This window comes from Nerophis lumbriciformis, linkage group LG12 (genome assembly GCF_033978685.3).
Source record: "Nerophis lumbriciformis linkage group LG12, RoL_Nlum_v2.1, whole genome shotgun sequence".
NCBI classification, from domain to species: domain Eukaryota; kingdom Metazoa; phylum Chordata; class Actinopteri; order Syngnathiformes; family Syngnathidae; genus Nerophis; species Nerophis lumbriciformis.
In genome coordinates, this window is record NC_084559.2 from 36931007 (window position 1) to 37003095 (window position 72089).

Below are 72089 nucleotides of genomic sequence, written 5' to 3' on the forward strand. Positions count from 1 at the left end.
GTCAATGTTTGAAAGTAAAGCCCAACATTTACTTTTTAAACCGCAATAAGTTAAGTATGTTCTATTAATGGGTGGCCAGAAAATTTAAGTACTATAAACATGTGCATCAATGAACCAATATTGATTATTGCTGTTTTTCTGTGCACATTTGCATGTTATTTGAAAATGTTCACTTCTATCAATGATTATTGTGGTCTTGTGTTTAATTTTTCTGTTTTTTTTTGCCGTGCAGAATAATCAAGGAGTACTTGGACAACAACAGAGCACAAATAAATGACACAAACACGTTCATACCAATTTGGATGATCATTTAAAAACAAAGTATTTTTATAACCTAGTATATAAATTAATAAACAGTACTAAAACTGTAGTTTTTGTGATTCATTTCCTCTGCCTTCATGGCAAATAATTATATGATAATAATAATAATAATATGCTATTCCAATATTTACTGTTACTGGTTATAATGCAAGCAATGTGACACGATTAGAAAAGGACATCAATTGTGAATCGAATATTAATAAAGTAACTGCTAAATAAGAGATTGTGGTAGGGATAGACCAGGGGTCGGCAACCCAAAATGTTGAAAGAGCCATATTGGACCAAAAATACAAAAACAAATCTGTCTGGAGCCGCAAACAATTAAAAGCCATATTACATACAGATAGTGTGTCATGAGATATACATTGAATTAAGATGACTTAAAGGAAACTAAATGACCTCAAATATACTACAAACGAGGCATAATGATGCAATATGTACATATAGCTAGCCTAAATAGCATGTTAGCATCCATTAGCTTGCAGTCATGCAGTGACCAAATATGTCTGATTAGCACTCCACACAAGTCAATAACATCAACAAAACTCACCTTTGTGCATCCATGCACAACGTTAAAAGTTTGGTGTTCTCCCCGTGACTGCGTGGGTTCCCTCCGGGTACTCCGGCTTCCTCCCACCTCCAAAGACATGCACCTGGGGATAAGTTGATTGGCGACACTAAATTGGCCCTAGTGTGTGAATGTGAGTGTGAATGTTGTCTGTCTATCTGTGTTGGCCCTGCGATGAGGTGGCGACTTGTCCAGGGTGTACCCCGCCTTCCGCCCGATTGTAGCTGAGATAGGCTCCAGCGCCCCCCGCGACCCCAAAGGGAATAAGCGGTAGAAAATGGATGGATGGATGGAAGAAGTGGCATAAAACACGTCCTACAAAGACGGAGAAAGTTATACATGTAAACAAACTACGGTGAGTTCAAGGACCGCCAAAATTAGTAGGACAAAACGGCGCTCGCCAAATACTCGAATCAGTGAGGCATGTTTAATAAAAACAGTGTGCTTTATAACAATTAGGGAGGTTTGCGTCATGTTTGTCCTTCTACGGAAACCATATTAAAACAATTTTTCATACATTTTTGAAAAAGCTCCAGAGAGCCACTAGGGCGGCGCTAAAGAGCCGTATGCGGCTCTAGAGCCGCGGGTTGCCGACCCCTGGGTGAGGACTCTTTCTGGGACATCTTCTGGATTGTCTGCATGTTTTTAAAAAGGTACATGTCCCACTCCAACAAGTATTCACAAGCATAAAAATTAGAGATGTCCGATAATGGCTTTTTTGCCGATATCTGATATTCCAATATTGTCCAACTCTTAATTACCGATTCCGATATCAACCGATACTGATACATACAGTCGTGGAATTAACACATTATTATGCCTAATTTTGTTGTGATGCCCTGCTGGATGCATTAAACAAAGTAACAAGGTTTTCCAAAATAAATCAACTCAAGTTATGGAAAAAAGGGCCAACATGGCACTGCCATATTTATTATTGAAGTCACAAAGTGCATTATTTTTTTTTTAACATGCCTTAAAACAGCAGCTTGTAATTTGGGACATGCTCTCCCTGAGATAATCCTGATACCCACTACAACTATGGGAAGTACTATACCTTGACTTTCACAAAGTGCATTTTTTTATTTTTTTAAACATGCCTCAAAACAACAGCTACAAAAACAATGAAGGCACGCAGCTTCAGTCCAGAGTATACTAGAGTAATAAAGTACACAATAACAGTCCTCCTTTAGTGCAAGACTGCCTAGCATACTGTATAACAGGAAATGATAAACTGGGCTCAATCTGAACAGCTGATATGGGCATCTACATCAACTATATGATTTGCCTGAGAAGCTGGACAGGACAAAAAAAAAACTTTAAAAAAAAAAACTTTTTGAAACCGATACCGATAATTTCCGATATTATATTCTAAAGCATTTATCGGCCGATGATAATCGACAGTCCGGACATCTCTAATACAGATCTATCCTTAAATAATAATTAGGAATAACAGCTTTAGAACGCTTGTCAACACTTCCTCTGAAATAAGGTAAAGGACCAAGAGAACACAAAAAAACTATTCGACATTCTTCTCTTAAATTCGTCATTAGTAAACCTCGGGAAACTGAGCAGAAGATACGTGACGTAACTGTAAGGGCGGGGACAACTGACGTAACCAGGAATTGTCCCACAGGCTAGACTGTCCCAATTAATATCACTCCAGCAGCTGCTGAGGGACTCTCGCCAGGACCCACACTTTGTCGACTCCATGGGCTGGGTCCTTGGAAGGATTGAGACACAGCTTATGTCTTCCAGCTGACCTGGGAACACCTCGGAATCCCCCGGGAAGAGCTGGACAAAGTAGCTGAGGAGAAGGAAGTCTGCCTCGGCTGCTGCCCCCGCGACCCGACTTCGGATACGCGGAAGACGATGGATTGATAGATAGATGGATATATTTGTTTATGCTTTTTTAGGAAAATGTATTTCATGCTCTTTTTGTAAAAATCAAAATAAAACATGTTTTTTTATCGTGGGAAAAACACAAACTATGCAATATTTCTAAAAGTGAAATATTTAAGGTCATTTACACCTTTTAATATGTAAGTAAAACTTTTTTTTATGTATTGATATTTTTGGAGCAATGACAGTTTTTCCCCAAAAATCCCAACAAACCTCTAATGGCTGAAAAGTTTTTTTAGTCATATCTGATTTTAATTTTTTTTTTTACTTTCAACATTTAAGTATTATTTTGTACTCCTGTCGTCTCCTTGTCAAGTGAAAGTCACATGCATTCTGTTTGATAATAAACTGTCATGATCCGTCGCCCGGATCAAGTTTTGTCTAAGTTTAGTATTTCTTTAGTTGTTGATTTAGTTATGTTTCAGCACCCTGGTTTATTTCTTTGTTGCCATGGGTGCTGATTATGGCCACCTGCCCCTGATAAGTAGTGGGGACACTCACCTGCTCCGAGTCAATAATCAGAGAGCTATTCATTCCTGCCTCACATCATACTCTGCCCTGCAGTTATGTTCGCTACATCAAACATATATGGTGATTATTGCTTCTTGTTCCTGTGCTAAGCTTTTTTATATCTTCCCGTGCCATCGGCGCGTTCCTATCTTTATATTATTGCCTGATTACGGTAATAAACCATCTTTCTTACCTGTACGTTGCTTTCGAACGTCCATCTGCATAACTGCCAGGCAGAGTATGGCGTGAGGGCCGAATAAATAGCTCTCTGATTAGTGACCGGTAGCAGGTGAGCATCCAGACCACTAATCAGAGGCAGGTGACAATAATCAGCACCCATGGTAACAAAGAAACAAACCAAGGTGCCGGAACAGAACTACATCAACAACTAAAGAAATACTAAACTGAGACAAAACATGACAATAAACATTTGTTTATTATGCACCACTTTTTCTTTCATTTATAAGATAAAATAAAAGTCAGTTCAGTCTGGCATGTCATTTTTTTCCCTTTTATTGTTAACAGTTGCACTAAAATAATTGTTGGTGCCTTTTTGCCCTCTTGCTGGGTCAAAAAGAGGATAATTGTCACTTCTGTGTGACAAGGAGAATGAAATATAAATAGGGGAACATATTTTTTACACAAAACTTGTCTTACCATGAAATGGTTATCAATTGTTAGAAATTTGTGTTACGAAACATATGTTTCATTTCTGTTAATAATTTTAAGTTGTATGTCCCAAACAAATGCACTGGATTTGTTAAACCTACAGTATATCTTATCTAGTTTAAAATTTGTATTGACTTTCATTTTCAATGAGTGTTCACAAAGTTTTGACAGACAAGAAAAACTGGTTTTACATTATCTGCCTAGTCAACACCGCCTGTTCATAGCATGTCTACCGGCTCTAAACAGACGGCACTTTACTGCCTGGATCAATCCGAGGCCTTTATAATCCATATTTCTTTTGGGGAAAATGACCATCAAAGATTTTTTAATTGAATATAATTCTATCAATAGCCAGAATATCTTCACAAATGGAGATACCATAACCGGAAGGATTATTTTGGAGGTCTCGAAAGACACAACAATCCAATCTCTAATTTTTATTGGAAAAGGAAAGGCTACGGTTCGCTGGTCTGAACACTATGGACAATATTACAGCCGTTACTACTGGTCTGATGAGAAATATTATGAAATCAAACAACGTATTTTGAAATATGGTAATGTATCGAATTAGCTCTTTATTCATCATTGTTCCCAGCTTTGATTAAGACGCTTTGATTATACATCCAGGTAATGAAACAATTCCCAAAGGACGACATGCGTTCCCTTTTATCTTTAAGGTCCCTGACAGGTATGCATTTTGTCTTCTGGGTGTTGCTGACGGATCATGAACCTGCTTTTGTACGTTGCAGAAAAATGCCGTCTTCCTTCAAGTCAGGGACCGGTAAAGTTGTTCATAAGGTTAAGGCAGAGCTCAAACAGTCAATGAAACTGACAAAGGAAGCTAAAGCCCACTTTACATTTGTCTCTAAAGCTGACATGGATATACACGGACTCATGGTGAGAAGTCTGTTTAGATGGATTCATGAATATAATCCTCATTTAATTAACCAATTGATTTTTGTTTTCCTCTCAGGAACCTCAGCATGAGTGTACTGATAAAAGTCTCAGCGTCTTTGGCTCCGGAAATGTCGCAATGGATGTTTACACAAGCAGAATGGGATACCAGCAAGGTGGTGATATTTTTGAAAACTATTTAATGACGTCGATCGGACACCTGACATCATGGCGGTCACTTTTATTGTGAACTACAATGTGAACAACTCAATTGAAAAATAAGAAGGTATATTTTAGGGTGAACCGAGGAAAAAAAACCAAAACTGTAACAACCAGGTTGCATAAAAATGCACACCCTTAAAGGAAAAGGGCACATTTTTGGGGGAAATTTGCCCTTCATCCACAATCCTTATGAGAGACAAAAACATATGTATTTCCCTTTTCTGTGCGTTCTAATTAGTGAAAAACTGCTCGCAAGAGGCGGCTAACAAAGCAGTAAAAGGCGAATACCATCTAGTATGCCACAGGTGTCAACCTCAAGGCCCGGGGGCCAGATCTGACCCGCCACATCAATTTGTGTGGACCCCGAAAGCGTGGAAATAATATGTGTAAATAAAGTACCTTATCTCTTCTTAATAAATATATTACAAAAATAAATGTACTGTGTAAAATTACATATATTTACACTTTAATCATCTCTAATAATAAAACAAAAAATTATATCATCATACATTTCAAAACAATGTTATTGTTGAAATAAAGATAAATACTTAAATATCTGCTTGACTTATGATTTCAAAGCAAGTAATCCAACAAAATGTTCATGTAAAATCCACTTTCCATATAGAGTAATAATACACTATAAAACACAACAACAATAGATTTTACAGTGTAAAAAACTAATTTTTACGTAAAAAAACAAAAAACCCAGTGGTACCATTTTTCCATTCCATTTAATTTAATTCCATGTATTTTTTCATTTTATATGCTGTAAAAAAAAAAATTTAAAAAAAATTGTGGCGACTGAACTGCCAGTTTTAGACTTAGACTTAGACAAACTTTAATGATCCACAAGGGAAATTGTTCAACACAGTAGCTCAGTTACAATGACGGAAATTGTAAAGATGGAAAGGACAATGCAGGTATAAATAGACTAAATATAGCGATATAAAATATAACATATATACAAATATATGCAAATACATACATATGTGTATAGTATACTATATATACACAGATGTATTGTGTCTGTAACATATATACAATATATAACAATTACCATGTCCAATATTGGGCAGCACGGTGCAAGAGGGGTTAGTGCGTCTGCCTCACAATACGAAGTCCTGAGTAGTCCTGGGTTCAATCCCGGGCTTGGGATCTTTCTGTGTGGAGTTTGCATGTTCTCCCCGTGACTGCGTGGGTTCCCTCCGGGTACTCCGGCTTCCTCCCACCTCCAAAGACATGCACCTGGGGATAGGTTGATTGGCAACACTAAATTGGCCCTAGTGTGTGAATGTGAGTGTGAATGTTGTCTGTCTATCTGTGTGGGCCCTGTGATGAGGTGGCGACTTGTCCAGGGTGTACCCCGCCTTCCGCCCGATTGTAGCTGAGATAGGCTCCAGCGCCCCCCGTGACCCTGAAGGGAATAAGCGGTAGAAAATGGATGGATGGATGTCCAATATTACAGTATAAGTGACAGCAGCAGCATAAAATAGAGAGTAAATCCAGCAGAAAATATAAAATAGACATTAAAAACAAAGAGAAGTGGCTGACATAGAAGGTGTCAGGTAATAGACAGATATCATCTATTGCTGTATGGCGAGTGATTATACAGCTGGATGGAGTGCGGAATGAAGGAGTTCTTGAATCGCACAGTGCGGGAAGGAAGCTGAAGGAGCCTATTGGAGTATGAACTCCGCTGTCCCTCAATTGTCAGGTGGAGTGGGTGGGCAGGATTGTCCATGATGGCCAGCAGTTTGTCCAGTGTCCGCCTGTCCCTCACTGACACAAACGCCTCCAACTGCGTGCCAATAGTTTGGCCGGCTTTCCGGATCAGTTTATCAATCCGGTTTGAGTCCCTTTTGCTGGTACAGTACAATATAAAGATTTGGTTTTGTGCAGCGTACGTAAAAAAAAGACACTTATTCACATGTTTTATATATACACATTTATATTATTCACTGTTAAAAGCGGCCATAACTGCGATGTGGCCCTCAATGAAACAAGTTTGACACGCCTGTAGTATGCCTATAAAGATCTCTAAAAAACACCCAAAACCCTCCAACATCATTTTGTATACATGCTGGATGTAATGTTGCAACATTCATAATAATAAGTAATATGTACAGTATTTAGTCAGAGTAATTATGACAAAACACCAATAAATCAGATTTATAAAAATTAAAAAAAAAGAAGCTCTGATAAGCGAATTTAAAAAAAATGCAGCATTACCCAGACTGTGCTGTAGGTGTGTTAGCGTGAGCAAATGAAGCTGTCACAAGGTGTTGTTGGTGACGAACCCCAAGATGCAGAGAAGGCAGGCTTTGTCCAGGAAAACATGATTTAATGTTAAAAATAAAAGGTAAAAAACACAAACTAGGAACTAGGTATAGCCAAAACTGAAAACAGGAACCAGCAAACAGAAAAACTGGAAACAGCTAATGGCTAACAAGAAAACACGAAACAAAAGAGCTAGGAGAAAGCAAACTACAAATAGCTAACAGGAACAGCTTACCGCTACGACGACAGCGACAAGGACAAGTAGTCGCACGACAGGTAGTAGCTAGTGATGGGTCCGGCAACACCGATGCATCGGCGCATGCGTCGAGCTCATAGAGCAAAACCCTGTGTCGGTGCGCGTACCGCTTTTAGAAAGTCACCGATACGCGAACTGTGTCGCACTGACGCCTCCTCTGTGCCCTGTGAGCGGGTCTTTTCTACAGCCGGAGAAATAATAACTAAGAAGAGAAAGCGTCTAAAATTGAATACGTTGGAAAAACGGGTTTTTTTTGTAATAAAAATGTGTAAAAAAATAAATAAATAATTTCCAGGTCCACAAGCATCCTCATTCACAACACGTTCTCTTAGATTTCCATGTTACGATACATGCTCACATTATTTATTGACTGTATCTAAAAAAGATAAAAAATATATTTTTATTTAAATGAAGTTATGAAATAATCCTAAATGAAATACAATGACTTGGTTTATATTATTGTATATACTAGGTCATAAAATCAGTGTCAGTTGAGTCGGTCCATAGGTTGCCTGTAGGGATTTTTAATGTCCAGCAGATGTCAGTATTTAGTGACACAGCATCGACACAGTATCAATACAGTTTTGCAATGTGTCGAAACGCTTCATGACGCCTCATCAACCCATCACTATAGCTAACAGGAACAGCTTACCGCTACGACGACAGCGACAAGGACAAGTAGTCGCACGACAGGTAGTAGCTGTAACAATATCGACAATGACAGGTAGTGGTGACATCGACACGACACGACAGGAAGAAACGACAATACTCCAACACCGAGTGGAAGACAAAGCAGGTTTAAATAGCAGCTGGCTGATTGACACCAGGTGTGGCCAGGTGCCAATCAGCCACAGCTGAGGGGACACAGCACTCAGGGAGACAAACAGGAAACAGAACCAAAACAAGAACGCTGACAGGAAATACAACAAACAAAAAAACACTAAAACTAAAACACAACCAAACAGTCAGGGGCAAGCCTGACAGTAGCCCCCCTTCCCATAACGGATACCAGACGTTCTAGAAACCCTCCCCAAAAAAAACAGTCCAAAGTCACGGGAGGGTGGAGGGAGGAGGTGGGCCGCCAGGACAAGTGTCCCCGCAACCAGCGGGGAAGAGTCAGGTGGCGACGGCGAGTTGAACGCCGCCGCAATTGGCGAGGCGTTCGCCCATGAAACGACCACATTCTGTGGCTGATGAGAGGTTGGTGGCGCCCTCTGCTGGCCCACCAGGGAGGATGGTGGCGCCCTCTGCTGGCCCACCGTAGAGGATGGTGGCGCCCTCTGCTGGCCCACCGGAGAAGATGGTGGCGCCCTCTGCTGGCCCATCGGGGAGGATGGTGGCACCCTCTGCTGGCCCACCGGAGAGGATGGTGGCGCCCTCTGCTGGCCCACCGTAGAGGATGGTGGCGCCCTCTGCTGGCCCACCGGAGAGGATGGTGGCGCCCTCTGCTGGCTCACCGGAGAGGATGGTGATGATGGTGGCGTCTGCCGGCCCACCGGAGATGATGGTGGCGTCTGCCGGTGTGACAGAAGCGCTCCTAAACCTCCCCTGAGCTCACTATAAACAAATATGGCGTCGATGGTGTGAAACTTTTGCGTACTAGTTTTTTTTATAGATGTTCTGCAAAGATTACTCGGGGAAGCAAATTAAAAATTGCGCTTTAACACATCAAACCTTGTCAGCCACCTGAAAAGCCAACATCGCTATGACTGGGTTTTGAAAGCCTCCAAAGCCAGCTGCAAAATAAGATGTACATAAACTAATTATATCTCAATTTTAAAAAGCAATAGATATAAATAAGTTAATCAATTATTGGTATTAGCTGGAAAAAAAATATGTTGTGCATCCCTAGTTTTTAGCATCCACATTTTTCGTTACTTTACACCTCCTGGAGCATATACCAGCTACACCCGGGCGGAAGGCAGGGTACACCCTGGACAAGTTGCCTATAGTCAGGGTTAAACTGTAATGTAAATGATTGTGGCGGTGCGCCATGGCAATATATTAGCCGCCGCACCTTAAAAATGTGAGTTTTTGACGTGAAAACAAAATAATGTAATAAAGACTCTCAAAACTTTAGTACAATCTCCAATAACACCAGAAATAAATGCTCGATTTGTTGCCAGTCGTTTTTAATTAAGAAAAAAGTCACTTAGAGGATTGGACAAATCTGTAGAAAAAAATATATAATAAATAAAAGCACAATAAGCAAAATAGATCCATCACCCTCACCCCCGGGAGGTGAGGGGAGCAGTGAGCAGCAGCGGTGGCTGCGCCCGGGAATAATTTTTGGTAATTTAACCCCCAATTCCAACCCTTGATGCTGAGTGCCAAGCAGGGAGGTAACGGGTCCCATTTTTATAGTCTTTGGTATGACTCGGCCGGGGTTTGAACTCACGACCTACCGATCTCAGGGCGGACACCTTTCGATTTGTTTTAAATGTATGTTTACATTTCTTTCTTTTTTAAAGATAATATGTGCATCATAGCAAATAATGTGAAGACGTCATATTGGCCACGCCCTTAACCACGCCTCCCCCCCTCCGCCACAGGTATCTTGGCAATCTAGGGGAAACCCTAATAGTTGACAGTAAATGTGGAAAAATCTCTGAATGTATTTGTGTGTCTCCTTTATTTACATTATAAAAGCCTGGCATTTAACAATATGTGCACATGTTGTATCTGCAACTGGTGCAACGACACGAGTGATTTTTGTGTGTTGTGCCTCCTTGCAGGTGAAGATCTCCGGGTCAAAGTTGTAGTATATAACCAATCGTCTCGTGCGGTGAAGCCCAAAATGGTGTTGTACAAAAAGAAGAGCTTCTTTGCCCAGGGTGAAAGGAAACATTCCACCAAGGATATTCTTGAGGAAAAAGCGGAGTCGATTGACGCGTACAGCAAAGAGACGGTGAAAAAGGTGATAACCATTCCCAGAGAGCTGCCGTCGTCCATTTTGAATTGCGGCATCATCAAGCTGGAATACAGGCTGAAGGTAAACCACACAGACTGATTTGATCCACGACTAGAGGAACTAATACAGTTCTGTTTTTTACAGATCATCCTGGATATCAAATATGCAATCAACCCAAAAGTCAAACTTCCAATTGTCGTCTTACCTGCCTTGGATGTTCCTGACATAAAACAACCACCAGATCCCGCAGCTGCCTGTGGATTTGAAGCATTTGGGAACTCAAACCAACCAACCTGGAGTCAAACACCCCAGTGTAGAACCACAACAACTCAACTTCTGGACCTCCCTCCACCATATGAATCACACACAGCGTACCCTTTGGGTGATGCTGACAAATATGAAAGTTTTCTATAAGTCTCCTTCCACTGCCTTTAAAAAAAAAAATAAAGACAATGTAACTTGACTGGTGCCAATGAACGCCACACAGACTGAGGAACAGATTCTCTGAATGTTCTCTGTTGCATGCAATGGATTGCCATCCCCCCTCCCCATCCATGCGTGAGGAACACTTAAAGGGAAACTGCACTTTTGCTTATCGTTCACAATTATGAGAGACAAGAAGACAAAAGTTTTGTTATGGTTGCAGGAGGGAGTAGTGACGGCACAGTGCCACAAGGGGGTAATGTTGCTTTATGTTTTATTATATATATACACAATATATATAATAGTAGTGAATTATATTTATATAGCGCTTTTTTCTAGTGACTCAAAGCGCTTTACATAGTGAAACCCAATATCTAAGTTCCTTTTAAAGCAGTGTGGGTGGCACTGGGAGCAGGTGGGTAAAGTGTCTTGCCCAAGGACTTAACGGCAGTGAACCTGGAACCCTCAAGTTGCTGGCACGGCCACTCTACCAACCGAGCTATACCGCCCCGGTATATAATAATACACAATACTAAATATACATATACTAAACAAAAGAATGGAGTGAGACTAATCCAAAAGGGGTGTATGTGTGTGTGACTATGTGTGTAATTAATTGTTGTGTATTACCATATTGTGTTGGGCGAGAGGAGGGACAAAGCAGAAGAAGGTCCGTGAGACAAGCGGTAGGTCCATGGGGCTGAGAGAGAGACGTCAAGAGGTCCGTGCGCAATGCGGGGGTCGAGGATCGAGGGAGGCAGTCCAAAGTCCAAAGGGGAAGTCGAGGCGCACAGCTCGATTATGGAAGACACGGGAAGAACTGCGGGAAGACACAAGGGAGATCAGACAAGGGAACTCGGAAGGCAGGAGAGCAATCACGCACGCGGGAGGGAAGCCAGACACGGGATGCTTACTACGAACAGAAGACTAAGTTCCGGCCAGGATCCTTGAGTCCACTGGTCTTTATACAGCTCGCCCTCATCAGTCCCAGGTGTGCTGATTGCTGATCGCCCACATGGCGGCCAACGCGAGCAGGGACGTGTCTCGGCGGCTGCCAATGGAGGTGGTGGCAGACCCAGCTGCCGGAGAAAAGTGGGTTCGAGCCTGCACCGTGACAAGTTTTTTTTTTGCTCTCTAACATAAAAATCGTCTCATTCTGGGTAGCTAGCAATGCAGCTAATGGGAGAAATCAATTTTTACCTCTAAATAACTTTAAAAATGCATTCATAAACCGTCAACAATACGTCATTTATGTTCCATAACCTGTATAATAACCAAACTGTAGCAACATTGTTATTGTAAGAGTGAACACATAAGCACATTTTGGTTGGCATGACAACTTAGCAAAGAGGCAAAACAATTTCTGCTCAACTTGGGGAAAGTGTTGGGTCTTGCTGATGTCACCACCGAAAATCCTAAAATTAATCCAAACGAAAGCAGCACAATCGCTAATTTCAACGGCACAATCAACCTATCCCCAGGTGCATGTCTTTGGAGGTGGGAGGAAGCCGGAGTACCCGTAGGGAACCCACGCAGTCACGGGAAGAACATGCAAACTCCACACAGAAAGATCCCGAGGCCGGGATTGAACTCACGACTACTCAGGACCTTCGTATTGTGAGGCAGACGCACTAACCCCTCTTCCACCGTGCTGCCCCTTACTTACTTATTATCAAATAATGATTGTATTGTCGTCTTTGTTGTTGTTTACAAACTACAGAAACAAGTCTCCGGAGACAGGAAGACTTTAAGGGCAAAAAACAAATGATATAAACAAAAGCCAACGGTAGTTTTTGTTTGGGTTTACTTATTTTGCATTTTTGAATGTATTTTTGCTTAAAATATTGAATGTAATGAAAGGGAATAAATAATAAATGTTATTAATATTGTTGCACCGCCATCCTGTGTTTTTGTCTGATTATAATTGTGGTCAAAAATGTAATCATTCAGTTCTATTGAACGTTTGAAGAATCAGTATCAGCATTGGTATGACTGATATGTGTCATTGTGGCTATTGGCATTACCTTTTCCAATCGGGGTTAAGATATATATATATATATAAGAAATACTTAACTTTCAGTGAATTCTAGCAATATATATATTTTATTACATATATATATATATGTATATATAAATAAATAAAAGAAATACTTGAATTTCAGTGTTTATTTATTTACACATATACACACACATAACACTCATCTACTCATTGTTGAGTTAAGGGTTGAACTGTCCATCCTTGTTCTATTCTCTGTCACTATTTCAGAACACACACATTATACAAATATACATTATAAAATCAATAAGAAAACGGGAGCTCTAATTTGGGAGTCTGAATTAGGATCAGAAGTTCCTATATAAACATTGCACACTCACGTCGCCTTTTTGTATTGATTACTGCAGCTGTGCACTGGATTCATTCACAAATACAAACTACAACTCACAAACACTTTAGAGTTAGGCTCCACCATCAGAATGTGTACTTAAACTTATAAAGATCACATGGATATTATTCAGTGAGTTGATTCACCAAAACTAACCTGTTATACAGGAGGAAAAAGCACACAGGACGTTTCAATTGTTCACAGACTGGTCGCGCTCATCAGAATGACAAGACACTTCCGGTCTGCAGGTGATAGCATTCAATTGGGAAGAAACACCCTACTGCCCCCTACTGACCAATGTGAATACTGATAAATGTGTAATGACAGCTCCAAAAACAAATTCAAACCACAAAATAAAATAAATAAATCAACACAAAAATGTGACACATTATGGGTGGGTCACATATGCATGTACAGTAGATGGCAGTATTGTCCTGTTTAAAAGTGTCACAACATTGCTGTTTACGGCAGACGAACTGCTTTACGGTAGGTAGACGAAAACTTGACTGATGTTGTTGTGTGTTGTTACCGCGCTGGGAGGACGTTAATGAAACTGCCTAACAATAAACCCACATAAGAAACCAAGAACTCGCCCTCGGTCATTAGCTGTTTATATTATGGGAAAGCGGACGTGTGAACAGGCTGTCAACACGTCACTCAGGTCCGCATGGAGCTGGAGGGGGCGTGGCCTCCAGCTCAGCCTGAATTTCGGGAGATTTTCGGGAGAAAATTTGTCCCGGGAGGTTTTCGGGAGAGGCGCTGAATTTCGGGAGTCTCCCGGAAAATCCGGGAGGGTTGGCAAGTATGGCGGTCGCAGAGGCAAAAACTCGGACATGGGAGGAGTTCGGAGAAGCCATGGAAAACGACTTTCGGACGGCTTCGAAGCGATTCTGGACCACCATCCGCCGCCTCAGGAAGGGGAAGCAGTGTACTGTCAACACCGTGTATGGTGGAGATGGTGTTCTGCTGACCTCGACTGCGGATGTTGTGGATCGGTGGAGGGAATACTTCGAAGACCTCCTCAATCCCACCAACACGTCTTCCTATGAGGAAGCAGTGCCTGGGGCATCTGTAATGGGCTCTCCTATTTCTGGGGCTGAGGTTGCTGAGGTAGTTAAAAAGCTCCTCGGTGGCAAGGCCCCGGGGGTGGATGAGATCCGCCCGGAGTTCCTTAAGGCTCTGGATGCTGTAGGGCTGTCTTGGTTGACAAGACTCGCGGGCATCGCGTGGACATCGGGGGCGGTACCTCTGGATTGGCAGACCGGGGTGGTGGTTCCTCTCTTTAAGAAGGGGAACCGTAGGGTGTGTTCCAACTATCGTGGGATCACACTCCTCAGCCTTCCAGGTCAGTTACAGTATATTCAGGTGTACTGGAGATGAGGCTACGCCGGATAGTCGAACCTCGGATTCAGGAGGAACAGTGTGGTTTTCGTCCTGGTCATGGAACTGTGGATCAGCTCTATACTCTTGGCAGGGTCCTTGAGGGTGCATGGGAGTTTGCCCAACCAGTCTACATGTGCTTTGTGGACTTGGAGAAGGCATTCGACCGTGTCCCTCGGAAAGTTCTGTAGGGAGTGCTCAGAGAGTATGGGGTATCGGACTGTCTGATTGTGGCGGTCCGCTCCCTGTACGATCAGTGCCAGAGCTTGGTCCGCATTGCCGGCAGTAAGTCGTACACGTTTCCAGTGAGGGTTGGACCCCGCCAAGGCTGCCCTTTGTCACCGATTCTGTTCATAACTTTTATGGACAGAATTTCTAGGCGCAGTCAAGGTGTTGAGGTGATCTGGTTTCGTGGCTGCAGGATTAGGTCTCTGCTTTTTGCAGATGATGTGGTCCTGATGGCTTCATCTGGCCAGGATCTTCAGCTCTTACTGGATTGGTTCGCAGCCGAGTGTGAAGCAACTGGGATGAGAATCAGCACCTCCAAGTCCAAATCCATGGTTCTCGCCCGGAAAAGGGTGGAGTGCCATCTCTGGGTTTGGGAGGAGACCCTACCCCAAGTGGAAAAGTTCAAGTACCTCGGAGTCTTGTTTACGAGTGAGGGAAGAGTGGATCATGAGATCGACAGGCGGATCGGTGCGCCGTCTTCAGTAATGCGGACGCTTTATTGATCCGTTGTGGTGAAGGAGCTGAGCCGGAAGGCAAAGCTCTCAATTTACCGGTCGATCTACGTTCCCATCCTCACCTATGGTCATGAGCTTTGGGTTATGACCGAAAGGACAAGATCACGGATACTAGCGGCCAAAATTAGTTTCCTTCGCCGGGTGGCGGGGCTCTCCCTTAGCGATAGGGTGAGAAGCTCTGCCATCCGGGGGGAGCTCAAAGTAAAGCCGCTGCTCCTCCACATAGAGAGGAGCCAGAAGAGGTGTTTCGGGCATCTGGTCAGGATGCCACCCGATTGCCTCCCTAGGGAGGTGATTAGGGCACGTCCGACCGGTAGGAGGCCACGGGGAAGACCCAGGACACGTTGGGAAGACTATGTCTCCCGGCTGGCCTGGGAACATCCCGGGGATCCCCTGGGAAGAGCTGGACGAAGTGGCTGGGAAGAGGAAAGTCTGGGCTTCTCTGCTTATGCTGCTGCCCCCACGACCCGACCTCGGATAAGCGGAAGAAGATGGATGGATGGACAAATAGCCGTATTATTAGTCCAGAATCTTAACATACCAAAAAATACTGGTACTCGGTATACATCCATAGTATTCACAAAGTTTTAAAAGACAAGAAAAACTGGTTTTCCGTTATCTGCATAATCAACACCGCCTGTTCATAGCGTGTCTGCGAGCTCCAAACTGGCAGTAGTTTACTGTTTGGATCAACCCGAGGCTTTTATAATACGTATTTCTTGTGGGAAAATGACCATCAAAGCTTTTTTGATTGAATATAATTCCATCATTAGCCAGAATATCTTCACAAATGGAGATACCATAACCGGAAGGATTATTTTGGAGGTCTCAAAGGACACAACAATCCAATCTCTAATTTTTATTGGAAAAGGAAAGGCTACGGTTCGCTGGTCTGAACACTATGGACAATTTCATAGCCGTTACTACTGGTCTGATGAGAAATATTATGAAATCAAACAACATATTTTGAAATATGGTAATGTATCGAATTAAGCTCTTTTTTCATCTTTGTTCCCAGCTTTGATTAAGACGCTTTGATTATACATCCAGGTAATGAAACATTTCCCAAAGGACGACATGCGTTCCCTTTTACCTTCAAGGTCCCTGACAGGTATGCATTTTGTCTTCTGGATGTTGCTGACAGATCATGAACCTGCTTTTGTACGTTGCAGAAAAATGCCGTCTTCCTTCAAGTCAGGGACTGGTAGAATTGTTCATAAAGTTAAGGCAGAGCTCAAACAGTCAATGAAACTGACAAAGGAAGCTAAAGTCCACTTTACATTTGTCTCCAAAGCTGACATGGATATACAAGGACTCATGGTGAGAAGTCTGTTTAGATGGATTCATGAATATAATCCTCATTTAATCGTTTTGTCTCTCAGGAACCTCAGCATGAGTGCACTGATAAAAGTCTCAGCGTCTTTGGCTCCGGAAATGTCACAATGGATGTTTACACAAGCAGAATGGGATATCAGCAAGGTGGTGATATTTTTGCAAACTTTTAAAAGTAATTAAAACAACGTTGAGAACATGCTGAATTAGGTCCTGATTTTGAGCAACTCAAACATAACGTTGAAACAACATGCTTTTTGATCATGTTTAATCAATGTTGGGTTCTGATGTTGATTTGACCATTGAAATTTGGTCATTTCCCAACCAACAACGTGGATCCAACGTAAGACATCAACGTTGTCTCAATTTACAAATACAACTAATTTGCGACGTCAGTTTTGAAGGACATGATCAATACAGGCCAAAAGTTTGGACACACCTTCTCATTTCTTTATTTTCATGACTATTTACATTGTAGATTGTCACTGAAGGCATAAAAACTATGAATGAACACATGTGGAGTTATGTACTTAACAAAAAAAAGGTGAAATAACTGAAAACATGTCTTATATTCTAGTTTCTTCAAAATAGCCACCCTTTGCTCTGATTACTGCTTTGCACACTCTTGGCATTCTCTCGATGAGCTTTAAGAGGTTGTCACGTGAAATGGTTTTCCCTTCACAGTTGTGCTTGAAGCTGATTGAGAGAATGCCAAGAGTGTGCAAAGCAGTAATCAGAACAAAGGGTGGCTATTTTGAAGAAACTAGAATATAAAACATGTTTTCAGTTATTTCACCTTTTTTTGTTAAGTACATAACTCCACATGTGTTCATTCATAGTTTTGATGCCTTCAGTGACAATCTACAATGTAAATAGTCATGAAAATAAAGAAAACGTATTGAATGAGAAAGTGTGTCCAAACTTTTGGCCTGTACTGTATATATAATTAACATTGCATCAATGTCTTGTGCCTGCAGGGAAGGTTTTATTGTGAACTGCAACGTGAACAATCCAATTGAAAAATATACAAAAAAAACATGCCGACATAATTTTTTCCCTTTTCTGTGAGTTCTAAATAGTGAACAACAGCTAGCAAGAGGTGGCTAACAATGCAGGTGATGGGAAAGTGATCTATTCCGCTTATAAAGCCTTTTAAAAAACACCCAAAAACCTCCAACACCATTTCATATACATGCTATAAGTATGTATATAATGTTGTGGCATTCATGAAAACATGTAATATTTACCGTAACTTCTTTGCTTACTTCAGAATACTCCTCACTACTCAGATGAAAAATATTCCCAGCGATATCTCAATGCTGCGTTCCTTTTGTGAGGAGCCAAGTTAAAAGAGTATCAAGTTGGTAGCGTGTGGAATTTGACCAACTTCTCAGTTTGCTGCCATAACCTTCCACTACACAGGTGAGATGGATGATTTATAATCTGGCATGGACTTTTCCGAACTCAAATGCAACACAGCAGCAGCAGAAGCATCTCATGCTCCTTCTTGTTCTTTATTTCATGTCGGGTCGCAACCAACGTTTTTAGCAGCTTAAACTAGCTTGTAGATGTCTACTAGCTCATGGTCAGAGGAGCAGCGTGATGCCGCCAGAAAAGTAGTTCCTCTGTGTTAGCGCTTACAATAACGATGTCGTTATTTGCTGTAGCTTTGTTAATATGCAGGTCACAGCATGTAAATAGAGCGTTTTTTTAGAGCTCTTTGTAGGCAGAATGGATGGATCCCAATTACCTGCCACGTACTAGCAGTTTTTCACTATTTAGAAAGCTCAGATATGGGAAAGATGTATTCTTTAGGGCACAAAATTCCCCACAAAAGGCAATTTTCTTAACTGTTTAAAAAAAATTCCACTCTCAGGCATACACCGGGTGTAATTTGGGTGCATAGCAATTACACAACATTTCTGGCACAGCCTTGGATTTTGTCTTGTCACCTGTTCGATGTCATCACAGCCTCACATCACAGGCGAGCAACACATTTCAACATAGTTGTACTTTTCCATCACTTTTCCATTACCTGCCACGTACTAGCAGTTTTTCACTATTTAGAAAGAGCAGATATGGGAACGATGTATTCTTTAGGGCACAAAATTCCCCACAAAAGGCAATTTTCTTAACTGTTTAAAAAAAATTCCACTCTCAGGCATACACCGGGTGTAATTTGGGCGCATAGCAATTACACAACATTTCTGGCACAGCCTTGGATTTTGTCTTGTCACCTGTTCGATGTCATCACAGCCTCACATCACAGGCGAGCAACACATTTCAACATAGTTGTACTTTTCCATCACTGTTGTTATCACTAGGGATGTCCGATAATGGCTTTTTGCCGATATCCGATATTCCGATGTTGTCCAACTCTTTAATTACTGATACCAATATCAACCGATACCGATATCAACCGATATATACAGTCGTGGAATTAACACATTATTATGCCTAATTTGGACAACCAGGTATGGTGAAGATAAGGTACTTTAAAAAAAAAATTATAAAATAAAATAAGATAAATAAATTAAAAACATTTTCTTAAATAAAAAAGAAAGTAAAACAATATAAAAACAGTTACGTGGAAACTAGAAAAACAGTTACGTGGAAACTAGTAATTAATGAAAATTAGTAAAATTAACTGTTAAAGGTTAGTACTATTAGTGGACCAGCAGCACGCACAATCATGTGTGCTTACGGACTGTATCCCTTGCAGACTGTATTGATATATATTGATATATAATGTAGGAACCAGAATATTAATAACAGAAAGAAGCAACCCTTTTGTGTGAATGAGTGTAAATGGGGGAGGGAGGTTTTTGGGTTGGTGCACTAATTGTAAGTGTATCTTGTGTTTTTTATGTTGATTTAATAAAAAAATAAAAAAATAAATAAATAAATAAAAAATTTAAAAAAACAACCATACCGATAATAAAAAAAACGATACCGATAATTTCCGATATGACATTTTAACGCATTTATCTCTAATTATCACTATTGTCGCTTACGTCACGGAAACCTTAAACGTTTCCTTCAATTATAAGGCATCACTTTTGAAAGACATGCCGCGCAAAAATGAAGGAAATCTCTGCTTTTTGTTTGTGATATTGCTAATCTCATGCTCGAAAGGCATAATAGGTCCCCTTTTATGAAATGTTCAAATCAGAAAACAAATTCATAACACACTTTACTAGAAAAATATTAATATTTATTTTATTTGTTATTGGTAATCAATTTCCAAAATGAAATACAGTGCTTCTCAATTATTTTCGGAAATTTTTGCGACCCCCCGTTGGTGAATTACTCTATTTTCTGGACTATATTTGCACCCTGCCGCTTATGAAACGGTGCATAATGTTTTGTATTCACCAAATAGTTTACAAAAACACAGACACGCAGTCTGAAAAGGTTTGTTATTGTTTGTGCCATGTCGCCATCTTTTGGACGGGTTTGCTCACTGCAGGTGCTGCGAATTGCACGTCTGCAGTCCTTCCTTCTGTTTAGTGCCTTGAACCGGAAGTACAAGTGCCGTTCCGTCTACTAGTCATCCACAGCGTTTGTAAGTTTTACAATACAACCGAAACAATTCATACGTGTTGGATTGTAGTGTTTTCATGCATATTTGTACGCGCTCTCGTAATGTAATGAAGTTAGGATCGTTAGCATGAGCTAATATGCTAACAGGTTTACAAGTGTCTGGGTTATTAACTCATGATGGCATTATTTTTGTATCGTTTCAGTTTCACAAATTCCTCAGTAAATTCACAAGAACGTCACCGTGGAGTTATTGAGTCTGTTTAGCTGATCTAATGGGTTCATGATCATGACTTTTCTGTTTTGTTTGATCAGCCATTTTACTGCCGTGTAACAGGCACCGTTTGGAAACAATTAAGGTATGTAAATAAACATTTACAAAATCTTTCTGTGTAAATAACTTATTTCACAACTTATATATCTGCGGCTTATAGTCCGATTCGGCTAATTCACAGTTTAGAAACATGTTTTCCTTTCAAAATTCAATGGGTTTTTGATTGATTGATTCAGACTTTTATTAGTAGATTGCACAGTGAAGTACATATTCCGTACAATTGACCACAAAATGGTAACACCTGAGTAAGTTTTTCAACTTGTTTAAGTCGGGGTCTACGTTAATCAATTCATGGTACAAATATATACTATCAGCATAATACAGTCATCACACAAGTTAATCATCAGAGTATATACATTGAATTATTTACATTTTTTACAATCCGGGGGTTGGGATGTGGAGGCGGTTGGGGCGGGGGGGTTAGGTTTGGTTGATATCAGCACTTCAGTCATCAACAATTATATCATTTGAGAAATGGACATTGAAACAGTGTAGGTCTGACTTAGTAATATATGTACAGCGAGCGGTGAACATAGTGAGTTCAGAAAGCATAAGAACAAGTATATACATTGGATTATTTACATTTGATTATTAACAATCCGGGGAGGTGGGATGTGGTGGGGGGAGGGTGTTAGTCTAGGGTTGTAGTTGAAGGAGGATAGAGATGCACTTTCTTTTACACCTGTTGGGAGCGCATTCCACATTGATGTGGCATAGAAGGAGAATGAGTTAAGACCTTTGTTAGATCGGAATCTGGGTTTAACGTGGTTAGTGGAGCTCCTCCTGGTGTTGTGGTTATGGCGGTCATTTACGTTATGGAAGTAGTTTGACATGTACTCCGGTATCAGAGAGGTGTAGCGAATTTTATAGACTAGGCTCAGTGCGGTGTGGCTTATACACCGGTGTGCTCTATAGTCCAGAAAATACGGTACTATTGATAACTCGATAATATTTAATCATTATTTTGTACAACACACTGTGTGAGTTAAATTCTTTAAATTCAAAGAATTAAGGATATGTCTTTAATGACGACTACGTTGTACACATGTTCCTGTGCACTGACCACTTCAACTACAAACCCTGTTTCCATATGAGTTGGGAAATTGTGTTAAATGTAAAAATAAACGGAATACAATTATTTGCAAATCCTTTTCAACCCATATTCAATTGAATGCACTACAAAGACAAGATATTTGATGTTCAAACTCATAAACTTTATTTTTTTTTTGCAAATAATAATTAACTTAGACTTTCATGGCTTCAACCCGTGCCAAAGTAGTTGGGAAAGGGCATGTTCACCACTGTGTTACATGGCCTTTCCTTTTAACAACACTCAGTAAACGTTTGGGAACTGAGGAGACACATTCTTTAAGCTTCTCAGGTGGAATTCTTTTCCATTCTTGCTTGATGTACAGCTTAAGTTGTTCAACAGTCCGGGGGTCTCCGTTGTGGTATTTTAGGCTTCATAATGCGCCACACATTTTCAATGGGAGACAGGTCTGGACTACAGCCAGGCCAGTCTAGTACCCGCACTCTTTTACTATGAAGCCACGTTGATGTAACACGTGGCTTGGCATTGTCTTGCTGAAATAAGCAGGGGCGTCCATCGTAACGTTGCTTGGATGGCAACATATGTTGCTTCAAAACCTGTATGTACCTTTCAGCATTAATGGCCCCTTCACAGATGTGTAAATTACCCATGTTTTGGGCACTAATACAACCCCAGACCATCACAGATGCTGGCTTTTCAACTTTGCGCCCATAACAATCCGGATGGTTATTTTCCTCTTTGGTACGGAGGACACGACGTCCACAGTTTCCAAAAACAATTTGAAATGTGGACTCGTCAGACCACAGAACACTTTTCCACTTTGTATCAGTCCATCTTAGATGAGCTCAGGCTCAGCGAAGCCAACGGCGTTTCTGGGTGTTGTTGATAAACGGTATTCGCCTTGCATAGGAGAGTTTTAACTTGCACTTACAGATGTAGCGACCAACTGTAGTTACTGACAGTGGGTTTCTGAAGTGTTCCTGAGCCCATGTGGTGATATCCTTTACACACTGATGTCGCTTGTTGATGCAATACAGCCTGAGGGATCGAAGGTCACGGGCTTAGCTGCTTACATGCAGTGATTTCTCCAGATTCTCTGAACCTTTTGATGATATTACGGACCGCAGATGGTGAAATCCCTAAATTCCTTGCAATAGCTGGTTGAGAAAGATTTTTCTTAAACTGTTCAACAATTTGCTCACGCATTTGTTGACAAAGTGGTGACCCTTGCCCCATCCTTGTTTGTGAAGGACTGAGCATTTCATGGAATCTACTTTTATACCCAATCATGGCACCCACCTGTTCCCAATTTGCCTGTTCACCTGTGTGATGTTCCAAATAAGTGTTTTGATGAGCATTCCTAAACTTTATCAGTATTTATTGCCACCTTTCCCAACTTCTTTGTCACGTGTTGCTGGCATCAAATTCTAAAGTAAATGATTATTTGCAAAAAAAAAACATGTTTATCAGTTTGAACATCAAATATGTTGTTTTTGTAGCATATTCAACTGAATATGGGTTGAAAATGATTTGCAAATCATTGTATTCCGTTTATATTTACATCTAACACAATTTCCCATCTCATATGGAAACGGGGTTTGTAGGTATAACAGGGAGCTTGATGGAGTACTGCCGCCACCTAGCTGCAGGCATGAGTATTGCTCTAACATGAAAACTAGAGGGCCGCACTCTGAAAAATCTGTGGATAGGGGTGTCATTTTGCTGTACATGATTTTCAAAGCCAGCAAACACAGATTTTTTTCTTTTTAAAGAATAAAACACAGCCTGCATGTCAGCTTTGGGTTTGTATAAGGGGTGCATGATGAATATCGGACAGATGAGAATTGTGCCGATATGAGGAGTTGTGACATAAAACAGATTAATCAGATAACATTAACAAAAATAAAAAAACATTCCAATTATGTGAGATTACCTATACTGTGCTGTTGGTACGTTAGAGTGAGCACATTTTTTTTCTCCCTAAAGGGGGGCGTAACAGAAAATATTTGACAAGCACTGCTGTAAACAAACATGACGTCGATTGTGTGACACTTCTTCATTGTTTCAGATGAAAACACTTTATGTACTATTTTCACCAAATATTTTGCGACAAGGGGAAAAAAAAACATCACACATCAACACATTCAACCTTATCGGAAAAGCCAGCATCATAGGGTTGTACGGTATACCGGTACTAGTATAGTATTGCGGTACTAATGAATCAAAAACGGTACTATACTCTGTTTGAAAAGTACCGGTTCCCGGGCATGACGGCGCGTCGTCACGTCGTGACATTGCTGGTTTTACGAGCAGAGGAGCATGTTCGACAGCGCACACACACGGAGTACTTACAAGCAGACATAGTGTGTAAACAGAAAAGGAAAAAAAATAACTAAAAACTAACAAATTATAATACTGAAAACGCCCTCAGGAAGAGGTGCTTTAAGACATGGTTGGCTATCTAGCGGCTAACATTCATTCGCAGTCGGCAGTGTTTTAGCTGCTTCTAAATCACTAATCCTCGCCTCCATGGCGACGAATAAAGTAAGTTTCTTACAAGTATCATCCCTGCAGGACGAGGAATAGCTAAACATGTTTCACTACACACATAGGAGGATACAATAGCTCACCGGCGTCACCGCTAACAAAAGCTAGCGCGCCTGAATGTAAACAAATGCCATTGGTGGATCTACACCTGACATCCACTGTAATGATACCAAGTACCATAGCGTATCTAGTCGATACTACTATGATTACATCAATATTTTTTATCGTCACAAAATTTTTTTCCCTATGACCAATGTATGATCCTGTAACTACTTGTATCGGTACCTAAATTTGTGGTATCATCCAAGACGAATGCAAAGTATGAAATAACAGAAGAATAAGTGATTTTTACATTTTAACAGAAGTGTAGATAGAACATGTTAAAAGAGAAAGTAAGCAGATATTAACAGTAAATGAACAACTTGATTAATAATCCATTTTTACAATGTGTCCTTTATAATTTTGACAAAATAATAGAATGATAATTGTCACAATATGTTACTGCATACATCAGCAGACAAATTAGGAGCCTTTGTTTGTTTACTTACTACTAAAAGACAAGTTGTCTAGTATGTTCACTATTTTATTTAAGGACAAAATTGTTCTTCGATTGCAATAATAAACATATTTTTAATGTACCCTAAGATTTTAATAAATAAATAAAGCCAATAATGCCATTTTTTTGTTGTACCCTTTATTTACAAAAGTATCGAAAGGTATTGAAAAGTATCAAAATACATTTTGGTACTGGTACCAAAATACATTTTGGTACCGGTACCAAAATGTCCTTCAAAACAACCCTACAGCATCGCTATGATGCTGTTTTGAAAGCTTCCAAAGACGCTTGCTGCGAAATAAGCTGCTCCAAAGACAGCTGCAAAGAAAGGGGTACACAAACCCGCTGTATCTATATTTTAAAAAACAATAGATATAAGTAAGTTAATCGGTTATTGGTATCAGCTGGAAAAAATATATTGTACATCCCTAGTCTTCAGTGTCAACATTTCAACTTTCACTCGTCACTATACTTCTATTTACTCTTTTGTTCCACTTTGTTTGTACTTCTTGGTAATAGTTGAGTAAGTACATTCTATTTGCAAAGTGAGTATATTTTATATATAAAGGGCTGGACAAAACATAGGTGGATTAAAACAACAATTAAATCAATAAAAAGACAGGGGCAGCATCATAAGAAGGATAAAACATGTATTAAAAAAATCTAGTTAAACGGTTGATTATCTAAAAACTTTACTAAAAAGCGAAGTTTTCAAAGTTTTTTAAAAGAGTCAACACAGTCAAACTCACGGACCCCACTGCCCTATTTGAGAAACCCTGCTGTAATGTAAAGCCTAACAATTACAGTTTGTTTTCAATTAAGTTGTAGAGCAGGGGTGTCAAACTCAAGTACAGAGTGGGCTAAAATTTAAAACTGAACAAAGCCGCGGGCCAAGGTTGAACAAATGTACCTTTTAATAGGGACCCAAACAAGTTTTGCATTGAATATTGAACAAGCAAGGCTTATATAACTTTATAGTGACATGCAAAATCGAGTTTCAAATAATAATAATGATAATTCAAAAATATCAATGGCATATCAAATAAAATTTAAATAAAAATTGAATGCCTCTTTTCTATTTGCAGCCTTCTGAGGTAAATATCAAAATAAAATGTTTCCACAGGCTAATAATACATTTGAAAATAAATTAACAATAATGAATGAATCAAGCAAGAGAAAGCATGAATAAAACGTTAATTATTGCTCAGTTTGCTCCACTGATTTGCTTTAACACTGAATATGGAACAAGCAACGCTTATATAACTTAATAGTGCAAAATTAACTTTCAAAAAACAAACGAAAAAACATCAATGGTATATTAAATAAAATTTAAATAAAAAATTGAATGCCTCTTTTATATTTGCAGCCTTCTGAAGTAAATATCAACATTAACTTTTTCCACAGGCTAATACATTTGAAAATAAAATAACAATGAATAAATCAACCATTCAGGCCTTTTTACTGCTCAGTTTGCGACACACTGATCTAATCTGATGCCTGATGCCTGCCATCTTTTCTGGTATGCTAGTTCATTAATGTCGGGGCTCAGGCGGGCGGGGTTTGGTGGTAGCGGGGGATGTATATTGTAGCGTCCCGGAAGAGTTAGTGCTGCTAGGGGTTCTGGGTATTTGTTCTATTGTGTTTATGTTGTGTTACGGTGCGGATGTTCTCCCGAAATGTGTTTGTCATTCTTGTTTGGTGTGGGTTCACAGTGTGACCTGTATGGCTGTTGATCAAGTATGCCTTGCATTCACTTATGTGTGTGTAGAAGCCGCATATATCATGTGACGGGGCCGGCACGCTGTTAGTATGGAGAAAAAGCAGACGTGACGACAGGTTGTAGAGGACGCTAAAGGCAGTGCCTTTAAGGCACGCACCCAATATTGTTGTCTGGGTGGAAATCGGGAGAAATTCGGGAGAATGGTTGCCCCAGGAGACTTTCAAGAGGGGCACTGAAAATCGGGAGTGTTGGCAAGTATGAGTATTAGCGGTGAATGCGGTGTTACACCGGCACCGCCGCTGTATAATACCGGCGGGCCAGCTCTAATGTTAATTTGATATTGCCTCAAGGGCCAAATGAAATTACACCAAATTTGGCCCGCGGACCAGAGTTTGACACCCATGTTGTAGAGGTTATAGTTGACATGCAATTTGGAAAAAGCTCTGAATTTATTTGTGTCTCCTTTATTTATCTCATAAAAGCCTGGCATTTAACAATATGGGCAACGACACGTGTGATTTTTGAGTGTTGTGCCTCCTTGCAGGTGAAGATCTCCAGGTCAAAGTTGTAGTCCATAACCAATCGTCTCGTGCGGTGAAGCCCAAAATGGTGTTGTACAAAAAGAAGAGCTTCTTTGCCCAGGGTAGCAGGAAATGTTCCACCAAGGATATTCTTGAAGAAAAAGCGAAGTCGATTGACGCGTACAGCAAAGAGACGGTAAAAAAGGTGATAACCATCCCCAGAGAGCTGCCGTCGTCCATTTTGAATTGCGGCATCATCAAGCTGGAATACAGGCTGAAGGTAAACCACACAGACTGATTTGATCCACGACTAGAGGAACTCATACAGTTCTGTTTTTTACAGATCATTCTGGATATCAAATATGCAATCAACCCAAAGATCAAACTTCCAATCGTCGTCTTACCCGCCTTGGATGTTCCTGACATAAAACAACCACCAGATCCCGCAGCTGCCTTTGGATTTGAAGCATTTGGGAACTCAAACCAACCAACCTGGAGTCAAACACCCCAGCTTAGAACAACAACAACTCAACCTATGGACCTCCCTCCACCATATGATTCACACGCAGCGTACCCTTTGGGTGGTGCTGACAAATATGAAAGTTTTTAGTAAATCTCCTTCAACTGACCTACTTCTTAAACAAAAGACCCGAGAGGCGCCAACGAACACCACAACACACTGAGGAACAGCTCCTGACCTCTGATGATGCTCTGGAGCAATGGATACCAATCCCACCAGCTCTCGTCCCCATCCCTGCACGTGGAGGACTTAACTTGCACACCTGTACCAACTGTGCTGAACTGGGCTTTTATTTGGTTTGATTTGCTGTGACTGTTTTTCAATTATATTTGCATTACAGGATCACAATTCATTTTAAATGATCTGTCTAGGGTACACTTATTAATGATGAAAAATTATACCTATGTGTGATTATCGCAATGAATTTTCAGTTAACTATGAACCACTCATCTGTGCATCAGTTGGGGACGTCTCTGCGCTGCTGACCTGTCTCCACTCAAGATGATCTCCGGCTGGCCCCACTATGGACTGGACTCTCACAATATTATGCTAGATACACTTGACGTCCATTGCACCGGTCGCCTGACAATGAGGTTTCTCATTGTCATCTCATTGGGTTGAGTTTTTTCTTGCCCTGATGTAGGATCTGAGCCGAGGATGTCGTTGTTGCTTGTACAGCCCTTTGAGACACTCGTGATTTAGGGTTATATAAGTATACTTTGATTGATGATTGATTGAAAATGCAATTAATCACGATTACATAATTTAATCGTTTGACAGCCCTAATAATGATCTATAACCTACTTACAGTTTCCAACCTTGTCAAAGTATATTAAACCATGTGTTAATCACAAAGATTATTGTTTATTTAACACATAAATCTTAGGCTTAGGTCAGGCTGATTAGAAAACTGTGCACTAATCAAATAGACTGCATTAGAAGGGACTCATAAATAACTGACAAAAAATAAATATAAATATAATTTTGTTGTGCTAAAACAAATACATTTAATTAATAATGAATATGTTTCCTAAATAAACAGTCAATGAAATGTAAGTGCAAATAAAACAATTGTGTTTAACCACTGTAGTCATAATTTTTGCGCTCATAAAACGCTTTGCTCAAGACTTTTTCTGCTGTGAAACAGATATTTTTTGGCGGCCTTCGAGGAGGCGTTTGCAGCCCTAAAATGGTTGGTTAAGAAACACTGCTCTACCATATATGGAGATATCCTCTAACATCGGCAAAATACATCACTTAAGTCTCAAATTCCAAACAGCTTGTTTGTTGCAGAAGGCAGAAGGCAAAGTTGTTCGATAAATATCTCTTTCTTAATATAATCGCATTAATCATGTACTCACGCAGATTCAACACACAGTTCATTTTGCTCCTTACCTGAGTTGTTATACGGTCAGTGATCAGGTCAGTACGTGTATATGCATTCTGTATGTCGGTGCAAAGATGAGTAAAGTGACCCAGACTGGTGTGCTTGCTGGTAAACTTCAACACATCCTGACTGGACTAGAAATGGAAACTGTACATACAGTACAGGCCAAAGGTTTGGACACACCTTCTCAATCACCTTCTCAATCACAACACAACTGATGGTCCCAACCCCATTGATAAAGCAAGAAGTTCCACTAATCAACCCTGATAAGGCACACCTGTGAAATAAAAAAAAAAAAAACACTTCAGGTGACTACCTCTTGAAGCTCATCGAGAGAATGCCAAGAGTGTGCAAAGCAGTGATCACAGCAAAGGGTGGCTATTTTGAAGAAATTTGAATATAAAACATGTCTTCAGTTAGTTCACCTTTTTTTGTTAAGTACATAACTCCACATGTGTTCATTCATAGTTTTGATGCCTTTAGTGACAATCTACAATGTAAAATAGTCACGAAAATAAAGAAAACACATTGCAGGAGAAGGCGTGTCCAAACTTTTGGACTGTACTGTACAAACCCCGTTTCCATATGAGTTGGGAAATTGTGTTAGATGTAAATATAAACGGAATACAATGATTTGCTAATCATTTTCAACCCATACTCAGTTGAATATGCAACAAAGACAACATATTTGATGTTCAAACTGATAAACATTTTTTTTTTTGCAAATAATCATTAACTTTAGAATTTGATGCCAGCAACACGTGACAAATAAGTTGGGAAAGGTGGGAATAAATACTGATAAAGTTGAGGAATGCTCATCAAACACTTATTTGGAAAATCCCACAGGTGAACAGGCAAATTGGGAACAGGTGGGTGCCATGATTGGGTATAAAAGTAGATTCCATGAAATGCTCAGTCATTCACAAACAAGGATGGGGCGAGGGTCACCACTTTGTCAACAAATGCGTGAGCAAATTGTTGAACAGTTTAAGAAAAACCTTTCTCAACCAGCTATTGCAAGGAATTTAGGGATTTCACCATCTACGGTCCGTAATATCATCAAAGGGTTCAGAGAATCTGGAGAAATCACTGCATGTAAGCAGCTAAGCCCGTGACCTTCGATCCCTCAGGCTGTACTGCATCAACAAGCGACATCCGTGTGTAAAGGATATCACCACATGGGCTCAGGAACACTTCAGAAACCCACTGTCAGTAACTACAGTTGGTCGCTACATCTGTAAGTGCAAGTTAAAACTCTCCTATGCAAGGCGAAAACCGTTTATCAACAACACCCAGAAACACCGTCGGCTTCGCTGGGCCTGAGCTCATCTAAGATGGACTGATACAAAGTGGAAAAGTGTTCTGTGGTCTGACGAGTCCACATTTCAAATTGTTTTTGGAAACTGTGGACGTCGTGTCCTCCGGACCAAAGAGGAAAAGAACCATCCAGATTGTTATAGGCGCAAAGTTGAAAAGCCAGCATCTGTGATGGTATGGGGGTGTATTAGTGCCCAAGACATGGGTAACTTACACATCTGTGAAGGCGCCATTAATGCTGAAAGGTACATACAGGTTTTGTAGCAACATATGTTGCCATCCAAGCAACGTTACCATGGACGCTCCTGCTTATTTCAGCAAGACAATGCCAAGCCACGTGTTACATCAACGTGGCTTCATAGTAAAAGAGTGCGGGTACTAGACTGGCCTGCCTGTAGTCCAGACCTGTCTCCCTTTGAAAATGTGTGGCGCATTATGAAGCCTAAAATACCACAACGGAGACCCCCGGACTGTTGAACAACTTAAGCTGTACATCAAGCAAGAATGGGAAAGAATTCCACCTGAGAAGCTTAGAAAATGTGTCTCCTCAGTTCTCAAACGTTTACTGAGTGTTGTTAAAAGGAAAGGCCATGTAACACAGTGGTGAACATGCCCTTTCCCAACTACTTTGGCACGTGTTGCAGCCATGAAATTCTAAGTTAATTATTATTTGCACAAAAAAAAAAAAGTTTATGAGTTTGAACATCAAATATGTTGTCTTTGTAGCATATTCAACTGATTATGGGTTGAAAAGGATTTGCAAATCATTGTATTCCGTTTATATTTACATCTAACACAATTTCCCAACTCATATGGAAACGGGGTTTGTATATACTAACTATTTGGACATATATACATTTTCAAAATGATACATCACATTTTTACATTTTCTTAAAATTTAAAGAAGCTACGCTCATTTAATCCTACCCCTTTTCCATTGCATTTCAATTATTAACACATGTGCACTTCCTGTACTCAGTTTGTACACATTTCAAATCAATGCAGTCTAAATACAGCAGTTTTTTTTTCATAAACAGGCATGTCATTGATGATTAGATTAATCATATCTTTGTTTTCATCAAGTTAAAGACATGGGACTGAAAAACATGTCAAGGTGGTCATTTTACAGAGCGATGAAAGCTACATTGCACTCTTGATAATTGTAGTGGTTTGGTTTATTTTGAACTCGCTTTGGAAAGTTACATTGAATGCATTTGCATGCACAATTCAGCATGTCTGAATAAGGGTAGGAAGAAGCAGAGCTTACTGTATTAAATTCTAATTTTTTGTTTTTATTTACCAGATTTCAAATGTCTTATTGGAGGGGAACATTCATAAAGAATGTGGAATAGTAAACCACTAACTTTGCATTAAATGGTATGCATTTTATGCTCCTAATAATATTAGGAATAATATTCCCAATGATGTGAAAATCTGAAAACACTTTTATTTAATTGAGCATATGACAACTAAATGAATTGTATCCAGACTCTTAGATTGTAATTTTAATTGTATCAGTTTTTATGATGATTATACTTTAATTTTTTCATTTGGAATTATGGTGACTTTTATGTTTATTTTATTTTTGGTTTTGCCTGCCAGTGATTTGTTTTGTACAGCACTTTGATGTGACTTGTTCACAAATTGTGCTCTATAAATAAACTTGCAGGGTTAGTGGAAATTTACTGCACAATTTACTCTTACACACGTTTACTTTCTGACTCCAATTGCATTGCGCTCCTCCCTTAATGGAATTTTTCAGCAGTAATTTTCCAAATGCAACTGCGACTTTAAACAGGTTCTACTTGTTCCCAACTACATACCAAGATTGAAAGGCTCATTTGTGCAGTAGACCACACGAGATAACAGGTTTTGGTCTGGAGCGTTTTGTCAGTTTTCTCTTCGGACAAAATGGCCATCACGACATTTTTTATTGAACAAGATACTCAAAATAGCTTCACAAATGGAGATACCGTCAAGGGCAGAATCATCGTGCAGGTCTTGAAGCAAACTGAAATCCAATCAATAACTTTTTTTGCAAAAGGAAAGGAAATGTTTGCTTCACCAGTGCATGGCTCTGACTACCCCTCTCAGGAGACAGTTTTCAACGTCAAACAAGATATCTTGAAAAGGGGTAACGTATGAGTGACTTTGTTCTTACTTCACAGGTGTTTTTCATTTGCAACTTAAACGGAACCGTTTTTTAGGTCCCAGAATGATTGATGAAGGAAGACATGCATTTCCTTTTTCTTTCAAGATCCCAAACAGGTAAGATACCGTATTGGATTGTCCTTGTTATTAAGTCTTTAACCTTTTGTTTTTTATTATTGTGTTGTTGTTCTTCCCAGAGAAATGCCATCTTCTCCATACTGGGTTGATTATAAGTTAAAAGCAAAGCTCAAACAAGCAATGAAGCAGGAGAAAGATCTTGACATAGACTTCACATTCTTTCCAAAAAAAGCCATGGAAGTCCTTTCACTAACGGTGACATTTTTTTGTTTTATTTTTTTTACATTGTCTTTATGCAAATTAACATAGATATCGATACATATGATTTTACTAGAATACTACTGTGATTTAAAATGAAATGTGTTCTTTCAGGAACTTCAGCATGTTCACGTCCAGAAAAAAATCCCAAAAATCTTAGGTTCTGGAAAAGTAACAATGGAAACTTACACCCAAAGGATGCCATGTAAACAAGGTTTGCACACATATACATATATACACTGGGTTATTATATACATGTGAAAATAATACTTTATCATACTTTTTTGTGCTTCCACTTTGGTCACGACGTAGTCAGATTGCAAAACCCACCGAACTGCGTGCAAGCTTACGCCAAAATGCACAAACCTTAAGATTTGACGCTTTGACGTTGTTCATAGGAGCCGTATGTAAGAATCTGGTCAGAAATGGTACTGCAATCACGGTCAAAATAATGTAGTCCCCTCATGTCTGAGGTTGCCACATACCAGCTCGACCCAAAACTAAAGAGGAGACATTTTACCAAGGTATGCCTAGAGCATACTTGCCAACCCTCCCGGATTTTCCGGGAGACTCCCGAAATTCAGCGCCTCTCCCGAAAACCTCCCGGGACACATTTTCTCCCGAAAATCTCCCGAAATTCAGGCGGACCTGGAGGCCACGCCCCCTCCAGGTCCGCATGGAGCAATGTTGTTGTAATATATTGAGTTGGAGGCAATAAACAGGCGAGGGGATGAAGTACGTCTCTTTACTGTAGACTTCAGAACAGACTCACACACTTGACGTCAGGTGCGCAACACCACGTAAATCGTTGGCCAACCAAAAAGTAACCACAGTACGCTATAGCCAACATTCACCAGGAGATGCCAACAGACAAACATAGATCACTCTATTACATTCCAGTCTCTCCATGTTTTCTCGCCATGGTAACATGTGATCCATATGCACTGTGCGCTGTATATATATATATATATATATATATATATATATATATATATATATATATATATATATATATATATATATATATATATATATATATATATATATATATATATATATATATTATCATATATATATATTTATTTTACTATATATATATATGTATATACTGTGTATATATATACTGTATATATATATGAAATACTTGACTTGGTGAATTCTAGCTGTAAATATACTCCTCCCCTCTTAGCCACGCCCCCAACCACGCCCCCTCCCCACCCCGACCACGCCCCCCACCCCCCAACCCCCACCTCCCGAAATCGGAGGTCTCAAGGTTGGCAAGTATGGCCTAGAGGCTATTGTTTCAAACGTTTCAGATTGCCATATAACTTGGTACATGTAGTCCACAATATGCAAACACGAATGAAGAATTATTTTATCATGTGATTTGGCTGTCTCCATACGCTTCACATTGTCATGATGACAGCCGTGCTAATGTGGGGACCTATTTCCTCAGCGTATCAGCATAAATTGAGAACAAAATAGGCACTGACACTTAATATCCAACATTATATAACTACTTTTTATCTAGTATGTTTCACACTCTATTTAAGCTTTTTAATCCATTTGAACTGCTGTACAACTAATGTTTTAAAGTGCAAACCTCTAGGCCAGGGGGCCATACTGTATCTGGGACACCACATCATTTTATGTGGCTCGCAAAAACCTGGAAATGTGTGTCAAAAAGGCATTACAGCATTATTGCTAAATGTGTTTTGATTTTGACAGAAAAAAATTGTACCGCATGCAAAAGCAATTTTAAATGCATAAAATATTTGATGCAAAAAAAAAAGCCCAAGCAAATGTACTTACAAATTAGTTTTTGAAATGTAATGATCACAAGGTTTGCTGAAATGGTATGTAAAATTTTAACTGTACGAACTCTTATGCACTGAGATCCAACGATCAGCTGTTGCTCTCTGTCCCTTTTATTCACACTGATGCTATAGAAAAAAGCTTTTGTCCATGCATCTCCTTGTCCATGGAACATGTTACAAAGAGACTGGAAGCTGGCTAAATTGTTCTCTCTTAAATGCGTTTGAATCTAAACTGAGAACATTTGACGGAGCCTCAGTTATCTGTTTTACTTGATATCCATCCTGTCATTTTAATGTGTAATGTGAATGTAATGTTATGTGTAGCTTTGCTGCCTCTTGGCCAGGACTCCCTTGAAACTTTTTCCTGGTTAAATTAAAAAAATCAAAAAATAAATAAAAGATGCGGAAATTTTACCCCTAAAACGGAAAAAGTAATATTTCTGTAATTGTTTTGGAAAAACATTGCTCCAGAGTTCACTGCAACTCAGCTTTCAGCCCTGAACGTCATACTATAGTAAACTTTGGCTACGTTCTGCAGTGAACTGCATGATATGATGCCAAATTCCTATTGTTCTTAGTTAAATTTGATCTTTTTATGAAGTCATTCACATTTAAAAAAAAAAGTGATTTCATTGTGAAGGTAGTGGCATCATACACGCTGCAGCATGCGCAGTGTTTACGGTAGTAAACAGGGCTCCAAATCTACTGGGTTTGTGGCAATTTTAAAGGATGTTGTGCAACCGGAGAGAATATGTTCTTAACCCAATTATTTTGCATAGGAGATTAAGAAGGAAGAGGGAAAGAGTTTTTGGCTCTCGCAGTTTGTGGGCGAGCAGTCGGAACCAAGAGTGGTGAGACGTTGACGTGAGTTCTAAAACATCTTACTTTTGCTTGTTTTCTACTCATTATGTTATGTTTGCTGGGGGAGTTGTGACGGCACAGAACCACAAGGGGGTGATGTTGCTCTGTTTTATTTTATATATATATATATATATATATATATATATATATATATATATATATATATATATATATATATATATATGTATATATATATATATATATATATACACTAAACAAGAGAATGGAGTGTGACTAATCCAAAAGGGGTGTATGGTGGGAGACTATGTGTATGAATTATTAGCTGTTGAGTATTACCTATTTGTTGGATGAGGAAGCAGACAAGTCCAAAGGGGCTAAGCAGAAGAAGGTCCTTGAGACAAGCGGGAGGTCCGTGGGGCTGAGAGAGGCGTCAAGGGGTCCGTGTGCAAAGCAGGGGTCGAGGATCAAGGGTGGAAAAGTCCAAAGAGGAAGTCGAGGCGCACAGCTCGATCACGCGGGGACGAAGGCAGACTGCTGGGGAGAACGACAAGGAAGAACAATGAAACACGGAGGGGAAACGCAGAGAGAGAGAGAGCATAAAGCTGGGTTAGTCGGTTTACGGTACGCGACAGAAGATTAAGTTCCGGCGAGGATCCTTGGGTCCACTGGTCTATATACAGCTCACCCTCTTCAGTCCCAGGTATGTTGATTGCTGATGCGGCCAGTGCGAGCAGGAGCGTGTCTCGGCGCGCTGCCAACGGAGGTGCTGGCAGACCCAGCTGCCGGAGAAAAGCGGGTTTGAGCCCGCGCCGTGACACATTCGTTCACTATTTCATTTTGCAACCATCCATTTTGCGGAGTAATTACAATGTTTTTGTGTTTTTATGACGTACGAGTCCGATGAATTCGACCCAATTGTTCAGAATGCACTTGCATCAGATACATATCGGATTAATATCCATATGCTGAAGCGGCCTGGGTCAGATATAAGAGAAATCGAAATTGTACTGTTCACAGCGACATGAAAAAAAAACGACATAGGTATGGTTAAAAAAAACGTAATTGTAAAAATGGATGCATGTCACGTATGGGTAATAAAACTGAACATACCCATAGTTCTGTATAGGGTTGTACAGTATACCAGTACTAATAAAGTACTGCGGTACTAATTAATTCAAAACGGTACTATACGACATTTTCAAAAAACTGTATTTTTTTTCATCAGCATGCTGCCGTGCGGCGGTGACGTACAGGGTTGAGGAGCATGTTGAGTATGTCACCGCGCACACACTCACAGCGCTCACAAGGAAAAACAGCGTGGAGAAGAAGAATGACAAATAAAGTAAATTCTACCGGGGAATAAAGAGGATGCGTGAAGCGCAATATGAAGGTCTTTGGGCTTCAAAACTATCAATAAAGATGCCGCTTTAAACAAGGAAGCATCACGCTGCAAGTGCTACTTGAACACATGCCTCGCCAAAGGTGGCATGGTTAAAGTATCACCGCCTTTGCTTTAAAATTAGCGAAACAATTAGATAACGAGCAGTCAGATCGACCGGTAATGTAGTTAACGAGCTGCCCTGTTGTGCACATGCAGATACGGAGACACACACACAGCTGCTTGGCTTGATGCCAAATATTAGCGGAGTTAAATCCGTCCACATAGCGTAAAGTAATGCTTGTGAAATTACTATTTTGTAACAAATTCCTACAATTTGTGTTTTATCTTCAAACATGTGTGTTTTACCTGCTATATGTCTTATCTGTGTACTTCTAGCTATTGCATTGCTTTGTAATATTTACTAATTATAGTATTTCACCAGAATGGCAACCATAAATCATGAAGTATAATGTCAATAAAGCTTTCCATTCTATTCTAACCTAAACCTAGATTATGGCAAAAATATATGTAATATATACAATTGTGAATTGTTCTTTAGTGCAACAAGACAATCTCAATGTTTTTCATGCCTTTTAATCATTATTTTAATCTTCTGAAATTGTTTTCTGAGTTCAATAAGAACTATACTGGGGTGAGTTTTTCCTTGCCCTTATGTGGGCTCTGTACCGAGGATGTCGTTGTGGCTTGTGCAGCCCTTTGAGACACTTGTGATTTAGGGCTATATAAATAAACATTGATTGATTGATTGATTAATATATGTTTAACATATCCTAAGATTTTTTGTTCAAATTAAGCCAAAAATTAAATTTTTTTGTGGTCCTAGTACCGGTATCTAAATACAATTTGGTACCGGTACCTGTGTACCTTCTGTTACACAATTGCATACGTCGGGGTAACATATGTTCTCATCCTATAGGCGAGGCTCTCCAAGTCAGAGCCGAAATCAACAATCAGTCAAATCATTCAGTGAAGCCCACGTACATATTGTACAGGAAACAAACTGGGATTTTCCCGGGTCAAAGGATGATTTCCATGATTCCTATTCTTGTGGAAGAAGCCAAGCCTGTTGCCGCCCACAGCAGAAAGACTGTGACCAAGATGATCCCCATCCCAAGAGGGATGCCTCCCTCCATCTCAACCAGACCAGCAGTCAAGAATGAGTACATCCTGAAGGTACCTAGGAAGTGCACAAAACAAAACAATGATCCAGCCCTGACTGGCTTATAAAGAAGTCTGATTGGCAACCACCTACTCAGTGGCCTAGTGGTTAGAGCAGAGGTCCCCAAACTACGGCCCGCGGGCGGATACGGCCCCCCAGCGTCCAAAATCCGGCCCGCGGGAAGTCCCAAGTTAAAAAAAAAAAAAAAAGAAGAAAAAATAAAATAAAATAAAAAAAAATATATATACATACATACACATACATACAGGTAAAAGCCAGTAAATTAGAATATTTTGAAAAACTTGATTTATTTCAGTAATTGCATTCAAAAGGTGTAACTTGTACATTATATTTATTCATTGCACACAGACTGATGCATTCAAATGTTTATTTCATTTAATTTTGATGATTTGAAGTGGCAACAAATGAAAATCCAAAATTCCGTGTGTCACAAAATTAGAATATTACTTAAGGCTAATACAAAAAAGGGATTTTTAGAAATGTTGGCCAACTGAAAAGTATGAAAATGAAAAATATGAGCATGTACAATACTCAATACTTGGTTGGAGCTCCTTTTGCCTCAATTACTGCGTTAATGCGGCGTGGCATGGAGTCGATGAGTTTCTGGCACTGCTCAGGTGTTATGAGAGCCCAGGTTGCTCTGATAGTGGCCTTCAACTCTTCTGCGTTTTTGGGTCTGGCATTCTGCATCTTCCTTTTCACAATACCCCACAGATTTTCTATGGGGCTAAGGTCAGGGGAGTTGGCGGGCCAATTTAGAACAGAAATACCATGGTCCGTAAACCAGGCACGGGTAGATTCTGCGCTGTGTGCAGGCGCCAAGTCCTGTTGGAACTTGAAATCTCCATCTCCATAGAGCAGGTCAGCAGCAGGAAGCATGAAGTGCTCTAAAACTTGCTGGTAGACGGCTGCGTTGACCCTGGATCTCAGAAACAGAGTGGACCGACACCAGCAGATGACATGGCACCCCAAACCATCACCCAACCATGCAAATTTTGCATTTCCTTTGGAAATCGAGGTCCCAGAGTCTGGAGGAAGACAGGAGAGGCACAGGATCCACGTTGCCTGAAGTCTAGTGTAAAGTTTCCACCATCAGTGATGGTTTGGGGTGCCATGTCATCTGCTGGTGTCGGTCCACTCTGTTTCCTGAGATCCAGGGTCAACGCAGCCGTCTACCAGCAAGTTTTAGAGCACTTCATGCTTCCTGCTGCTGACCTGCTCTATGGAGATGGAGATTTCAAGTTCCAACAGGACTTGGCGCCTGCACACAGCGCAAAATCTACCCGTGCCTGGTTTACGGACCATGGTATTTCTGTTCTAAATTGGCCCGCCAACTCCCCTGACCTTAACCCCATAGAAAATCTGTGGGGTATTGTGAAAAGGAAGATGCAGAATGCCAGACCCAAAAACGCAGAAGAGTTGAAGGCCACTATCAGAGCAACCTGGGCTCTCATAACACCTGAGCAGTGCCAGAAACTCATCGACTCCATGCCACGCCGCATTAACGCAGTAATTGAGGCAAAAGGAGCTCCAACCAAGTATTGAGTATTGTACATGCACATATTTTTCATTTTCATACTTTTCAGTTGGCCAACATTTCTAAAAATCCCTTTTTTGTATTAGCCTTAAGTAATATTCTAATTTTGTGACACACGGAATTTTGGATTTTCATTTGTTGCCACTTCAAATCATCAAAATTAAATGAAATAAACATTTGAATGCATCAGTCTGTGTGCAATGAATAAATATAATGTACAAGTTACACCTTTTGAATGCAATTACTGAAATAAATCAAGTTTTTCAAAATATTCTAATTTACTGGCTTTTACCTGTATATATATGTATATATATATACATATATATATATATATTGTCCTTACTAGTCCATTTTCTACCGTCTCCTAGCCACTCAGGCTAATCATATTGTCTAAAAATGCATTTTACCATCGATAACGTGACATACAGCAAGTGCGCTCTTTAAGTCAATTAGTGCGTGAGGAATATATATGTATGAATACATATATATATATATATATATGTATGAATACATATATATATATATATATGAATACATATATATATATATATATATATATATATACTGTATATATATACATGTATACTCGTATGAATGTAATAATACATATATATATATATATATATATATATATACACACACACACACACATATAGACACATATACATATATACATATACATATATATGCATATATACACATATATATATACATATATACCCATATATACACATATACATACAGTATATATATCCATATATACATGGACATATACATATATACACACACATATATACATATACATATACATATATACACACACACACATTTACATATAGTATATATATTAAGGCTGCAGCTAACGATTATTTTTCTATCGATTAATCTATAGATTATTTTTTCGATTAATCGGTTAATCTATAATTATTTTTTCGATTAATCTATAGATTATTTTTCCTTTTACCGATTTTTTTTTAAATTTAAAATGAAGATGAAAAAATAAATGTTGGCCAGTTTTTTCAAAAGGCATGACTTTTATATACAAAAAAAAAAGTATGGCCACTCAGTCAACATTGACAACAACATGACAAAATATTCTGTAACAATGTAAACATTTAAAACTTTTAACATTTAACAAAATTAAAAGTAGCTTATTTGCTTTTTAATATGCAAATATAAAAGTAAACATCCAGTGCAAATCTTAATATTCTGCAATAGTATAAGCATTTCTAAAGTAAAAGTATTGCTTATTTTGCTTTAAAATGTGCAAAAATAAAGATAAACATCCAATACAAAAAAGTGCAAAACGAAATATTCTGTAACAGTGTAAACATTTCAACAAAAGTAAAAGTATTGCTTATTTTGCTTAATAACACAACAATGATAGTATGATTAAAGTGAAAGTTAATTGTTGGTTTGTACATAGTATATGTAACTGTTAATGTTGTAAAAGGTATTTGCACAACTAATTAACGTTAGCGTTAAAGAGGAGCGCGTCTTTGTAAACACTGAACAGGCATGCCAAACGCGCCTCTCAGAGCGAAACAGTGTTTTAGTTTATGAATTTACAACGCAGATACAAATGACACATTCATGATTTTGTGTAATGATGACAATGTATACTCACGCGGACGATTGACTAGTTGATGGTGATGGCAAGAACGCTGTCGGGTGTTTTCTTTTCAAATGTTCCTTCCTAGCCGTTGTGCTGCTATGATAGGCCATTTCCGCTCGACACAGTGTGCATACAACAACTGTCAAGTGTTTTGCTTTTTTCGCTGTGCTTATCCCACACTTGAAGGGATGTACCAATGCTGAATGTGGCTTCTGGATTTCACTCAAAAGACCAGACCGTAGTTACTTTTTCCTTTTATTTTCCTTTAGTTTGCAACAGTTTTTCCAACCAAGAAACAGCTTATTTTTTCTTCTTTAGTCTTTTTAGCAGTCTTTAGCAGTGTTAATAGACTTTAGTTTCTTTAGCTGTCATTAGCTGTCTTTAGTAGCCTTTAGTAGCCTTTAGCTTCTTTAGTAGGTGAAAAACCTTTAAGGACAAAACACCACAAGATTAACATGCTGTAAAAAATCAATCAATTATCAATCCCATAATTTACAACTATTAATTAGCTATCAAACTCTTAACCATTAAACAAGTGCAAGAAAATGGACACATCTTTTCCCTTTAAGTTAAAACAGATTTTAAATAAATTGTCTCAACATAAATGCACCAAGATACATATAAAATACATTTAACACCAGAAACACAATAGATAAATGCAACAGAAAACCCAATATGCAAATACATAAATACCTAACCAATTAACCACCTATTTAGATACATATTTAAAATCCATATTCAATATAAATATATTATTAATTTAGCAGTGAAACACTCAATCTTAAACGCTGTCTACTGGTAGAAAAATGCCCCTTTTTCTACGCCCTCACCAACACAGTTAAATCCAACACTTTAAATTGAGCGACTTCACCCTCCTGATGAAGCAAACTGCTCCAACATTTATCAAACTAAGCAAAGAATATCAAAACTAAACAACAGTTACATAACACACTGTGTGTATTTAGCCTCCAGACTAAGCACGCTACATGCACACAACCCCCCCTCCCATCTCACCAGCGCAACAGGTGCGCCACACCCACGAAGAGAAATATTAAATCTTACATACTTTTGGCACAACTCTGGGTTATCTGTAATGAACTAAACCTTTTTCCACTCTGCGCTGGCGTCTTTTGTACTCCTTGATTTGACACAGCGGTCTAATTACCGGGCTCGCGCACCAGCAGATGAGACAGGAGCGCGCCGCGTTATACCTGCGCGCGAACGTAAACTGATCGGCTCTGATTTTATAAGCCGACTGGCCGAAATAATGCCGAATTATATACATTTGTTTATTGAAATACTCCCACACTTTTGACGACTTTTGGCGTGCTTTTTTTCCCTCGCTCGCACCGCTCGCATCATCTGCTTTGCGCTCCGCCATGACGGCAGTGTGACGTAAATATGCGACGCGTCGAAGCATAAAAACGACGTCGATGTATTTACGTAACCGATGACGTCGACTACGTCAACGCGTCGTTTCAGCCTTAATATATATATATATATATATATATATATATATATATATATATATATGTATATATATATGTGTGTGTGTGTGTGTGTGTATATATATATATATATATATATATATATATATATACATATATATATATATATATATATATATGTATATATATATATATATATATATAGCGCGGCCCCCAGCCAAATTGTTTTACCCCAATGCGGCCCCGGAGTCAAAACGTTTGGGGACCCCTGGGTTAGAGTGTCCGCCCTGAGATCGGTAGGTGAGTTCAAACCCCAGCCGAGTCATACCAAAGACAATAAAAATGGTACCCATTACCTCCCTGCTTGGCACTCAGCATCAAGGGTTGGAATTGGGGGTTGAATCACCATCATGAGTCCCGGGCGCAGACACCGCTGCTGCTCACTGCTCCCCTCACATCCCAGGGGGTGAACAAGGGGATGGGTCAAATGCAAAGGACAAATTTCACCACACCTAGTGTGTGTGTGACAATCATTGGTACTTTAACTTTAACTTAACTTAACCAGAATCAGGTGTGTTCCAGTTGCCAATTTAGGGATAGATGTGGGAGCTAGCACTCTGTGGTAGACAGGGGAAGTGAGACAACAAATTAAGACCACTGGACAAGAACTTAAACACAAACACGGGAAAAAAAAAATACAAGTCCACAACTGTCAAAAAGATCATGAAAGCGGGCCACATAAAATGATGTATCGGACCACATACGATGACGTCACGAATCACATAAAATGGCGTGGCTGGGCACATAAAAGAATGTGGCTGACATCATAAAATAATGTGTCAGGCTTTATCTTTATGGGTTTCCTCCCACATTTCATAAACATGTGTAATGGAAATTTTATTTTTAAGTAGTCAAACACAATTGTCTTAGATTTATTTGAGAAACTCGAGCATCTCAAAAGGCACAGGTGACATTCATAGTAAAGTATGCAAGGAGTGCGCAATAGGAAGAGAGATGTGTTATTCTTTATACACTGAATACAAGATGGGAGGGAGGGAGTAGGCTCAGTATGGAGGGGGGGAGAGAGCATTTGAGGCAACTCAGTGGAAAGTGCCCACACTGGGAACAATGGTGCATTGTTAAATGACCAACAAAAAGGTCAATGTAGACAAGCAGTATCAAAAATGGTTGGATGTTATAACAGGCAAATTAAAGATTTATAATATGTTTCTGTACACCTTCTTTTATGTATGAACAGTAACATTTTTTGTGGAAAATACTTTTAAATATTGGTTGAAAACATCGAACAAACCCCCCAAAAAAGTCATGTCGTTCCTCCTGAGGAATGTAAACAAACCGTTCTGTGTGATAACATTGCTTCATGTCATAAAATAACCAAACATGTTTTTCCACAGGTCCATCTTGATATGAAGGGGACGAACGTCACAAAAGTCAAGATTCCTATATTTGTCCTTTCCAACAGTCTCGACTCACAACGACGACAATTACTAGATGAAGTTGATCCTGGATTTCCTGGATATGACAACACCAAGAGTGATGGGGGACAGCCAAAAACAGGATCCCGGTCTATAGACGTGCCCCTTAACTTCAAAGACATTTGAAAACGAGATCTACCTTTTGACTTGATGAAGACTAACTAAGGATGGTATGTTTTTTGTACGGTATGGTTTTTTTTTTTTTTTAAACAGTCAGGGGTAGAGGATGCGTCTGTGGCATTGTACGGGTCTTCTGAACGGGAGCACTTTGGTAGACCTGCCAACTGTGCATTCAGTCCCAACCACAGACAACTGAAACAGAAGACCTCTGCTCATCAAAATAGTGATATATTAGACGTGCGGAGTTTGCATGTTCTCCCCGTGACTGCGTGGGTTCCCTCTGGGTACTCCGGCTTGCGGCTGAGATAGGCTCCAGCACCCCCCGCAACCCCCGAAAGGGACAAGCGGTAGAAAATGGATGGATGGATAGACGTGCAATGACGTGTATGTTATCTTTCTAATTGGCGCATAAGAGTCGTCTCACAGATGGACACCTGCTGCAACCCATTCTGAGAATCTCAACAGCACAGACCTTTACCCATAACAAGTATCAAGCTCAGATACCACTGGATTGCAAATACCAAATGTTGGCAGATCTGTTACTAAATATAATTTAATGGATTTTATAAATAATTTTAAGATTATTGGGATTTATGGTATTCTGGGGTGTTAAAAGTAATAAAGATGAACCCAATCCCATGGATTTTGTCAACCGTTCCACCTCTGAGAGATATGTGAACGTTTATTGTGAAGCTACTCATTTATTTATGGGGCGGCGTGGCTCGGTCGGTTGAGTGCTCGTGCCAGCAACTTGAGGGTTCCAGGTTTGATCCTCGCTAGCGCCATACCAGTCACTGCCATTGTGTCCTAGGGCAAGACACTTAACCCACCTGCTCCCAGTGCCACCCATACTGGTTTACATGTAGCTTAAAGATGTAGATAATGGGTTTCACTATGTAAAGCGCTTTGAGTCTCTAGAGAAAAGCGTTATATAAATATACTTCACTTCACATTATTCTGAAATATTAAGTTATTTCGTCATTAGGAGACATGGACTCGACACTTGTTTCTTAATAATGTCAGGACACAAGCTGACGGGATGACATAATTTCTTTATTATTATACTCTGTCATGTCCTGTGCTGGATTTGTTCTTATTCTTCTTTATATTTGCCAACATTTCTAACCCTCCTTTGTTTACGTTCTTGTTGCAAGGAGTGCCTGAGCTTACGCACCTGTTTCGGTTTGTTGATTAGTGTCTCCACCTGCCGCTGCCACTAATCACTCCGGTTTATACGTCCATGTCCCTCTGCTTGTCCTTGCCGGATTTTTGTTCGCTTTACGCGACAGTTACGCGCCTTCTTTGCTGCAAGACTTTCTTGTTGTTTACCATTGGCGACCATTTGAGTTTGTTAGCTTCACGCTATGCTAATGCCCTGTATGGTTTAGTGCATCGTACTGAAATTAAACGAGCATTCTTACCTGCTTTCTGCGGTTCTTTAGCATCCTGGGAGACACCACCTTCGCAGAAAAGATCGTAACATTATTTCCCTTCCATGGAACTGTTTACCAGAGAACCTCAGGTCTGCAGAGAATGTTCATGTTTTTAAGAGCAGGCTCAAGACCCACCTTTTAGATTTTGCTTTTATTTATTAGTTATTCATATTATTTGATTTATTTGCACTTTAATTTTAATTCTTATTCATTATGGTAGATTTTTTTCTGTTATATTTATGTATTGTATATTTACCGTACAGATATTTATCATCTTCATGATATTTTTTTACTCACATATTCTACTTTATTATTGCTCTTGTGATAGTGTTTCATCACCTGACACCTCTGTACTCAGCATTATTTATGTGTTTGTGTGTCTGGTGATTGGGTGAATGGGGGACGGTGGGTCATCAAGACATTGTTTTTAAGTCTGCAAAGCGCTTTGGGGTGTTGCATTTTTTTGTGAATGTTTTAAATAAAGTTGATTTTTTGATTTTGATAATAAATAAAGTTGGTATTTATTTGTCTACACCACCTTGTTTAAAGAGTTTTCCTAATAAAAAGGTTGCATCACAGGCAGAATACTGAAGCCAACCATATTGTATCAACCAGTGTTTCTTGCCATTGTTGGGCCGCGAGGGCCCCCCCAAAAATATCTGTTTCTCAGCGGTGGTCTGTATGGGCCGCAGCGGTACACTGTTGTAAACAGGAAGTATGGAGCTAGTCAGAGAAGTTTCTTAAGTGCAAAAATTATGACTAAAGTGGTGAAGTTGTAAGGATTTCTAGCAATTAAAAAATACATTTTCATTTAAATTATTACATTCATACGAGTATACATGTATATGACAAAAAAGGTAAGAGTCAATACAAATCTGAAAAATAACTAAAAAATTGATTATTCACTTACTTTGTTGGAGTTTCATCCTTTTAGGAACAAGGAAGATAATTATTCTACATCAGGGGTGCCCACACTTTTTCTGCAAGCGAGCTACTTTTCAATTGACCAAGTCAAGGAGATCTACCTCATTCATATATATCATTTATATGTATTTATTTATGAAAGAGACAATTTTGTTGACAAGTTAAAGGTGTTTAATGATAACACAAGCATGTTTAACACATATAGATTCCTTTCTTTCATGAAGACAAGAATATAAGTTGGTGTATTACCTGATTCTGATGACTTGCATTGATTGGAATCAGGCAGTAGTGATGACAACGTCCACATTTTAAAATGGCGGAGAAAAAAAGTAATCTTTTCTGTTCAATACCACATGAAAGTGGTTGGTTTTTGGCATCTTATTTGTCCAGCTTCCATACTCCTTTTTATACACTTTACAAGAAATACATTGGCGGCAAACTCCGTAGCTTGCTAGCTTGTGCACGCCAGCTTTCTGAGACTCTTATTTCGTTAGCGCAGGCGTGATGAAGCAGGGCTTTTATTGTGAAGAAAGAAACTGTGCAGTTGGTCTTTAAAGAGTTTTGACGGCAGGTACGGCGCGAGAGTCTGTTAAAATAAAAAGTGTTTCTCGCCTTCCTGTCGGTCATTTTTTCTTAATAATGATCTGGCAGCAGCCAGCGTCATATCACAAGACCCTCGGGTGCTGTGAATGTCTATTTAAGTGACGAAACTGAGGCCTTAGTGAAGTTGTGATGGTCACTTATTTTTAGGTCTATTTGTTTTTTAATGCCTGGCTGGCGATCGACTGACACACCCTCCGTGATCGTCCGGTAGCTCCCGATCGACGTAACGGGCACCCTCTGTTACACCATGTGACTCATTCGATTCAAAATCTGAATTATACCAAAAGTTAATTGGTCCGCCCAGTGGCTAGCATGTAAGCCCCACGGTACCCTACCCCACAAAGAAGCGTGTTAGATGTAGATTAAAATCACCATAGGCCCTTTGTAATGTAAATATATATGCATAATTAATTTGCACTCGTGCTTTTAATGCCTCATCAGGTACTGTACTGACAAAGTGTCAGTAAGTCCTTGCCCGTACAGTAGGTGAGCGAGGAAGATAGTAGACAATAAAAGCTGTGTCACATTGTCACCTAACTTGTTTTGTGAAGTCCCAAGCTTTTATGTCACCCTCCCCCGCCTTCGGTGCACAACAAAAAGTGGAAATCTAGGATCCAGTATGTGCATGTTTTAGTTGTGTGTACGTGACACTTGGCTGTTGCGTCATCGCTCAGTGAGGTGATTGGAATGTGACACCGAGATGTACAAACACTGACTAAGACAAGTTCTGCCAAATTGTCTGCAATGGAATTCAAATGCAGAGAGTGGATTTGATTTATCTTCATTTTTGATTAAACATTAGTTTGTTTTAAAGGATATTTCTCTGTCAATGGAAATTGTTTACCATCACAGTCTGCTCAGTGGCCTTGTGGTTGGAGTGTCCGCCCTGAAATCGGTAGGTCGTGAGTTCAAACCCCGGCAACTATAGAAATGGGACCCAATACCTCCCTGCTTGGCACTCCGCATCAAGGGTTGGAATTGGGGGGTTAAATCACCAAAAATTATTTGGCCGCTACTGCTGCTCACTGCTCCCCTCACCTCCCAGGGGTTGATCAAGGGTGATGGGTCAAATGCAGAGAATAATTTCACCACACCTAGTGTGTGTGTGACAATCATGGGTACTTTAACTTTTAACTTTATGGCGCCCCCAGCGGGCCGTTTGTAAAAAACAAAACATAATGTAGATCAAATATATGATGGCTTTTACAGCATATTACTGTGAATGACAAAAAAAAGTGCCATTGTTTTTACAGTAAAAAAAACTGGCAGGTTAGTCGCCAACATTTTACTGTACAATTTACAGCGTTTTATTTTGTTTTGTTTTTTTTACAGCCGATTACTGTGAATGGAAAAACAATCCCACTCTTATTTTACAGTAGAATTCCGGCAACTATACTGCCAATGTTTTCCAATACAATATATAGTGGAAAGATGGCACTAGAGATTTTTAATTCTAAAATAAATGGCAGCTCAGTTGGCAGAATGTTGCGGTACAAAACTGTGATACTGCTATGTTTCCAATTACAGTATTTTGCTGTCCAATGTAATTAATTTATTCCTTATAGCATTTTACAGTAAATTGAGAAACAGTACCGTTGTTTTTTTGACAGTAAAATTCTGTCAACTGAGCTGCAATAATATTTTTGTATTACCTTACATCAGTGGTTCTTAACCTGGGTTCAATCAAACCTCAGGGGTTCGGTGAGTCGGGCTCAGGGGTTCAGCGGAGGTCAAAACACACCCGACTCATCGTGTAGATAAAAACTTCTCCCTATCGGCGTATTACAGATACGGCAACAGCAGAAGTCACACTAATTTGCAGGTGTGTAATTTGTTGTGAGTTTATGCACTGTGTTGGTTTTGTTCTTTGAACAAGGTGATGTTCATGCACGGTTCATTTTGTGCACCAGTTAAAAAACATGGCAACACTTTAGTATGGGGAACATATTCACCATTAATTAGTTGCTTATTAACATGCAAATTAGTAACATATTGGCTCTTAACTAGTCATTATTAAGTACTTATTAATGCCTTATTCGGCATGGCCTTATTATAACCCTGACCCTCTAACCCTGGCCCTAACCCTCTAACCCTAACCCTAACCAAATAACTCTAAATTAAGTCTTCGTTACTTAGAATATGTTCCCCTAGTGTCCAAAAAAACTCTAAATTAAGTCTTTGTTACTTATAATATGTTCCCCATACTAAAGTGTTACCAAAAACATATAACTTTGTCTTGAATTTTAAATTTATTTATTTATTTTTTTCACTAAAGAAGGGTTCGGTGAATGCGCATATGAAACTGGTGGGGTTCGGTACCTCCAACAAGGTGAAGAACCACTGCCTTACATTATAAGAGTGTTGTTTTTACAGTATATTACTGTAAATAAATAAAAAAACAACTGGCAGCTCAGCCGCCAGAATGTTACCGTAAATTATACAATTGATCTTGCTTTTGAAATCATAAGCCAAGCATATTAACAATTATTTATTTCTAACCTAACAAAAAAATGGGGGAACATGTTATATATTTTTTTGCGTTATTATATTATATTAAAGTTTAAAATATATGCAATTGCATGCAGTACATATATTATTTTTGTCAAAATTGCAAGAACGACTACATTTAGTGAGAAACAATAAACTACTTTATTAATGCACATTATTTTCTGGCTTTCGCGGGCCACATAAGATGATGTGGTGGGCCAGATCTGGCCCCCAGGCATTGAGTTTGACACCTGTGCTTTAGTGGGTTTAAATTGGGCAATGGCGAGATAGATCCAGCAGGTGGTGCTGTGGTGGAGTTAAACACTCTATGGCAGTGGTCCCCAACCTTTTTGTAGCTGCTGACCGGTCAACGCTTGAAAATTAACGCTTGAAAATTTGTCCCACGGAGGGGGGGTATTTTTGTTTTTGTTTTGTTTTTGTCATAAAGAAATACAATCATGTGTGCTTACGGACTGTATCCCTGCAGACTGTAATGATCTATATTGATATATAATGTATAAATTGTGTTTTTTATGTTGATTTAATAAAAAAAATAATTAAAAAAAAATATATATATTTTTTTTAATTTCTTGTGCGGCCCAGTACCAATCGGTCCGGTGGTTGGGGACCACTGCTCTATGGAGTCTCGGGTTAGCTTAACATGAACTGAACTATAAACCTGAATCAGTTGACTGGGGCTTGGCTTTGTTTGGGTCTAAACAAGATTTTGTTTGTGTTTCGTATTATTTATTTTTAACCCTAACGTCACCTGCCCACATACACTCAGTATGTTTACATACAGTAACAAAAAAGTAATGATTGACTGAAACTAGCTTTTTAAATCTGCATTTGCATGCAGCTTGGAATGTCTCTAAGATTGTGTATAGGAAAAACTTGTAAAAAAGAGAATAACATATGCAGATGATGTTATTGATAACCATTAACCATCATTATATCTGGCATCCTACACACATGTGAGAACTCGGACATCACTCTCTGATCAGAAAGCCCACAATATTTACATGTTAATGTTGTAGTTTTATTTTTAATGAGCCTTCAAAGCAGTGGTGTGATTAGACCTCTTTAGGGGGCTAAAGGCTCTCTAAAAATAGTCTTAAATGCCCTAAATTGTTTGTTTTGTTTAAAAAAAAAAAGCTTTTTTTTTTTTTTACACAATAGTGCTGACAGACTCAAGATTAAAATAGCGAGAATATGAGTCATAATGATCATATTATTTGCCATTTTTCATTCAAACATGGTAATAAATATGTTAAGTTTCCCTTTACTTGAGCAGATTCATGTGGTTTCTTTTATATTCAGTGAAAAATCCATTACTAAAAGTAGGCGATATAAAAATTATCTTATTCGTCCATCCATCTTCTTCTGCTTATCCGAGGTTGGGTCGCGGGGGCAGTAGCCTAAGCAGAGAAGCCCAGACTTCCCTCCCCCACTTTGTCCAGCTCATTCCTAGAGATCCCAATAACTTCCCAGGCAAGCCTGGAGACATAGTCTCCCTAACTTGTCTTGGGTCTTTCCAATGCCCTAAACATCTCCCCAGGAAGGCGTTTTTACAAAAATACTACTATTACAAAATACTGACAAATACCAAGAAAAATACTACTTAAAAAGTTGGAAAAATCATGCAAAAATTCCAAGAACAGCTGGAGTTGCTAAATAAAAAACACTCCTCCAGAGGTATTCCATCTCAGTCATCTGATAATGTCAGAAGTGTATCTAATTCTTTTGATACAGCAAGTTTTTTTGTGCATGTTGGCCCCTTATCGGTTGGAAATACTGTATTGTCAGGTAAACCGATTTTGACAAATCATAATGATGATCCAGAAGAAGTATATCAAATATTAATGAAAAGGAAAGATGTTGCTCAAGGTCATGATGACATAGTAAGCGCCAGTCTAGTAAAACACGTTGCTTCCTCCATTATTTAATTCCTTACACATGTCACTTAATCAATAAAACTTTGTTTATACAACACTTTTCATGCACAGGCAAATGCAAACAAAAAGTGTTGTACAAAACAAAACAAAACAAAAATAGAAGAAGAGAAAAACACACACACGCATACAGCACTATTAATAAAGCAAGAAGAAAACGTGGCATGGCACTGAGTATTTGAGGAAATACACCCAATTTGAGGATTCCACACTGGAGAATAACTAAAATTAACACAAAAATAAAATAAAAGAATACAAAACATATATATATATATATATATATATATATATATATATATCAGTGTTTCCCACAGGACAGGCATCTATTTGTGGTGGTGTGGTCGGCGGGTTGGGGGGGGGCGATGACCAAGAAGAACGCAGAGTTGGAATATAATTACAACATTTTATGTACATATTTATATACAGATTTGAACAATTAGTGATTCACTGAAATATATTTATTAATTGTGGTTCTTACAAAAAATATATCTTATAAAATATAAAAGCTAAAATGTCTCTTAAAGCTCTGCCCCTTTAATTAGTGAATACTAAATAATTTAACTTTAGCCTACTACTACAACCATATTATTTACCAGCAACATGAAGTGTAACAGAGGCAGAGGTGTCCTGCCACAGTCAGTCAACCTCCTCCTCCTCCTCCTCCTCCTGCTGCTGCTGCTGCTGAACAGGTCGCACCTGTGGTCCGGACTGTAGGCCTACCTCCTCTCCAAGTCGAGCCCTTTTCGGCCGTTGAAAATATTTTTCTATACTCATCTGTGTGAAGGAGTGAACATCCAACATTAGAATTTATTACTAACGAGCAGAAGCGCTCTATGTACAGTGCCGTCTAACCTTAAGCGGCAGCAGCTCAACACATGCAGGGTTCAACGTTAAGGTTTTTTTCTACTTGCCTGACTTCTCAAATCTACTTGCCCCAATATTTGTACTTGTCCTGCCTAGGTTTTTTTCTGGCTGTGTAGTGCTCATGGCTTATATCTTAATAGAATCCTTCCCGTTGACTATTTACAACACTACACAGTATTTATTATTATTATTATCTATAATTGCATTTAAATGGCATTGCATACATGTAAAATTAAATGCTATTTCACATTATTTGACCAGTAGCAGTTACACCCATCTGAACAGGTCAGCCACCTGTTTAAAGCCCGATCACAGTTGAAATCTTGAAATGAACGGTCTTTAATGGCCAAAACATTAACCTGGACAACATTTTAACAGCTGGTTGGCTCAGATTTTATTATTTTCATTGCATTCACATGCTGCAGTGGACAGTGGACAATTTAGCTTCAGTCCATGCGTGTTTATTGACAACATGGTTATAACCTGGACACGTTAGCTCGTCGGTATTGTAACACGTGACTGTTACTACGAGCGTCTGCCCCGGGCCACGAGTCAAACAGCGGCGGTGTTAATGAAGCAGCGTCAGACTGCTCACCGTCAGTGAAACGCTCGGTGAAATCACGGATTAACGTTAAATATATGACGAGCCGCGAGCGATGCAGCTATAACCTATCTACTAGTGATGGGTTGATGAGGCGTCATGAAGCGTTTTGACACATTGCAAAACTGTATTGATACTGTGTCACTAAATAATGACATCTGCTGGACATTAAAAATCCCTACAGGCAACCTATGGACCGACTCAACTGACACTGATTTTATGACCTAGTACAGTGGTTCTCAAATGGGGGTACGCGAACCCCTGGGGGTACTTGAAGGTATGCCAAGGGGTACGTGAGATTTTTTTTAAATATTCTAAAAATAGCAACAATTCAAAAATCCTTTGTATATTTATTGAATAATACTTCAACAAAATATGAATGTAAGTTCATAAACTCAGTGAAGCACAAGCTCAGGTTTGTCACTAAAATGTCTGTCAAAAAGAACTGTGAAAAGAAATGTAACTATGCAATATTCAGTGTTGACAGCTAGATTTTTTGTGGACATGTTCCATAAATATTGATGTTAAAGATTTATTTTTTTTGTGAAGAAATGTTTAGAATGAAGTTCATGAATCCAGATGGATCTCTATTACAATCCCCAAAGAGGGCACTTTAAGTTGATTATTACTTCTAGGTGTAGAAATCTTTATTTATAATTGAATCACTTGTTTATTTTTCAACAAGTTTTTAATTATTTTTATATCTTTTTTTTCCAAATAGTTCAAGAAAGACCACTACAAATGATCAATATTTTGCACTGTTATACAATTTAATAAATCAGAAACTGATGACATAGTGCTGTATTTTACTTCTTTATCTTTTTTTTTTCCAACCAAAAATGCTTTGCTCTGATTAGGGGGTACTTGAATTTAAAAAAAAATCACAGGGGGTACATTGCTGAAAAAAGGTTGAGAACCACTGACCTAGTATATACAATAATATAAACCAAGTCATTGTATTTCATTTAGGATTATTTCATAACTTCATTTAAATAAAAATATATTTTTTGTCTTTTTTAGATACAGTCAATAAATAATGTGAACATGTATCATAACATGGAAATCTAAGAGAACGTGTTGTGAATGAGGATGCTTGTGGACCTGGAAATTATTATTTATTTATTTTTACACATTTTTATTTAAAAAAAAACAGTTTTTCCAACGTATTCAATTTTAGACGCTTTCTCTTCTTAGTTATTATTTCTCCGGCTGTAGAAAAGAGCCGCTCACAGGGCACAGAGGAGGCGTCAGTGCGACACAGTTCGCGTATTGGTCACGTGACCAAAACAGCTCATGATCGGTCACGTGACTTTCTAAAAGCGGTACGCGCACCGACACAGGGTTTCGCTCTATGAGCTCGACGCATGTGCCGATGCATCAGTGTTGCCGGACCCATCACTACTATCTACCTATAACACCTGTAAAAATGAAGCAATGCTACCACGCTAGCAAGCGTTAGCTAGCCGGCTATGAGCCACCAAGCTGCTAACTGTCGCCAAAAGGCACCATTTAAGTTTTTTTCCCCATGGCATCCTGGATCAAGGCTTTCAGCAGCTTTTGGACGTTTGAGGTAGAAACGTAGGAAGCGCCATCATTATGAAAAGTAGCCGGCGAGTATTTTGATTCCGTCCGTCCGTTCGTCCGTCCCTCTTCTTCTTCTTCTTCTTCTTCTGGCCCACCAGGTGAATTAAGTGCTATTGCATAGTACATAGTAGGCTACCATCACCTACTGCACCTGAGGTGTAACTACAAGCAACATTCACAGACAGTCCCATTGCTTTTATGAGCGGTCGACCGAGTCAAAAGCCGAAAAATCCATTTGTGGCGGACGTAATTCTTTCGTGGCGGGCCGCCACAAATAAATGAATGTGTGGGAAACACTGTATATATATATATATATATATATATATATATATATATATATATATATATATATATATATATATATATATATATATATATAATGTATATATGTATGTATATATATATATGTATATGTATATATGTATATATACTGTATATATGTATACATTTGTATGTATATAGGTTTAGATATGTTTGTATATATACATATAAAAATAAAATAAAAAATATATAAATATTACATTATAAGTTAATAAAAACAAAATAAGAGATAATAATAATAATAATAATAATAATAGAAATATTAATGATACAGATAAAAAACAGTAAAACCAATAAAATAATAAAAACAAACAGATGATTAGTAAAAATCCTGATTAAAAAGGTGTGTCTTCAGCCTCTTTTTTTAATTTTTTTATTTCAACGCTCTCTGCAGTCCTGAGGCTTCCTGGCAAGCTGTTCCCCAGGTGGGGGCCATAGTGGCTAAATGCCGCCCCCCTGTGGGTCTTTGTTCTGGTATTTGGTAAAGCTAAAAGGCGGGCGCCAGAGGACCTCAGGATCTGCGAGGGTTGATACGGTAAAGACAGGTCAGATAGATAAGAAGGCGCAAGGTCATTAAGACATTTAAAAACTAATAATAGAACTTTAAAATCGACCCTGCAGCGAACAGGGAGCAAATGCAGCGACTTTAAAACTGAAGTAATGTGCTCTGTCTGTCTCTTAAAACTGGTGTAATGTGCTCTGTCTGTCTCTTAAAACTGGTGTAATGTGCTCTGTCTGTCTCTTAAAACTGGTGTAATGTGCTCTGTCTGTCTCTTAAAACTGGAGTAATGTGCTCTGTCTGTCTCTTAAAACTGGAGTAATGTGCTCTGTCTGTCTCTTAAAATTGGTGTAATGTGCTCTGTCTGTCTCTTAAAACTGGTGTCTAACTGGTGATTAAAAAGTTGTTTCAATCCGGGGATGGCAGTTCATTCAATAACTATCATCCTATTTCTGACTGACCTGTCTTTTCTAAAGTGATGGAAAATTAGTTTACACAAGAATTGTAAAACTTGTGTCTGATAAAGGTATTTTGTAATACCTTTACATCAGTACGGTTTCAGAAAAAAAATGTCTACAGAAATGGTGCTGGCGGGAATTGATGGCAACCATATTTTGAATGTCCCAAATATCCCTGATTACCAGGAATTCCAGTTTTTTACAGAAAATGCTTCCCATTGAAAATTAATTTTCAAACTTGCATCACTCCCACATTTCTCCCCCGAGTCGAATAGTTCCAGCATCTACACACCCCACTCACCCTTTACATTCAAGCCAACATTTTCCCCTGGTTCAAATTTTCCAAGATTTCCAGGAATTCCTGATTTTAAACACCACTGTTTTTGCCCTTTTCTCTTTTGACTTCTTCACCCGAATTGTTCATCCGATTGGAACCGTTCAAGCATCAAAACGTTCGGCTCGGCCAGGAATCGTTTACAACAATATGTTTTTTCTTCCCAAATTTCCCTAATTACCAGAAAGTCAAGGTTTTCCAGGACATTTTTCTCCGCTATTTCTGGCCTGATTCGAATCGTTCAACCATCAACACACTCTCCAAAAACATGTTTCCTATTTCCAAAAATTCCCGGTTTTGCCGGAATTACCAGGAATTTCTCCTTTTGAAAAAGAATGGGCAATATACACACTTCTGCAAATCCTACATTTCTCATCCAATTTCAACCGTTCCAACATCCGCACACTCTACTCACCCTGGACATTCAAGTCAACATTTCTGCCGGGTTCAAAATTTCCAAGATTACCAGGAATTCCTGATTTTAAACGCCACTGTTTTTGTTTTGTTTTTACTTCTTCACCCTAAGTTTTCATCCGATTGGAACTGTTCAAGCATCAAAACTTTTGGCTCGGCCGGAAATCGATGGCAACCATATTTTTTTTCTTCCCAAATTTCCCTTATTACCAGTAAGTCAAGGTTTTCCAGGACATTTTTCTCCGCTATTTCTTGCTGGGGTCGAATCATTCCACCATCCACACACTCTCCAAAAACATGTTTCCTATTTCCGAAAATTCCCGGTTTTCCCAGAATTACAAGGAATTCATCCTATTGAAAATGAATGGGCAATATACAAACTTCTGCATATCCCACATTTGTCATTCAATTTGAGCCGTTCCAACATCCGCACACTCTACTCACCCTGGACATTCAAGCCAACACTTTCCCTTGGTTCAAAATTTCCAAGATTACCAAGAACTCCTGATTTTAAACGCCACTGTTTTGTTTTTTTTACTTCTTCACCCTATGTTTTCTTGCGATTGGAACCGTTCGAGCATCAAAACATTTGGCTCGGCCGGAAATCGATGGCAACCATATTTTATTCTTCCCAAATTTCCCTTATTACCAGGACATTTTTCTTCCGCTATTTCTTGCCGGGTTCGAATCATTCCACCATCCACACATTCTCCAAAAACATGTTTCCTATTTCCGAAAATTCCCGGTTTTCCCGGACATACCAGGAATGTCTCAAATTGAAAATGAACGGGCAATATAGAAACTTCTGCATATCCCATGTTTCATCTGATTTGAACCGTTCAAGCATCAAAACGTTTGGCTCGGCCGGGAATCGATGGCAACCATATTTTTTTCTTCCCAAATTTTCTTTTATTACCAGGAAGTCAAGGTTTTCCAGGACATTTTTCTCCGCTATACACTCTCCAAAAATATGTTTCCTATTTCCAAAAATTCCCGGTTTTGCCAGAATTACCAGGAATTTATCCTATTGAAAATGAATGGGCAATATACTACCTTTATGCATATCCCACATTTCTCATTCAATTGGAACCGTTCCAACATCCGCACACTCTACTCACCCTGGACATTCAGGCATGTCGGTTCGGCTCCCGCGTATCGGCAGCTTGTACACATACCGGAATTGCATATTCCAGTTTGTTGATAAGATTGCAACCGATTTAGATCATGAGAAATATACTCTTGGTGTCGCGACAGCTATCAATAAAAATGTCGCCGAGTATGGAGCCATAACACTGCCAGTAAGATTTGGTATCGGAAAAAAAAAATCGAAAAACATCAATTTGCACCAAAACAAGTTTTGGCAACAAATAAACACAAACATTGAAAACAATTTTGGTAGATTTTTTTTTAATCATGACATGTTTTCAATGCCAATATAGTTATGTGTGTTCACTTTTATTGTGTTTGTGTGTTTCAAATGTTTTTATGATCTTTTTTTTTTTTTTTTTTATTACTTTTTTAAAATCTTTTTTTCCATTTTTTTTTTGTTCGTTTTAAGTAATAACGCTAGCTCACTATATTATTACAACACACATTGACCTACTCAAGATAAAAGTCAAAAACAACGTTTGCTTCGTAATTTCATATTTTTGAAGCTTTGTTTAACTTACTTTAGACGACCTTCGGTCCTCCTTTCTTCTTCTACGGCAGTGGTTCTCAAACTTTTTTTGTCATCCCCCACTTTGGACAAGGGGGAGTTTTCAAGCCCCACCTGCCCCCATCGCCCCAACAGAGCGCTAATGCCAAGCTTTAACATTTTCGAATTTATTGAACATCAAGTTGTATACATTCAAACTCAATAACATAAAATAACATCAAGTTCAATGATAAATAAAATAACTGTGCAGCTGTGGTACAACTTGCATCAAGTTCAATAATAAATAAAATAACTTCCATCAAGTTCAATAATAAATAAAACAAAAGTGTTATAACTTGTATCAAGTTCAATAATAAATCAAAAAAAGTGTTATAACTTGCATCACGTTCAATAATAAATAAAAAAAGTGTTATAACTTGCATCAAGTTCAATAATAAATAAAACAAGTGTTGTAACTTGCATCAAGTTCAATAATAAATAAAAAAAAGTGTTATAACTAGCATCACGTTCAATAATAAATCAAAAAAAGTGTTATAACTTGCATCAAGTTCAATAATAAATAAAACAAGTGTTATAACTTGCATCAAGTTCAATAATAAATAAAACAAGTGTTATAACTTGCATCAAGTTCAATAATAAATAAATAAAAAAGTGTTATAACTAGCATCACGTTCAATAATAAAAAAAAAAAAGTGTTATAACTTGCATCAAGTTCAATAATAAATAAAACAAAAGTGTTATAACTTGCATCAAGTTCAATAATAAATAAAACAAAAGTGTTATAACTTGCATCAAGTTCAATAATAAATCAAAAAAAGTGTTATAACTTGCATCAAGTTCAATAATAAATCAAATAACTTGCATCAAGTTCAATAATAAATACAATAAAAGTGCCACTTTGCAATGTTCGCAAAAAAAAGGAGGAGCTATGCATTTGGCAAGACAGGGCAAGTGACAGCACTTTTCCCCGGGAGAGCCACCTTGCTTCACTGTGAAACAGCACGGCTGTATGATCAGCTCCTATTTCCTCACACAGTGCAGAGAACAGTCGCACTTTCGGTGGTCGTGTTTTGATCAAATTTACCGCGCTCACAACATCTGTTAAAACCTCATTGAGTTCGTGGCTGAGCTGCCTTGACGCGAGTGCTTCCCGATGAATGAATCCAGTGTGTGCCCGTCAGATTTTTGTTTCTCTGCAGGCGCTGGCTTTGGCTCGACGACCTTTGAGGTGCGAGTCACAAATGTATATATTTGTGTAATTGTGGTCCACACTGTTATGATCCGCTGCCCGGATCATATTTTCTGTTTACGTTTTCAAGATACTTGTGTTTTTGGTTAGTTTTGGACTCCTTGAGTACCTGTTTTGTACACCTGAGTTTGTTGCCATGGCTGCTTATTATTTTCACCTGCCGCGTTTGTTCCCGACACGCACCTGTTTCTCACTGACATTATTATTTAAGTCTGTCCTCCCTGTCATTCGTTCTGGCTTCGTAGTTTGTTTTCGTGCAACAGTTGACGACTTTTGTTCCGGCTCTGTACCTGTTAGCTTCCATGCTAAATTCCTTTGTTTTTACCTTCTAGCTCCCATGCTAGCTCTTTTAGTTTTTGCCTTATGTGCTATGAGCACCCTTTTTCTTTGTTCCAGTATAATTTAGTCCGGTAAATAAATCATTTATTTTACCTTCACGCTGTGTCCGAAGTCCGTTGCATCCTGGGAGAACGAAACCCCGCATCACCATGCGCCCCGGTCGTCACACACACATTAGCCTGCTACCCATCCGCGCGAAAGTTTGTTCCGCTTAGCCCCGCCCCCATTAGTTACTGTTGCTATGTCTGTCAAACTTTCGCTCGTACCGAGAAATATAAAGCCGACAGTAAAAATAAGTACCGGTAATTTCCATTTATTTATATAGCGGATTTCACAGACAGAATCACAAAGTGATTTACAGTGTGTATAGAAAATGAAAGCATAGTAAAAAAAAAAAATCTAAGAAAATAATAATTTAAAAAAAAAGTAAAGTGAAATTTCCTCCCGTTCCTCGCGCCCCACCTGTCACGTCTCTATTCCCCACCAGTGGGGCGCGCCCCACACTTTGAGAAACGCTGTTCTACGGTCTCTTACATTCAAACCCAAGTCTCGTAAAACTGCTTCCGGGTAATCTTGTTGGGAGCCCCGCCCACAAGCACTCGCCTCTCACGTTAAAACGCTGCCATTAGTTTGAAAGCGTAAAGAAATGAAAATGAAACCGTAAAAAAAAACAAGCGAATTAGCGAATGTAAAATAAGTTGATCATAAAAACCTGCGAAACACACGAAAAAAATAAAATTTTAAAACATTATGAATATTGGCATCGAAACCATGTCATGATTAAAACAAATATATTATGTATTTTTAATGTTTGCATTTATTTGTTGCCAAAACTTATTTTGGTGCCTATCCAACGTTTTCGAAAATATATATTTTTTTCCAATACCAAATTTTACTGCCTTCTCCCTTTCCGCCAGCTGGCTTAAATAATTACCTTAAACCACGCCCATGTGTCAACCACCGGATGTGACGTACGTGTACACACATAAACAATAAACATTAAGCAATATTTATTTTTTGGCTCTTACATTTATTTTTAGACGTATCTAAGGCATTTGATACAGTCAATTTGAAATTATTCTATCCAATAAAAAAACATTTGATTGAAAATGTTTAAAAAATGGCTATTTAGCAAGCTTCATGAAAGAGAACAGTATGTTTCTATGAATAATTGTAATAGAGCTAGATTACTTTCTGGGGTTCCTCAGGTTTCCATTTTGGGACTTCTTTTATTTCAGATATATATCCATGATTTAAAAAATGTTTGTAAGAATGTACTGCCTCTTGTGTTTGCAGATGAGACTTTTTTTTTTTAATTATCGTATTTTAATCTTTACTGCACGACAAGAGGAGCCAATGAAGAACTGTCAAATATTTCTGAATGGTTTAAAATTAGTAAATTGTCACTTAATGTTAAGAAAAAACTAATTTTATGATTGTAAGTACAAAAAACAAAATCTATAAGAAGACGTGAAATTGTTCATTGATGGCATCAAAATTGTCAGATGAGGTGGTTCAGGAATCTGGTCAAGATGCCCCCCAAATACCTTCCTGGCGAGGCCGCGAAGAAGACCCAGGACACATTGGAGGGACTATGTCTCCCAGCTGGCCTGGGAACACCTTAGGATCATCCGGGAGGAGCTGGACAAGATGGCTGGGGAGAGAGGATGCTGAACTTCTCTGCTTAGGCTGCTGCCCCCGCGACCCCACCTCGGATAAGTGGAAGAAGATGGATGGATGGTGTAATTGGACCCCAAAGCAGAGACTCGCTGAGAGGTCAATACCAAATGATTTAGTAACAAAAGGAGCACACAGGTGTGAAAAAAACTAAGTCCAAAAGAGCAACAAAAGCTTTTGTTGCTGTGAAAAAATAAGTGTGGGAAAAATAAGGTACGAAAAAAGGGGCTAAGCCACTGAACAAAACCTGGCAAAAGGTCAGAAGAGCCAGAAGTAAAAACAGACAAGACAGGCAAAGAGAGAGAGTGAGAGAGAGAGAGAGAGAGAGAGAGAGAGAGAGAGAGAGAGAGAGAGAGAGAGAGAGAGAGTACATATATGCTCCCATATTTTTACAGAGAATCCTACTCATCCTAAATGTACAGTATATAATACTCATTATTTCATAATTTAAAAAGAGATGGCGTGCTTATCTAATCTTGAGTGCGTGTGTGTGTGTGTGTGTGTGTGTGTGTGTGTGTGTGTGTGTGTGTGTGTGTGTGTGTGTGTGTGTGTGTGTGTGTGTGTGTGTGTGTGTGTGTGTGTGTGTACATAAAACTAACTAACTACTTGGTATCGGATCGATACCCAAATTTGTGGTATCATCCAAAACTAATGTATAGTATCAAACAACAGAATAATAAGTGATTATTACATTTTTACAGAAGTGTAGATAGAACATGTTGAAACAGAAAATAAGCAGATATAAACAATAAATGAACATGTAGATTAATAATCCATTTTCTACCGCTTGTCCTCCATAATTTTGACAACATTGAATGGAATAGAATGATAAATGACACAATATGTTACTGCATATGTCTGCAGACTAATTAGGAGCCTTTGTTTGTTTACTTACTACTAAAAGACAAGTTGTCTTGTATGTTCACTATTTTACTTAAGCACACATTTTTTCTTAGACTGCAATAAGAAACATATGTTTAATGTACCCCAAGGTTTATTTTGTTAAATAAAGCCAATAATGTATCAAAAAGCATCGAAGTACATTTTGGTACCGGTACCAAAATATTGGTATCAGGACAACCCACACACACACACACACACACACACACACACACACACACACGCACACACACACATATATATATACATATATATAAACATGCACTAGTGACCTACATTTCTCTCATCTTTACCAAAGTTTATTGATGATTATATGACATAAATCTTCTGGCTATAACTTATTAAAAAGGTCTATTTTCTCTCTAATACTAAATGTAAATGTTTTCATTTCTCTGATATCTGCCGATTTTTTTAGGGATCACGTTAAAAAAAAAAAAAAATCAAATGCATTGGCAATTGTGTATTAATATCCAGCGCCCCCCGCGACCCCAAAGGGATTAAGCGGTAGAAAATGGATGGATGGATCATGAAGGCAGCCATAACTGCAATGTAATACTCACTGAAACAGAGCCTGGAGGTCCTGCTATAAGAGCTGAGCAAAAATGTTACTTTCTTTCCCCCCTTCTCTAACTTTTTCCCCCCTTCTCATCCTTGGGGCGCCCCCTATGCCACCCTAACAAGTAGCTAGTTCAAAAGTGCTACAATTCAAAAACAGTGATGCCTGTTGAGTATCTAAAAGCCATTCAAGTGACTAACTTGCTCCAATTATTTTTAAATACTCAGACGGTGTGAGGATATTCTTTGAGAGAACCAGCAGGTTGTGGAAACCACAAACAGGGTTGAAGAGCAGGTTTATATAAGTGCACTGTAATGATTTACCAGCCTTTAACAGTATTTTTTTCAGTCAAACGCTGTGATCAAAATGTACTCTGACATTACAACCAATGACTGCGAACATGTAAAAAAAAAATGCAGTTTTTACAGTGCATGTTTGTAGGTCACCATTGCTTCCTTTGACAAGACCATCATAGGAAGTGTGACCTCCAAATGTAACGCCGGCATTACAAAGTCTTTGAAAGTGCAGTCGTGGCTCCAGCAGGGCTTGCCTACTATCTCGTCTGACTCTGTGTACAGTGTGGAGGCCACACACACACACACACACACACACACACACACACACACACACACACACACACACACACACACACACACACACACACACACACACACACACATTCTTGTATTTGTAACTTTCTTGAGACCTCCGAATAATGTCTAACTCTTTAGGACCACCCTTTCTAGATATATAAAGATTTGTATTGACAACAATTAATAATATATACATACTATGCAAATATCAAAAAACTTGTTGTGAAAAATGTGTTGGAATTTCACAAGAAAAAGGTCACAATTTCACAAGAAAAACTTAGAATTGTTGCATTGCTATAATAAAAGTCGTAATTTTACCCAACACAAGTCAAAATTGTACAAGAAAAACTGAAAATTTGTGCAATATTATAATAAAAGTTGGAATTCTACAAGAAAAGCTTAACATTTTGGCAATTTTATGAAAAAAAAAATCTTAATTTTACTTGACAAAAGTCACAATTTTATTTAAAAAATATTGGGTTTTTTTGCAATATTGTAATAATCTGAATTTTACTTGGCAAAATTATGACAAAAGTCACAATTTTACTCCAAAAATGTCACTGTTTTACAAGAACAACAAAAAAAATGGCAATGTTGTGATAAAAGTCAGAATTTTATATAACAAATGTCACCATTTTGCATTAAAAAGTTATAATTTTACATAAAAAAGTTATAATTTTACATAAGAAAGTTATAATTTTGGGAGGAAATATTGCAATACTACAGAAACAGAAAGAATATGAGGAATTGTTCCCAATTTTAATAGGAAAAAAGTCGAGTTATTTTTATTTTTATTTTTTATTTTTTTGGTAATTGGTTTTAAATCTTTATTATTTACTTCAATTTATTACAGTATGTCTCTATATACAGTACATATTTATTTTATTTTTGTAATTAATTTTGGCCAAAAGGGGTGCATTGCAATTTCTTACACACACTTGTTATTTCATATGTTGACCAGAGGGAGAGCACTTTTAAAACCGACACACAGTCAATTTGAAAAATCCCTCCTTTTGGGGACCACCCTAGTTTTGATAGATTTAACCACCAGGGGTGCAAATGAGACATTATCTATTAGATGCAATGGTTTTCCATATTGGGACCATGATTTATGTCCTAACTTGTTCACCGGTCCTCATATGGAAGGTACTTTTCCTTGTCGATGTCTCAAGAAGAGTAGAAATACAAGAACACACACACATACACACACACACACACACACACACACACACACACACACACACACAAACACACACACATACTGGTTATTATTTGGAATGGGGACCAAGTTTTTGAACATCACTTGTGGGGACCACCCTTTCTACAGGTTGTGGAGGCATACAATTTTTTTGGTAAAATGGCCAATGCCCAGTTAGCTCATACACGTCTTTAAATCTCTGGATTGATGAAGTAATGTGCTGATCACTCTTACTGGGGACCCTGGGGAAAAAGAGTAAATATGGTTCATGGGGACCAAATTTAAATAATTTTGCATAATTCACACAAATTTGTACGTGACTACTGAGGACCATTTAAAAAAAAAAAAAGTTAAAATTAAATATGACATGATCCTCAGAATACAGCACTACAGCTGTCCTCGTATAGGAAGTTTCACCACTTAAATGATAAAGCAAATCCTGCATCTTCTGTGACATTACTGGAAACTGCCATTTAGCAGTAATGAAGTTGTCTGCAACTCCAACTACCATATATAGAAGGATGGAAAATTCTGAATATGAATCATACTTTAAGGTAATAATGTTTTATAATCATGCTGCATGAAAACGTCATCCTAAAGAACACTAAATCAGATTTTGTTTTTGGAAAAATATATTAGTTTTAACTAAGGATGGACACTATACAGAATCATAGTACTATTAATGTCAGGATGACAAATGTTTCACTTTTCAAGAAAATTAATTTTCTCCTTTACCAATATTTGAATCACGTAAACAAAGTAACCCAAATAAAGGATTATCTTATCTTACCTTAAACCACAGAAATAAAATACAAACTCATTTAAACTTTTATTTTTACTTTTTATTTTTAACAACATTGAACATAAAGAACATAAAAAACTGTTCTACTTAACCAATCCAGACAGATAGTCAAAATGGATCTGATTATCATTTAAAAAGGTTTCCCTTTAGGGGACCTGTTTTTTTGTCCCCATACCGTCAGCAGTCCCCTAAAGGTGACTGTGTAAACAGAGCGATGTCCCCATTAAGTAAGCATTGCCAGAAAACACACACACACATACACACACATTCTTGTATTTAATACCTTCTTGGGACCTCTGAAAAATGCCTACCTCTTTAGGACCAACCTTTCTAGATATATAAAGATTTGTATTTACAACATTAATAATATATACATACTATGCAAATATAAAAAAAGCTTGTTGTGAAAAATGAGTTGGAATTTCACAAGATACTGGTCACGAATTTCACAAGACAAACAATTTTGGCAGTATTATAATAAAAGTCGACATTTTACTCAACGCAGGTCAAAATTTTTCAAGAAAGACTCAACATTTGTGCAATATTATGATAAAAGTGGGAATTTTACTCAATAACAGTCGCAATTTTACAAGAAGAGCTTGAAATTTTGGCAATTTTATTAAAATAATTGTAATTTAAAGTTAAAGTTAAAGTACCAATGATTGTCACACACACACTAGGTGTGGCGAAATTATTATCTGCATATGACCCATCACCCTTGATCACCCCCTGGGAGGTGAGGGGAGCAGTGGGCAGCAGCGGTGGCTGCGCCCGGGAATCATTTTTGGTGATTTAACCCCCAATTCCAACCCTTGATGCTGAGTGCCAAGCAGGGAGGTAATGGGTCCCATTTTTATAGTCTTTGGTATGAGGACGGACACTCTAACCACTAGGCCACTGAGTAGGTTGGCTTTTACTCTACAAATGTCAGTTTTATAAGAAAACTTAAACATTTTGGCAATATTGTATTATTAATATTAAAGTAATAGTTTTACATAAAAAAGTTATAGTTTTACCAGAACATATTTCAATATTACAGAAACAGAAAGAATATGAGAAATTGTTCCCAATTTTATAAGAAAAAAGTTGACACATTGTGAGAAAAAGACTGCTTTTAGTTCATTTATTATATTTTTTGTGTGTAATTGGTTTTTAATCTTCATTATTTACTTCAAGTTATTACAGTATGTCTCTATATACATCCATCCAACCATTTTCTACCGCTTGTCCTATCGGGGGGTGCTGGAGCCTATCTCAGCTGCATTCGGGCGGAAGGCGGGGTACACCCTGGACAAGTCGCCCCCTCATCGCAGGGCCAACACAGACAGACAGACAACATTCACACTCACATTCACACACTAGGGCCAATTTAGTGTTACCAATCAACCTATCCCCAGGTGCATGTCTTTGGAGGTGGGAGGAAGCCAGAGTACCCGGAGGGAACCCACGCTGTCACGGGAAGAACATGCAAACTCCATACAGAAAGATCCCGAGCGCGGGATTGAACTCATATTCATTTTATTTGTTCTATTTGTTTTGGCCAAAGGGGGTGCATATCAATTTCGTACACACACTTGTTATTTCATATGTTGGCCAGAGGGGGAGCACTTCAAATTTTTACACACACTTGTTATTTCATATGTTGACCAGAGGGGGAGCACTTTTAAAACCGACACTCAGTCAATTTGAAAAATACGTCCTTTTTGGAACCACCCTAATTTTGATAGATTTCACCACCAGGGGTGCAAATGAGACATTCTCTATTAGATGCAATGGTTTTCCCTATTGGGACCATGATTTATGTCCTAACTTGTTCACCGATCCTCATATGGATGCTACTTTTTCTTGTTGGTGTCTCAAGAAGGTTTGAAATACAAGAACACACACACACACACACACACACACACACACACACACACACACACACACACACACGGCGAGAGAGAGAGCGCCCGATTTTGGAGAAAGGCTAAGGGAGGCGCCGCTTCTGGCACCTCCCTCCTCCGTACAGCCAGAGTTAGCGCCATGACAACCATGTGGGCCCGCTGGCGTCTCGCTGTCTTCATCAGCCACCGTTGCCATGGCAACCCCCCCGCGGGGCTCCCGCAGATCAGCGGGATGGGCGTCCAGTTGACTAACGCGCTCCCAGCCTGGGAATAGCCGAGGGAGGAAGGAGAGAGCGTCGTGCAGGCGAAGCTTTTATGTTTGCTGTGTGAATACGCTCAAAGCACGACCCATTGTTAACTGCATGCATCGTTTAGCAACATGTCCCGATTATTATATTATATATATATCATATCTACTGTACATAACCTCCACTCAGGTTGAAACATGGCTCAGTTAGTGATCATCGCCATTGCTAAAAGGTCAAACTTAAGCACCAACAACCACCTGATTGAAGAGAATATGAACAACAATTACAAACATCCATTCATTTCTATGTATCCTTATTGTTGTGGATGAGCTGGAGCCGATCCCAGTCACAGGACACATATATAATCTATAGTCAAAACCATCCACACGCTTCTTTTTCCTTCTTTTTTTAGCTTAGCATCTCCAATTGTTGTCAACACTGATGCATGTTTTTAGGATGTGGGAGGAAGTCGGACGCCCGCTAGATAAAACCCACGCAAGCACGGAGAAAAGATGCAATAGGATGATGTTTTTCCTTCTAACTTCTTGTTAGAAAGTAATGCAACCGGATGTGATATCAAAGATCTTGACATATTTGTTAAATATCACCACAATAAAATACAGATGGCTAAAAAAAATGTGTATCATGCAAAGGTTGTTTATTCTAGAAATTAGATTTACAAGGTGAAAGTGCTATATGATATAAGCTCATAACATGCAACTCAAGATATTTCAAGCCTTCTTTTGGCATAATTGTGATGATTATGGCTTAAAAATATTAAAAAAATAAAAATAAAAAAGGTAAAGGAGCATGTGCGGTCAAAATAAATGGCGTGATTAACCTGCGTATATACATGATTAATGATTAATAATCAGGATTTAACTCAAACTCATACAAGTTCAGATTGAGGTGTGCTTTTTGTAATGGGTGTCCTTGGGCAAGAGACTTCACCCACCTTGCTCCTGATGGGTCGTGGTTAGCGCCTTGCATGGCAGCTTCCAACATGAATATGTGAATGGGTTAATGTGGCGTATAATGTGAAGCGCTTTGGATATCATTCCAGGTATATTAAAGCGCTATATAAACACGGACTATTTACCATTTACCATTTACAGCACAGGTGTCAAACTCAAGGCCCGGGGGCCAGATCTGGCCCGCGACATCATTTTATCTGGCCCGCAAACACCTGGAAATGATATGTGTCAATAAAGTACTTAAAGGGGAACATTATCACAATTTCAGAATTGTTAAAACCATTAAAAATCAGTTCCCAGTGGCTTATTATATTTTTCGAAGTTTTTTTCAAAATTTTACCCATCACGCAATATCCCTAAAAAAAGCTTCAAATTTTAACCATCGTTATAAACACCCGTCCATTTTCCTGTGACGTCACATAGTGAAGCCAACACAAACAAACATGGCGGAAAGAACAGCAAGCTATCGCGACATTAGCTCGGATTCAGACTCGGATTTCAGCGGCTTAAGCGATTCAACAGATTACGAATGTATTGAAACGGATGGTTGTAGTGTGGAGGCAGGTAGCGAAAATGAAATTGAAGAAGAAACTGAAGCTATTGAGCCATATCGGTTTGAACCGTATGCAAGCGAAACCGACGAAAACGACACGACAGCCAGCGACACGGGAGAAAGCGAGGACGAATTTGGCGATCGCCTTCTAACCAATGATTGGTATGTTTGTTTGGCATTAAAGGAAACTAACAACTATGAACTAGGTTTACAGCATATGAAATACATTTGGCAACAACATGCACTTTGAGAGTGCAGACAGCCCAATTTTCATCAATTAATATATTCTGTAGATATACCCTCATGTCAGCAGGCCAGGGAAGCTAGGGTCGATATTCTTCTCTTGACGGTGTGAGCCAAGACATCCAGAGGGTTTAGCTCGCTAGTCTGCGGGAACAAACTGCCGCCATTGCTTGCCGTGCTACCGAGGCCCTTTGTCCCTGAATTGCTCACACACTCCGGCAGATTCAATGGGGGTCTGGCGGCAGATTTCTTTGACTTTATCGTTGGAAATGCATCTGCTTTGAGTGTCGCAGGATATCCACACATTCTTGCCATCTCTGTCGTAGCATAGCTTTCGTCGGTAAAGTGTCCAATTTCTTGCCACTTTTGCATCTTTGGGCCACTGGTGCAACTTGAATCCGTCCCTGTTCGTGTTGTTACACCCTCCGACAACACACCGACGAGGCATGATGTCTCCAAGGTACGGAAAACAGTCGAAAAAACGGAAAATAACAGAGCTGATTTGACTCGGTGTTTGAGAAAATGGCGGATTGCTTCCCGATGTGACGTCACGTTGTGACGTCATCGCTCCGAGAGCGAATATTAGATAGGCGTTTAATTCGCCAAAATTCACCCATTTAGAGTTCGGAAATCGGTTAAAAAAATATATGGTCTTTTTTCTGCAACATCAAGGTATATATTGACGCTTACTTAGGTCTGGTGATAATGTTCGCCTTTAATATTTTCTCACTAAATGTAATGTATTTTTTTTTTCATTTTGACAGAAACAATATATGTACTGCTTGAAATTGCATGCATTTGAAACTTTAATAGTATCCAATATTGCAACAAATATTGCAGTATATTATCACACTTTCCAAACATTTTTTTGTCTGAATAAAAATACGTAACTTTACAGCAAACTACCCATCAAGTTAATAAAAATTACAATACATTTTATGTTGTTCTTTACAGCATATTACTGTAAATAAAAAATAAAAACCTACTGTTTTTTGCGTTAAAATTCTGTTGACTGAGCTGCCAGTTTTTGACTGTAAAATCTACGGTTGTTGTTTTTAACGGTGTAGAAAAAGTGGCAGCGAAGTTGAAAATAACTTGTACTGTTTTTCCATCAACAATATAATGTTGTAAAAACAATATACATTTAACACAAAAATTCTGACAACTAAGCTGCCAGCTTTTTCCTTTAAAAAAAAAAACAAACAAACAAAAAAACCAGTGGTACTGTTTTTCCATTTACGGTAAAATGTTGTAAAAAAATAAATAAATAAAATAAAAACATTATTTTACAGTAAAATTTTATAAATGTAAAGTTTTTACTGTAAAATGGACTGTCTACTTAAAACAATTTATATAATTAATAATGAAATCCAAAGGGCAAATTGATACATTATTTGCTGTTACAAGTGGCCCTCTGATGGCAGCCTTAATTGCCATGTGGCCCTCAATAAAAAACAGTTTGACATCCCTGGCTTACAGCTTATGAAAACCTTTGGACTGCAATACATAATCATCAAAATTATAAAAGATAAAGGCTTGACATATCTCACAGGATTTCCTATCACATTTTACACTGTAAAAAAATGACCGCAAAAAAACACGGCAAGCAATTGTTAAATAGTGACAGTTAAACATTGTAAAAGCAAAAGTAGATTATCACCGCAGAAAATGCAGTGGATTGCTGAAAACCAAAAAACGGTAGATGACGTAAATGACTATGGTTATAAAATTTAGAAAACATGTGACTTTACTGTGAAAATAATGAAAAATTGTACAATTAATTTGCAAATACTGTATTGTCACCAACATGCCAATACTACTGTATTATTATTCTGTCTAAATTAAATATTTTTGCAAATTGTACATTTATATTTTACATCGTACCTTAATTGTTTTAGGGGTCTGTGTTAAAGCATTAGCCTAGGTAAGTTTTGGCTAACAACATGTTTTCTTGTATTTTTGTGGCAAGTCGTTTCAGACATTGAGAGGTTATGTCTATATGCTTCATTGCAAACTGCATGGAAATGAACCACGTGATGTGTTTAAGTGTGCTGGAACTGTTTGCAGGCAGCTATTTAACAGATACGGAGCACCTAAGGCTCGTTTTTAATAGCTCATTTGAAGGAAAATGTGGGTTGTCCAGTGAAAGGTTGTACAAATACTTTCAAGTTAAAATCCTCAGAAACACAGGCTTTTTGCAGATACTAGTAGTGGTGACAGGTAGGCAAAGTGATGCAGTGTTTAGCACTCATGCCTCGCAGTGAAGAAGTCCTGGGTTTGATACCTGTGCGAGAGGGTTTTCTGTGTGGAGTTTGCATGTTCTCACCCCCATGACTGTGTGGGTTCTTTCTTCCCAACTCCAAAGACATGCACCTGGGGATAGGCTGATGGGCAACACTAAAATTGGGCCTAATTTGTTTTAGGGTAAATTCCTGGCCACCAAAGCTGCCAGTATTTTACCGTAAATTCTGTAGGGTTTTTTGAAAACAGGTGAACAATATATCAGTTTTTTCATAATATTTTACCGTAAGCAA

At 38.7% G+C, this 72089-nt stretch overlaps 3 protein-coding genes and 1 long non-coding RNA gene across 5 annotated transcripts; 3 read left to right on the forward strand and 1 right to left on the reverse strand.

The window, feature by feature from the left end:
- The first annotated feature begins 4215 nt into the window (after window positions 1-4215).
- Window positions 4216-11409, forward strand: LOC133623337 (arrestin domain-containing protein 3-like). The gene is made up of 6 exons (XM_061986551.1): window positions 4216-4521; window positions 4595-4655; window positions 4717-4864; window positions 4941-5037; window positions 10352-10608; window positions 10672-11409. Exons 1-6 carry the CDS (start codon window positions 4275-4277, stop codon window positions 10939-10941), a joined length of 1080 nt encoding a protein of 359 aa, XP_061842535.1. The 5' UTR covers window positions 4216-4274; the 3' UTR covers window positions 10942-11409.
- A 4729-nt stretch (window positions 11410-16138) lies between these two features.
- On the forward strand, window positions 16139-29328 carry LOC133623338 (arrestin domain-containing protein 3-like). The gene is made up of 6 exons (XM_061986552.1): window positions 16139-16433; window positions 16508-16568; window positions 16630-16777; window positions 16840-16936; window positions 27082-27338; window positions 27402-29328. Exons 1-6 carry the CDS (start codon window positions 16187-16189, stop codon window positions 27666-27668), a joined length of 1077 nt encoding a protein of 358 aa, XP_061842536.1. The 5' UTR covers window positions 16139-16186; the 3' UTR covers window positions 27669-29328.
- A 2764-nt stretch (window positions 29329-32092) lies between these two features.
- Window positions 32093-46117, forward strand: LOC133623339 (arrestin domain-containing protein 3-like). The gene is made up of 6 exons (XM_061986553.1): window positions 32093-32416; window positions 32490-32550; window positions 32631-32766; window positions 32884-32983; window positions 37727-37983; window positions 44006-46117. The coding sequence occupies exons 1-6, from the start codon at window positions 32194-32196 to the stop codon at window positions 44210-44212; spliced, it is 984 nt and encodes a 327-aa protein (XP_061842537.1). The 5' UTR covers window positions 32093-32193; the 3' UTR covers window positions 44213-46117.
- LOC133623340 (uncharacterized) lies at window positions 35671-43346 on the reverse strand. Of its 2 annotated transcripts, none has more exons than XR_009817875.1 (3): window positions 42947-43346; window positions 37792-37987; window positions 35671-35942 (listed from the first exon to the last, which is right to left on the reverse strand). It is a non-coding gene; the product is annotated as an uncharacterized lncRNA (long non-coding RNA). The 2 variants fall into 2 exon arrangements; XR_009817876.1 differs by lacking the exon at window positions 42947-43346 and adding an exon at window positions 41155-42058.
- Window positions 46118-72089: the final 25972 nt, after the last annotated feature.

What these genes read in the sequence shown, in the direction of transcription:
- LOC133623338 (XM_061986552.1), top strand. Translation starts at nt 16,187, where the DNA reads ATGACCATCAAAGCTTTTTTGATTGAATATAATTCCATCATTAGCCAG. An exon ending in ACCTTCAAGGTCCCTGACAG is followed by an intron (nt 16,569 to 16,629) that starts GTATGCATTTTG and finishes TGTACGTTGCAG; the next exon opens with AAAAATGCCGTCTTCCTTCA. An exon ending in CAGAATGGGATATCAGCAAG is followed by an intron (nt 16,937 to 27,081) that starts GTGGTGATATTT and finishes GCCTCCTTGCAG; the next exon opens with GTGAAGATCTCCAGGTCAAA.
- LOC133623337 (XM_061986551.1), top strand. Translation starts at nt 4,275, where the DNA reads ATGACCATCAAAGATTTTTTAATTGAATATAATTCTATCAATAGCCAG. An exon ending in ACAACGTATTTTGAAATATG is followed by an intron (nt 4,522 to 4,594) that starts GTAATGTATCGA and finishes TTATACATCCAG; the next exon opens with GTAATGAAACAATTCCCAAA. An exon ending in ATCTTTAAGGTCCCTGACAG is followed by an intron (nt 4,656 to 4,716) that starts GTATGCATTTTG and finishes TGTACGTTGCAG; the next exon opens with AAAAATGCCGTCTTCCTTCA.
- LOC133623339 (XM_061986553.1), top strand. Translation starts at nt 32,194, where the DNA reads ATGGCCATCACGACATTTTTTATTGAACAAGATACTCAAAATAGCTTC. An exon ending in TCTTTCAAGATCCCAAACAG is followed by an intron (nt 32,551 to 32,630) that starts GTAAGATACCGT and finishes TGTTCTTCCCAG; the next exon opens with AGAAATGCCATCTTCTCCAT. An exon ending in TGGAAGTCCTTTCACTAACG is followed by an intron (nt 32,767 to 32,883) that starts GTGACATTTTTT and finishes GTGTTCTTTCAG; the next exon opens with GAACTTCAGCATGTTCACGT.